Source organism: Nicotiana sylvestris, chromosome 6 (assembly GCF_000393655.2).
Source record: "Nicotiana sylvestris chromosome 6, ASM39365v2, whole genome shotgun sequence".
NCBI classification, from domain to species: domain Eukaryota; kingdom Viridiplantae; phylum Streptophyta; class Magnoliopsida; order Solanales; family Solanaceae; genus Nicotiana; species Nicotiana sylvestris.
The window spans coordinates 124,833,754-124,905,842 of record NC_091062.1 but is presented as its reverse complement, the minus strand read 5'-3'; positions in this window follow the sequence as shown (position 1 = coordinate 124,905,842).

The following is a 72,089-nucleotide window of genomic DNA, read 5'->3' as shown; positions in this document are numbered from 1 at the left end:
GTTTTCATGTCTTTATTTCTGTTTGGCGGTAAATTATTCATATTATAATGGTCGCAAGATCTTTCTGGGTTATAAATAACCTACGATTAAGTTTAGAAAAAAAAAAGGAAGTATATGAATTAAACCAACAGAAGTCAAGCAAATGGAGTTAGAAAAACTTGTCTCAAGAGATAATATATACATCCAATTTGTAAATAGGAAGGAAATAATTATTCATATACTACAACCCTTTGTTATCCGCGTCTGCCACAAATATTTATTTTATTCACAACTTTGCATTTCCTTCTATATTACAATTACAACAATCTAAAGACAATAGAAAGGAAAAAAGAACCAAGCAAATGGGTAAAAAAGCAAAAAGGTAAATGAAAAAATAATTATTTGGTCTTAAAGGAGTGTCAAATTTATGAACTTAATTCTCGTGATAATATAGTATAAGGTTCCGCAGATTGGTACAAGTTTTTCATAATTTGACACTTTTGAAGAGAGATAGATTAAAAAAATAGTAAGAGAAGGTCTAGCTACAAAAACGGAACGATCATTTTCATGTTATCAGCCAAATGCATGTCCGTTTGAGCAGTTGCCCCTATGTCTCAAAGCCAACATACAAGCTAATATAAAAATAAGCATGATGAGAAATAACTACTTCTGTCGGATACAATAAACTCATTCTTCAACCAACAAAATAAAAGTCAATTTTTTTTTTAAAAAAAAACAACAAAATACTACAGAATTATAATTAGCATCCTTAGCTGATAACATGTGATGTACCAAGAGAGAAGAAATTAAGAAAGACATGTGACAGTAAAAAAAGTGAAAAGGTGAAATTCAAAAGGGAAAAAATAATCGTCCTGGCATGTTAGTTAAGAGTTGAGAGAGAGAGTTTTCATGTTGTTCATATTATATGGACTATGATCAAGATTCGTAAGGGTTACATAAAACAATGAAAGTGTGATATTATATATAGAGAAGGTGAAAGCTCCAACAATTTAGTCATAAAGGAGTTAAAAAGCATGATATTTAATAGAGTAAACAAACAGATATGGAGGGATATGGAGGGTTTTTTTGTAACTCTCCGAACATAATGAGATGTAATAAATAGAATAATTAATAAATATTATTAAAAATTGAATGAAAATAACGAAAGGACTCGTTGGTGCCATATATTTGTTTTCACTAAAATGATGATCATATTTTTAAAAGTTATAATAATGATAGGTTATAAAGAGAGGTAGACATTAGGCAATTTCTCAAAAAGAGTAATGTACATTAGCAATTATAATAGAATAAATATTTAGTGTTTAATTAATTGTATTAATAGAAAATTAAACTCCTTTGAAAGGAATATAGAATTTTGGATAAGAAAATTTTAAAAAAATGAGAAAAAAGATAAATGACAATCCTAGTTGAAGAGAGGTGTCAAGTCATCCTTTGTCTGAACTTCCTGCGATCTAATATTAAAAATAAAGAATTAGTTCAAGCATTGACATTAAAAAAGCTCCTGTTAATCTAAAAACATTTCCAAACACACGGAGAATACCAACAGAAAGAAACAAACATATATGGCAAGACATATACATATATAAGATACATACAAAAAACGGTGAAAAACAAATCCAAATATATTGTATTTTGTTGTAATTTTTGTCAACAATAAAAAAAATATATCGCAGACTTACCAATAATTACTTGGCTGGCAAATCAAACTATTTAAGCAACAAATTCTGCATATAATAATACAAATATTAAAGACTGCAAAACTAAAAGTGTTGGACTGAATTCATCAGGAGATACTTGTTCATTAATATCTTCCTTTGATTTTCCTTTCGAGTATTAATTGGCAGCATCAAGGGATTCGAAAACATATCACTTCCTTCACATTTTCGACCCTGACGGTTATGCCCCGCAATATTACGTCGATATTACATGCGGCAATATTATATTACGACAATTTTATGCTCTGCAGTAATATATTACGATGATGTTACCCTTTGCAGTAATATATTACGATGGTGTTACGTCCTGCAGTATTAAGTTACGACAGTGTTGTACCCAGCAGTATTACATTACGGTGATGTTACGTTTCGCAAAAATAAGTTACGATGATGTTGCACCCTGCAGTAATGTACGTTGAATTTGTCGTAAGGTAATTGACATCAGTCCAAGGAAACGATTATTTGGAGATTATAAGGATTATAAGTGATGAGTAAATTCGTGAAGGTAAGAGGGTAAGTAATATCGAAAAAAACAAATTTGTCGAAGTTTGGCATGTAGGGGTAAAATACGGCCCGAGCTAAGATACCCGGTATTTATGGACTAATACCATACAAGGTGCCACATGACCATAATAGCAAGGTGTATAATGTATGTGAAAAGTGAGTAATATTTTAAGTAAGTGGGAATAGTTCTCAATTTTGTGGGTAAATGATTAATTACCAGGTAACGAAACATTACTCGATTAATTAATAAATGGATAAATTTTTGGATAAGGTTAAAATGTAGTAACGTGGGCAAGCCACTACACAAATCATATGATTCTTAGTCATAATTTATGACTCATAGTCCTTTTTAATAGGTGGCAACCCAACAAGCCATTTCCCTTTTAATATTTTCAAGACCTTGGAGTTGGGAACTGAAGAGTACAATTCCAATTCCAATTCCAATTCCAATTATGGAATTTCAATTCCAACACAAGACATTGACGTTGGAGTTTTATTAAATCAACTTCCCAGCTAATTCGACATATAATGAAAATGTTGAAACTTATCCATGATTCTTTTGGCAAAGCTGCAGCTTCAACGAAACTGTTTTGCTTTGCTGATGGCCATGTTCTCGATCCACAATGTGTTGATTTGTTTTACTTAGATTTTTCAAAGAGAGCTTATCAAGTTACCATTCATCCACATAACGGATTCGACTCCTTTTCCTTAACAAAGGACATGAAAGAAATGATAAATCTGGAGATTGTGGTCTGTGAGTTTCAACAAGACACCATATCGCAGTATAGAGTACTTTCCTATCATCCGTGTTAGAAGAATTGTCACGAGAATCAGCTCAGGTATGTTAAGGCTATCCCTTTTTTCTTTTGGCATGATCCATACGATACGAACGAAACGTGCAAATGCACATATTCCTTGAACGACTCTATTCATAGAAGTATTAGAGATATCTATGTTCTTGAATTTTCGGGTGTCATAATATTTTATCATCTGTTCATGAGTCTCAGAAAAATAAGAAAATTGAAAAGAGTTTACTTTATGATATTACTCAAAGGCAAAATGGTCTTATGAAATTCTGAAAGATTTTATTAACGTAATTTTCATGCATTGCATTCATGTGCATTGACCCATGACCAGATGGTGTTATATACGCGTATATATGTAAATATATGTATATGGGATATGGGAAAAGGTTACGGCGTTATATACGTACCACCACCTAATCAGCTGGTATATGATTATGATGTTGCCCACAGTGGCTGAAATATGATTCAAACGGCGTTATATATATGTATGTATATATATATATGGGATATGAGAAAGGTTATGGCGTTATATACACACCACCACCTGATCAGCTGGTATACGATGATGATTTTGCCTACAATGGCCGATATGATATGATGGGATACCCTCAGAGGCTGATGATGTTATGAAAAATGTACCTATGCACGACATGACATTCATACGCATATGCATGACGCTAAAAGTAATTTATGATTTACAAAGTTATTCAGTCTTACAGGTTGAGTCATGTACTCTATATGTCTTCCATGTCCCTTATGTATTTATTTATGTGCCTTACATACTCGGTATATTATTCGTACTGACGTCTCTTTTGCCCGGGGATGCTGCGTTTCATGCCCGCAGGTTCCGATAGACAGGTCGAGAGCCCTCCAAGTACGCTATCAGTTCAGTAGAAGATGTTGGTGTGCTCCATTTGCTTCGGAGTTGCTCGTTTGGTTAGTATGATTTGGACATGTATTATTTGGTATGGCGGGACTCTATCCCAACCTTTATGACATTTACGTATTCTTAGAGGCTTGTAGACATATGTCTTGTACGTGAAAGATTGTACGGCCTTGTCGGCCTATGTTTTGAGTTTATAAAGGATCATGTTGGCCTATTAGGCCCATATGTCATGTGTATATGATGATGTAATAAGAAAGATACATTACGTTGATACTCGGTTGAGTAAGGTACCGGGTACCCGTCGTGGCCCATCGGTTTGAGTCGTGACAAAAGTGGTATCAGAGCAGTTCTGTCCTAGGAAGTCTACAAGCCGTGTCTAGTAGAGTCTTGTTTATGGGTGTGTCGTGCACCACACTTATAGGCAGGAGGCTACAGGGCATTTAGGATTGTCACTCTTTCTTCTTACTCTAGATCATGTGGTAGAGCTCACTTATAAGAATTCAAATTTTGAAAATCTATTTTATTCGTAATAAGACGATGCCTACATCCGGAAAGAAGGTTGGAAAGAGAGATAGTTGTGGAAGAGCTGAGTCAGAGGAATCAGATTTTTGTATGATGCCTACGATAAGTAAATGAGGTTTTTAGCAGATCATTGGTGTAATGAAAGGTGTAAGCTTCCTGATAAGAAGCCTTAAGGCAAGAATGCCTATCCATCTTTATGGTAAAGGACAATGAGAGATTAAGAAGATAAGTACAAGTTTCAGCAAGTAAAAGGAACAAGGTGAAAAAAGGGTACGAGATACCCAGTTGATGAAGGTTAACAACGCTTATAATTGAGGCAGAGGGACATAAGCTTTTTGAGTTATATTCAATAGTAACAGAAGTATATACAATTGGTCACACCTCTTCTAGATATGCCCTATGGGAGTTAACAAAAGTAGTATAAGAAGATATGATGGATGAATTGATTGCGTCAGTTGACATTTTCGAAGGATATTGCAAATGTGCTAATAGATTTCTTTATGAGACACCTAGATAGTGCACTCTAAAATAGTGCAGCCAGATATGTGTACTACAAAGACATGCACTATAAGCCTTGAAGGAATACATATTACCTTAGTGTTGCTCGCGTCCCTAGTAAAGCGAAAACGTCAAGCAACTTGAAGAGCCACTGGATGGAGTAAAGGAAAGCTAAAAGCAAAAGAATGTCTTGTTCGAGTTTTCATAATAAAGTGATAGGCATAAATGTTAGCGAGAAATAAGAAAAGAGTTAATGAAGCATTATGAGTAAGATGCGGTACATGGATGACGCCGGTAGATCAAAAGATAACAATATTACAAAATCTATAGTCAAGTGAAGGAAGAGACGAAGGGTGACAGGCCTTAGGACAACAAAAGAGTATAGGCCATGCAATCATGTCCTCATTTTGAGAAATAAGTTCGCAACTCTAGTGCGATTACCAAGAGGAAAAGTTAGACCCCAGAGTAATAGAAATCAGTATGGGTTGGTGAATAAGACAAACTAAATATGAATTAGGGACTGAGTAATTTGGTAATAGTCAGCATCATGAAAATTTCAGATCGCATTCCGCCAATAATAGGACGGACAACAGAAGAAGGTTCGTGAGAAATTCAGAGAATGGTCATTCAGGAAGACACTTCCCTACATCAAGCAATGTTAGCAAAGTTAAGCTTAAGGGACTGTATATACCAGTTACATTAAGTGTCACCATCGTGAGTAAGGGGATTTGTCAAGGCGAGTAAGGATCACTAATGTTGAGAAACGATGCCAAAGATGAAGAGGTAAAACATGTATAGGTAGATCCTCGTGGATTCAGCTCTTAGTACACCCCTAAAGGGGGAATATGGAGTGATGTGGCATTAAGTCAGAATTAAGTTGTTCTAGTGACTATAGAATGGTAAAGGAAGAATGCGATAAATGAAAGAGGAATGAGATGGCACTTATCCAAATCTTACAAATACACTACGATTCAAGAATATTGTGCAAGCACGACATCAAGGAGAGGAAGTAAAGGTTCCTGCCCGAGCTGTTATTAATAAATAAGGAGCCAATGCGAGACGTAAGTTAAGACAAAGGAAATAACCCAAGAAAGATTACGAGGAATATTGATATGAGAACGAGCCAACAAGTAGTTAGTAATTGGTTAGGAAGATCCCAGTTATGGCTAAACAGGAGGTTACATACGAGTCATCAGATCGTGTAAGATAAACATAGTAGAACCCAACATGGAGAGTTCAGCCTCGAAGAATATTATTATAATACTTGAGATATATTGAAACAAGAGTCGGGGTAGTTAAAGATACCATATGAGTGTTACAGGGATAAAAGAAAGTGCCATTGCGAAGGCAGTCAAAATATCAGTTCAGAAGCAACCATACAAGCACAAGGGCATGGAAGTAAGCAAATACGGATGATTATAGGCAAGTAAGGACATCAAAAAGGTCCGTAATAAGCTCACAACTTTACAAGAGTCAAGGGTTCTCCCTAAGTACTACAATGAAAGACTAAATGAGGAGATAGGAAAGAAGGCTTCAACCTAAGCACAACGACCTAAATAGGAAATGGTCGTGTAATAACAATCTCGCAACAACATTATAAGCATTCCAAAGGAAGGTAACACCTACCGTGGCTAACGAATAGGAAGTAAGAATTAAAAGTAATATTCGAGATCATATGAGTTGTATGAAAACTCTGGCAAGTGTGGGCACTAAGATAAACTAAGATAGAATGAAAGAATTATTTGATCAATGATCCAGAGTTAGTACGTTATGGATACACTCAAGATTTTGGAGCATTATCCAGGCATCATATTTGTTGACAATCATACAGCCATAGAAGACTCCGGTTTAAGTTAAAAGAAAGAATTAAGCTCAGGGCATAAACAAAAGATTGTATCATGGATATTCCATAACGCCCATGGAAAGCTAAGGTAATAACTGATACCATGAGCCACAAATTGGAAGACAGCTTAAGCCTACGTAAAGGCTGATCAGAAGGAAGAGGAAACTAAAGAATTACATCACCCAAGTAAATTAGGAGTCTGATTATTGGACCCAGAAAAATTATAGAAGTTTTGCTTGAGAACATGATAGAATCACTCTTAATATCAGATGTTCAAGAGAAATAACACAACAACCATAATCTATAATGGCTCTACAAGGAAGCCAGTTAGAAGAAGTACCAGCCTCATAAAAAGTTAGTACGAAGCTCCCACCGGATTGTGTATGCTCCAGAGGTGCAAATATTATAATAGAGCTTCAAGTTATGGACGTGAATTACACCTAGGTGGAAAAGAGGTCAGGAAAGAGATAGAAGATATGATGCGAGATTTTAAGGTAAGTAAGGTAAAGGTACACAATGTACGAGATACTCAAAGGCAGAAGATCGTGAATAGTCCTTACTTCGGATAGAAGGCTATAAACATGGGGATCCAATAACCGGGAATGATAACGGCATCGTCGGCGGCATGTCTTCTAGCCTATGGTTTCTAAGTACTGAGAGATCTAGTTAAGAGAATAGAAAAAAGTTGGAGACGATGTGATGTGTCGCTTGACGTTCCAGAATAACATAAGAAAATCTATGGTGCAAACAAGTTGAAGGAAAGTTTATAAATGGATATGTATAGGTCGCAAGCTAAAGTATGGTAGAGCGATAAAGTTTTAAGGAAATATGAGTAAGGATGAGGAAAGGCAAGTGAAAAGGGTGACGAGAATGGACAAGTCTTTAGGATTCAGCCCATGAAAACAAGAAGAGAAGACCATTTCTCTATGTTATACAAAGCTCACTATAGCCTTAATGAACTCAAAGGAGTCTAAGATTAATAGCATTTAGAAGAAATGAAATGCTGACCTGGTAATAAAATGAGGGTATAATTGTGACAGATACAGGATGACGTTTGGGTCTTCGTTTGAATAATGATTTGAAAAGAAAAAAAAAGAGAAGGAGAAAAGATTTCGCTGGCGGTACAAAGTTAGAATAGCCCTATAAGGTAAATCACATCGCGATACAATGAAATACGATTATAGAAAATAATTATGTAAGCCCTAGTGGCAATGCATTACGTAAGAAGTTTGAAGTTATCAACGAAAGATTGTAGATCAACATTGAGGCGAATCAACAATGGTTAGATATAAGTTACAAAGTATGACATGAGGCTAGGCCATGATTCTTAAGACGAACGGTAATGAAGGGGCATTGAATGACTGAGATTTATACTTAAAGGGTAGGCAACAAAAGTAACTGGGAACTTGGTAAGCATACCTCAGTAAAGGTAGATTGAAGCAAAAATTATGGTATGGTATAACCCATGTAAATGCAGTAAAATCATGTGAATGGGTAGCCGGATCTATGAAATAAGATATGGCCGTATTCGTAAGTTCTACAAAGTATCGAGCAAAGGACTTCAGTATAGCTATAGAGGCCCAGAGAGGTATCCTATTAAGACATGTATACAAAATAAGGCCTAGAGATTGACTAAAATATAAAAGGAAAAAAGAAAGATGAATCGCATAAGTGTACCTATAAAGCCAGGGTCATACAGGCTGCATGACAAGAGGTAACAGAAGTTGTAAGATTAGGAAGATTTCAACCACAGGTCATGATATGAGCAAAAATACTAGGGGGGGGGGGAGGATACCCTAGACTTTGGATTTATTCACAGAGCAACTGCTTAAATGGCAAGAAGAGTATTAAGGTATTTACAAGAGCTATAAGTTACGAAAATGATAAAAGCATCAGTAAACATTCGAGGACGAATGTTCCAAAGGGGGGAATAATGTTACGCCCCGCAATATTACGTCGATATTACGTTCGGCAGTATTATATTATGACAATGTTATGCTCTGTAGTAATATATTACGATAATGTTACCCTCTGCAGTAATATATTACGATGGTGTTACGTCCTGCAGTATTAAGTTACGATAGTGTTGTACCCAACAATATTACATTACGGTGATGTTACGCTTCGCAGTAATAAGTTACGACGATGTTGCACCCTGCAATAATGTACGTTGAATTTGTCGTAAGGTAATTGACATCAGTCCAAGGAAAAGATTTATTTGGGGATTATAAGGATTATAAGTGATGAGTAAATTCGTGAAGGTAAGAGGGTAAGTAATATCGAAGAAAACAAATTTGTCGAAGTTGGCATGTAGGGGTAAAATACGGCCCGAGCTAAAATACCCGGTATTTATGGACTAGTACCATATAAGGTACCACATGACCATAATAGTAAGGTGTATAATATATGTGAAGAGTGAGCAATATTTTAAGTAAGTGCGAATAATTTTAAATTTTGTGGGTAATTGATTAATTACCGGGTAACGAAACATTACCCGGTTAACTAATAAGTGAATAAATTATTAGATAAGGTTAAAGTGTAGTAACGTGGCAGCAAGCCACTACACAAATCATATGATTCTTAGTCATAATTTATGACTCATAGTCCTTTTAATAGGTGGGAACCTAACAAGCCATTTCCCTTTTAATATTTTCATGACCTTGGAGTTGGGAATTGAAGAGTACAATTCCAATCCGATTATGGAATTTCAATTCCAACACAAGACATTGACGTTGGAGTTTTATTACATCAACTTCCCAGCTAATTCGACATATAATGAAAATGTTGAAAATTATCCATGATTCTTTTGGCAAAGCTGCAACTTCAACGAAACTGTTCTGCTTTGCTGACGGCCATGTTCTCGATCGACAACGTGTTGATTTGTTTTACTTGGATTTGTCAAAGAGGGTTTATCAAGTTACCATTCATCCACATAATGGATTAGACTCCTTTTCCTTAACAAAGGACATGAAAGAAATGATAAATCTGGAGATTATGGTCCATGAGTTTCAACAAGCCACCATATCGCAGTATAGAGTACTTTTCTATCATCTGTGTTAGAGAGATTGTCACAAGAATCGGCTCAGGTATATTAAGGCTATTCCTTCTTTCTTTTGGCATGATCCATACGATACGAACGAAACGTGCAAATGCACAAATTCCATGAATGACTCTATTCATAGAAGTATTAGAGATATCTATGTTCTTGAATTTCCGGGTGTCATAATATTTTATCATCTGTTCATGGGTCTCAGAAAAATACGAAAGTTCAAAAGAGTTTACTTTATGATATTACTCAAAGGCAAAATGGTCTTATGAAATTCTGAAAGATTTTATTAACGTAATTTTCATGCATTGCATTCATGTGCATTGACCCATGACTAGATGACGTTATATACACGTATATATGTAAATATATGTATATGGGATATGGGAAAAGATTACGGCGTTATATGCGCATCACCACCTGATCAGTTGGTATATGATGATGATGTTGCCCATAGTGGCTGAAATATGATTCAAACGACATTATATACCCGTATATATGTATGTATATATATGTATATGGGATATGAGAAATGTTATGGCGTTATATACGCACCACCACCTGATCAGCTGGTATACAATGATGATTTTGCCCACAATGGCCAATATGATATGATGGAATGCCTTCAGAGGCTGATGATGTTATGAAAAATGTACCTATGCATGACATGACATTCATACGCATATGCATGACGCTAAAAGTAATTTATGATTTACAAAGTTATTCAGACTTACAGGTTGAGTCATGTACTCTATATGTCTTCCATGTCCCTTATGTATTTATTTATGTGCCTTACATACTCGGTACATTATTCGTATTGATGTCCCTTTTGCCTGGGGACGCTGCGTTTCATGCCCGCAGGTCCCGATAGACATGTCGAGATCCCTCCAAGTAGGCTATCAACTCACCAGAAGATGTTGGTGCGCTCCATTTGCTTCGAAGTTGCTTGTTTGGTTAGTATGATTTAGACATGTATTATTTGGTATGACGGGACTCTATCCCGACCTTTATGACATTTATGTATTCTTACAGGCTTGTAGACATATGTCTTGTACGTGAAAGATTATACGGCCTTGTCGGCCTATGTTTTGAGTTTATAAAGGATCATGTTGGCCTAATAGGCCAATATATCATGTGTATATGATGATGTAATAAGAAAGATAAGTTACGTTGGTACTCGGTTGAGTAAGGTACCGGGTGCCCGTCGCGGCCCATCGGTATGGGTCGTGACATTGACCTCTTTCATAAATAGTAGCCATAATTCTACCCCACTACAACACCAAAAAAAAAGTTACATTGGCAAATTAAATTATCTATTTGAAAAACGACATATATTCTTAGCATACATAAACCAAGAGATCAAGTGTACAAAAATTTAGGTAATTAGAATGATGATTTCTTTTAGGGGTCGTTTGGCATGAGGTATAAGAAGGTATATGAGTGGTATAAAAATTTAAAACCACTTTAATATTTTATTTCGTTAGCAACCAGGTATAAGTTATCCCGGTATTAATTTTAACACCGGGATAACTTATACTTTATAGAGGGTGGGGTAATTAGCACCGGTATAACATATACCTTCTTCTTATAAATTATGCAATTGTCATTCTTAATACAACATACCAAAAAGTGAATAAACAACAAATCTAGCATAACTAATCCCAGCATAACGTATCCCAACATAACTTATAACGATATAATTTATACCGGCATAAGCCGTATTCCAACCAAATGGCCCCTTATAGTATTCACTTTTAGGCATTAGATTATAATATCAATTTGCATCACTTACAACAATATAGTTTTTCCTTCTATCACAGTCTATTATTAGTGATTCCTCTTTGATTATATAGACTTCTAAAGAGGAATAAATATTTCAAATACAAATTTCAGACCCGAGTGAAGAGTTTAATTTGGTGGAAATTTATTCACTCATTCAACTAACATGTAATTGAAAAATAACACTGTAGTTTTCTTGCATTTGGTGTATATCGTTTGCAGGGCTAGTTAATTTGAGTTTATTATGGTATAAAACGACTTACGGGGAAGAAATGAAACTTCTCTGCATATTACTCCGGAAAAGAAAAGAACTTGCTGGCTATGCATGGAAGTAGTGTGCTTCATTCAACGATAGAAGCACCAAACTTCCTCCAGTGCCTTTCATGTATGGTTTGAAATTAAAGGAAGCCAACCCAGATCAATTCAAAATCAAATGTAAAAGTAAATCTACACCCTTTACTTGATTTATCCAACAACGAACATTAAAGATAATTAATTCATGATCAGAATACCTGGCCTTCTCTGATCTATCGGGCCTTCTTTCTTCCTCTTGACAGTTAACATGAGCAAGGAAAAGCAGATAAAAAGCAACTTTATATAAGAAATTAAAAATTAGAAGACTCCTTTAGCAATGTTTCTTAGCACCCATAATTTTGCAGTGTAGTTGATAACGTTTCATCTGCAGCATTTCGGGTTAAGTAATAAATGCTAATAATTAGGAATAATATAAATAAAATATTTTTCATTTTAATTTTTACAGGTTTTTTAGACATCAAATATGAGAAAATTTGAAAAAATAGATAAATACATTTCCTTGATAAAGAGGGCTGCCACATCAGATTTTTCATTCCCAACTACCCACGTAAATATATATATATAGATAAGGTAATGACCTGTTATCCGATAATTAACCAATTACCCACGTAATTAAAAATTATCTCAGTTTACTTAAAATACTACTCACTTTCAAGCCGTCCCTTATGGGTTGTTGAAGTCAGCCCCTTTATAGGGAAACTTTCGTATCTATGATTTAGTTTGCTTTCTTGGAGTCTCTTGCTATGTTCCTTATACTGTGGTATCAGAGCCAACCCATCCTTTTGGAGGGAGGAACAGTTTACTAAATATGTCTGAGTCATTTCCATCATCCTCTTCCCTTGCAAAAATAAATATGTCCCCTACTCTATATAAAATCTTGTTCAAAAAATATGATTGCCTATATGAAGTAGATATCCTACCAGATGAACAAAAAGTATCCTCCACTGAACTACCCCTCATAAACCTCTACTCAACTTTCGCCAAAAAATCATTTGCACCATGGACCCAAATTCCTTCCTTAGTCCAACACAGACCAAAAGGAGTCAAAGAATATGTTGCTGCCTCAAAAACTTGACCAGCATCCTATTCTTGCCACTCGAGAGGAACAATTTATCACGCTTCAAATCCCAGATGATTTTCCCAGAAAATGGAGAGATCATGGTTTTACCCATATCCATTTTGGTGCTATCCGAATCGCTTTAACATATCACGGAAGAAAAGGTCAACCTGTTGTAGCTCGACTTTCTCTTCTAGATACAAGGTACTTGGAGTACCAACATGCAAATCTGGGTACTTCAGAAGTTATCCTGAATGCTGGGACTATCTTCATAACTATCTTTCCAAATTTCAACATGTCCCTTTATGATCCATACTTAATCGAAGCTCTAAAATCCAAGTCCAAATCCAAGGAGCCCCTCAAGTGCTAAAGATTCCATCCAAGCCACTCTTCATCTCCAAATGGCGTGGCGAGTCCAAAATCATGCCATGGATCTTTGCCTTTCCGGAGGAGAAAATGCTTTACTCCTAAATATTGATGCGACCAAAGGAAACACCATGTGCACCCAAATACCCAGACAAATTTCCAGAGATGAACTTATCAAAATTCTTCCTGATTCTTGGATCACAAATTATGAAAAGTTAAGAGAACCGGAGGAATCTATGCAATCTGGTGAACCAACTTTTACCAAAAGAAATGACAAAACTGTTTTCATAAGCTTTGACTATTCCCATCTAAAAAAAACCCAATAAAACCATCTTCTCTTGCCAAATGATTCAACCCAAAGATACAACAGATACATACCCTGAACCTGATAGAGAATTCTTTTGGAATATACAAAGCATCATGGAAGAACATAACTGGTGTCAAAATTTTGACAAAGAAGGAAAAAGATCTTGGTGGTTCAAATGCCCCTTTACGGGACACCGCCCTTGGGATCTTGATTGCAACTGTCAAGACTGTTTGGAAGATCCAATTGGAGAATATGATGAACACCACCAGCGTCATTGGGAAAGGTTCAGCCTCAATAAAACCAAACCAAAATCCAAGAAAAAGGGGAAAACCACTGAAAAATAATTTCGAGCCAAATATGAGAATAAGGATCCTTCAATTGGCTCATTAAGCCGTCCAGGTAAATATGAATTTCTTGTCAGTTACAAACCCTAGGAATGGCCAAAATTACCAGAAAAATTCACTCCAAGTTGGGAGGATAGTGAAACCACACCCAAACCCAAATCACCATTAGCTCATACCCAGAATCCAAAAAGCCACCTAAACCTGAAACTTCACTGACTCAAAAAACCGTAAATCCCACACAACCACAGATATTCATGCTAAGTCCTTCAAGCTCCAGTCATACCCAAGATTTTTTTACTTCAACCTTTTGAAAAAGAGGGTATAAGCCATGCTCCAAAAATTCCCAAGAAAAAAATAGTGCTACCTGCTGGAGAAAAACCCCCAACAAGTGACATCGAAGCAACAATGAACTGGCAATCGGAAAACTCCATCTGCCAAAACAAGGTGTTGAACAACATAGGCAACACCATAAAGAACGTGGCCCATACACAAAACAAAATGATGAGCAAAGTGGAAACAAATGAGAAAAAGATGGAGCAGACATCGTCTCACCATGCAGGACTAATCAAAGCCTTGGAACTAAGATTGACAAATTTACAAAATGAGATTTGTCCGCCAGGAACTTCACTTTTCCAGTTCTTCCAACAACAACAAAAGATGACGATTTCCATCAAAGAACAAATTCAACTTCTGAGACATGACCACTTTGAGCCACAAAAAACCTCATTTTCACCTCAAAACCTACCTTCTTCCCTATGTCTCCACAAGCATATTCCCCACATAAATTAGACTACACCTTTTCTACTTTTCCATCTACCTCACAAAATCCAATCTCTTTCACCCAACCTTTAAAAAAAGAACATGATTTTGATATCGCAAAAATGGTTTGGGAAAGGAAAGATGCCCTTGCAGCACAGAAACAAACCAAGAAAAGGCGAGACCAAGGAGAAAGTTCAAAAGGGTCCAACCCCGAAAATTTGATGATTTCTAACCACAAGGCTCCAGAACTCTATGTCTCCCACCCAAGATACATATTAGAAGAAGATACTCCATGGTCGGAATCTCTAAATTCATCAGACGATGAAACAATGGAAGATAGCTGTCAATCAAGCAATGAATCCACAACAAACTCTTCCGAAGATGACAATCCCCCAATATTTGTAAACCAGCCAAGAGACATAGAAGTATCTGAAATAGATGAGGAACAAGAAGGCATGACAGATGAGCCAATCCCAAAAAGAAGATATGAGCCCATGGCATCAAAACCAGTTGGAACTGGTTTCCACACTTTCACCTTAGATGATGTCAAGGTTTCAAGATGGCCTCAAAGGATCCGACATATACTTGGATAGTGACCAAAAATTTGGTGGAACGAGAAAAGTATATCATCCTGTCAGAACTCACTTCACGGTTCTTAGGAATCCTCAGAGATTGGTGGAACTCTCTTGGAATTCAAGACAAAAATACTTTTCTTACTTCCCAAGATTTTGCCTTCAACATCAGAATCCTACATAAAGTTTTCTGCGGAGATACTGGCCAAAGACAGGAGAAAATGCAAAGACAACTCTTCGAGATGAAGTGTGTGTCATTCGACAGAAATGACATTGACAGACATTTTCAAAAAATGGTGAAGATATACCTTGAAATCTGCGGAGACATCAATCTGAAGCAAGCCTTTGTCTCTTCCCTTCCAAAGTTGTTGGCAAGCCGAACCATGACCATCATTGAAGAAAAGTTTCAGTCTATAACAATCCCACAAATTGGTTACATCAGGCAAGCTATTTTTGTCGCATTGGATGACATTTGTACGAAGCGCTCTCCCCTAAAATAAATTATCCAACACAATCCAGCGCTTGACAAAGCATGCCACAAATCTGATCTAATCACCAGATCAGGATGTTCCTGCCACAAATCCAAGCGAAGGAGAGAATTCAGGAGGTTCAGATGGCTAAGAATTCCAGACGAAAAATCAAGGTCCAAGAGACGCACAAAATATTTCAGACGCAGAAGGCCAGAAAATTTTCACAAGAAGAACAGATGCTTTATTTGCCATAAGATTGGACATTTCGCAAAAAATTGTCCCCAATCAAGAAGATTTGTCAAACTCCATGAAGAGATTGAAAATTACGCTGACATACATCTTGGAAAAGAAGAGGACCTTGAATCTATATTCTCTGTGGATGATGAACCCAATGAACTTTATTCTCTCTTGATATCTATGAAGATCAAGGCAATGATCACTACCAAATTTCAGAACTAGTGATCGAAGCCCGAGAGGAGATCAATTCTCTCGCAGTCGTTCCTCAAGTAGAACTCAAAGTCTATTCATCCAAATGGGATAAACCAACTTGAGTTATTGCTTTCATCGACACCGGAGCTGCTTCTTCACTCATAAATCCTGCTATTCTCCCTGAAGATCAATGGGTGCCGCATTTTAAAGATTTCAACACTGCATCAAATGCAGTCTTGACCACAACTGTCATTACAAAGCACCCGGTCACAATTGAGTTCTTTCCAGGGTTGAAGTATAGAACCAAGCTGCTAGGATCTGATGTACCAGGAAAGGATCTTATTATTGGATTCGACATTTACAGACAACTTAGAGATCAACTCCAGATCAAGGCTAATGGGATAGCTTTTAAAAAGCAGTTCAGACCTTATTCTGAGATTCCAAGGCTATTCCAAATCACCGACGACGAACAAATCAAAGAGATTGAGCAAAATCTCATTGAACATTCATGTGCTGAATCCCACAAGGATTTCATGAAGGAAGGGAAACACCCGTTATGGAAAAACTAAGAGTTTTTTATCAAGCTCCCTTTCAAGAAGAATGAAAATATCAATCCAAGAAAAGCCAGCCATTCAGGGATGAATCCAGACCATCTTTAGCTTGCAAAGAAAGAATGTGAAGAACTTTTGAAATTTAATCTGATAGAGCCATCATATTCACAATGGGCATGCGAAGCATTTTATGTCAACAAAAGAGCTGAACAGACAAGAGGAAAACTCAGGTTAGTCATCAGCTACCAGCAACTTAATCATTTCCTTCAAGATGATAGGTTTCCCATCCCAAATAACTCACCCTTTTCTCCCACTTAGCCAAGGCCAAATATTTTTCCAAGTTTGATTTAAAATTCAGATTTTGGCAATTGGGAATCCACCCTGCAGAAAGACCCAAAACGGGATTTTGCATCCCCGATCATCACTTCCAATGGAAAGTCATGCCCTTCGGGTTGAAAACTGCACCTTTCTTGTTCCAAAAAGCCATGATAAAATTATTCCAACCCATCCTCCATACCTCTTTAGTTTATATAGATGACATTCTATTATTTAGTGATACATTGGAGGAACATATCAACTTGCTTCGTTAATTTGATGCATTGGTAACACAGTACAGAATCATGCTTTCAGCAAAAAAGATGGTTCTTGCTCAAAACGAGATTGATTTTCTTGGAATGCATTTTGTCCAAGGTGAATACAGTCCAGGACCACATATATGTCAAGAATTACTCAAATTTCCGGATACCAACCTCACAACAAAGCAGATCCAACAATTATTGGGCATAGTAAATTATGTGAGAGACTTCATCCCAAATATCTCTACATACATTTCTCCACTCACAGAGATGCTTAAGAAAAATGTTCCACCATAGGGAAAGAAACAAGATGAAGTAGTCAAGGAAATAAAGGAGATTTCTAAAAATGTCAAGTCCCTCTATATCCCTTCAGACGGTAAGAAGATATTGCAAACTGATGCCAGCAATGAATATTGGAGTGCTGTTCTATTTGAAGAAAAAGATGGCCAGAGGAAAATATGCGGATACGCCAGTGGAAAGTTCAAAGATGCCGAACAACATTATCACTCCACTTTCAAGGAAATTCTTACAGTAAAGAATGTAATCAAGAAATTTAATTTCTTCCTTATTCATACAGAATTTCTAATTGAGATGGATATGAAGGCCTTCCCAAAGATGATTCAGCTAAATGCAAAAATTATTCCCAATCCTCAGATTCTCAGGTGGGCTCAATGGTTCTCTCCATACAAATTTCAAGTCAGGCACCTAAAAGGAAAGGATAATATTCTCGCAGATTTTCTATCTCGACCGAAAGAATTCTCAAAGAGATTTTCCCCAGCAAAATTGAAGTTAAAGCAAAAGCTGATCAGCCACATCTTCATGCTCTCAAGTATACCAGGAACAAGTTCATCAAAGCCAACAGACCATTCACCGGAGTTGTTCAACCTCATGGATCCCTTTGATCCGTCAATTATTATGGAAAGAAGAACTCATTATGAACTCCATGTTTTCCGGCAACATGGAGGATCCATTCTCATGCCATATGGGGTCAATCCAGAATACCCATTCTGCCATATATTCATAGCTCAAGCCAAGGATTTTCCACAAGAACTATTATGGTTTTTCTGGTACCTATGCCATCAGTATTATATTTTCATGGAATTCAAATGCAACGTCTTTAAGGATTTTGATAATATTGCACCAGCTCTTAAAGTATTTTTACTATGCTTCGAGCCTAGAAGATATTGGATGAAATATTTTAGTGATTCCTACGCAACAAAGATATTCATGTTCCATAGGACAGTGAAGATCATTAATGGAAAAGTCCAGGCGCAAGCAGAGGCATCATTCTGGTGAAAATTTTCCGTGTCCATTTTAGCAATGGAGGAAGAATATAGCGAGGCACAAAGAATCCTTTTCCAGCAAACTAGGTGCATCCCGAAAGAGATTTGGCCAAAAGATTGGGCAAGCTGGAATTATACCAACACTCATCCTCACTGGGAAAGAGTCCGGGAAGTAGCAAAAGAATATCAAACCGCATACGAAGTCATCCGAGAAAATATCACTCACGACATTTCCAGATTAAAGTTGCGGATCACATCTCTCAATCCAAAGGAGAAAGAACACAACGGAGAAGGACTATCAAATTCTAGGCATTACTACACAAGGTCTTTGAAAAGATGCCTAGAAGAAAACCCTAGAATCAATGAAGGATAATTATCTAAATCCCTGCTAATCCCACCATAATCCTACATTTCCTACCCAAAAAACCCTCAAAAATATCCTACCCATGCCATGACAAATTCCCACATCTTTCCATACTATCCGGGCCCCACTTCCACTTGTTTTCACATACTTCCACATGCCTTTACATGCTTCGTCACATGCAACACAATACTTTCACATGGCGTCACATGCTCCCTCATACTTTCACATGCTACACCATGTATATTTCACTCCTTTCACATGTTTTCAGGTATTCTTTAGTTGTTTTGCCTAAAGTCCTTTACATGCCAAGAGGGACCCGCTTGTAGATAAGTTTGCCATGTAAGATAGGTTTATTTTATCATGAAAGTTTGTCCTGTAATAACCTCCTAGTCCTATATAAAGGAGGCCTTGTAGTAGTTGTAGGATCATCTTGTAACCTTTGTAAATCTTTTGTGATATATTACATATGAATGCTTTCTAAGTTTACCTCTTGCTCTTTCTTTCGAATGGATGGAAAGGCCGGTCCATGTATAAAAATAGAGTAAGAATACTCTTTGAAATTTAGCTTATTGTAGTGCAAAAGTTTTCTGAATTATAAACAACTAACGTTGGTTATAGTACAAAAGTTTTCTAAGTTGTGTAGCTTGGCAAACCGTCCCTTATGGGTTGTTAAAGCTAGCCCCTTTGTTGGAAAACTTTTGCGACTATAAACAAATTAACTGTTTGTGTAGCTTGGCAAGGCGTCCCTTATGGGTTGTTGAAGCCATCCCCTTTGTAGAAAAACTTTCGTATCTATGATTTAGTTTGTTTTCTTGGAGTCTCTTGATCTTTTCCTTATACTATTAAAGTGTACAACTTTTCGTACGCTTAATTCTTAAAATGGTAAAAAGATAACTTTCTTTTCTTGTGAAAAAATAACTTCTATCTTTACAATAAAGAAAATCTAATAAACTTTCTTATATTATGTGTATAATTTAAAACATATACGAAAGTAGTAATATTAATAACTATATAAAATCATATTTTTTTCAAACTATTTTACAAAAATATTCCACTCAAAATACCATATCAAATGTATATAACAGTGTCAATGTTGTTAAACTCACGGGATGTAACGTCCTTCTGTGATGACCCAAAAGATCATCACTTGTTTTAGAAATGAATTCTGCATTCTGAGGCCTTAAAAACTTCTTTCAGCATCACCTCGATTTGCATGCCCAGTCCGGGCGCATAGAAGGAAAGCCAATATGTGAAAATTTGTGAAAAATGATGAATTTTGACTTTAAAATAAATTAATTTGACTTTGGGCACCATTTTGGGTAAACGGACCTGGACCCATGATTTGACGGTCCCGGAGGATCCGTAGGAAAATATGGGACTTGGGCGTATGCCCGAAATCGAATTTCGAGGTCCCAAACACGAGAAATGAATTTATAAAGAAAATTATTTTCTGAAATTATTTATGAGTTTTGGAAATGAAATGTAATTAAAACTTGATGGTATCGGGCCCGTATTTTGGTTCCGACACCCGGTACAGGTCTTATATGTGATTTAAGATAAGTCTGTGAAATTTGGTAAGAAACGGACTTGAAACGACGTGAATCGGATTGTATTTGAAAAATTTGAAAATTTGAAGTTCTTGAGAAATTTCATGATTTTGATGTTAAATTCATAGTTGTTGATGTTATTTTAGTGATTTGAATGCACGATCGAGTTCGTATGATGTTTTTAGGTTGGTGTGCATGTTTGGGTTGGAGCCTTGAGGGCTCGGGTGAGTTTTGGATAGGCCACGAGGTGGATTTTGGACTTGAGGAATTGCAGACTTTCAGCTGTTGCATTGAAGGCCTGCAGGCTTTGCATTTGTGAAGCCTGGCTCGCAAATGCGAGTTCGCAAATGCGAACAATGGCCCAGGCCAGCTACCTCGCAATTGCGAGGAAATCTATCGCAAATGCGATGCCTATCCTCTTAGCCAGTCGTCGCAAATGCGACACATCCTTCGCAATTCCCAACTCGCAAATGCGAGAAGTTGTTCGCAAATCCCAACTTAGCAGAAGTCTGGATTCTCAATTGCGAACCCTGGTTGCAATTCCCATAGCTGCAACCTGCAATTTTACAACTTAGCCGAAAATCCCCCATTTTTCACACTCTTTCAAAACCAAAACACTCTTGAGCGATTTTTCAAAGACAACTTCTTTTCCTAATCGATTGTAAGTCAATTCTAACTCGTTTTCTTACATTGTTAACATCTTTCACATGATTTCAACTCAAAATCAATGATTTTCATGGGGAAATTGGGTGTTTTGGGTAGAACCTAGGTTTTTCAAAAATTAGGGATTTGGACCTCGATTTGAGGTCCGATTTCAAAATAAATTATATATTTGGGTTCGTAGGGGAATGAGTAATCGGGTTTTGGTTCGAACCTTGGGTTTTGACCATGTGGGCCCAGGGGCGATTTTTGACTTTTTGGGTAAAACTTTGGAAAATTTATTTTCTTGTATTAGAATTGACCCATTTAGCATTTATTGACATAATTAAGTAACTTGTGGCTAGATACAAGCGAGTTGGTGGTAGAATCAAGAGGTAAAGCGATAGTAGAGACTTGAATTGTGTTGTGGCATCGAGGTAAGTGCTTGGTCTAACCTTACCTTGAGGAATTAGGAGTCGTGTCTTATTTGCTACGTGTTAATTGTGGAGTACGATATATAGGCTGGTGACGAGTATCTATATGTTGGTGTCAAGCATGCCCGTGAGTCTTGTATTGTAATTGTTATGACTCCTCTGTGGTTTACTGCTTTTCACATGTTATTATCATTATTGTTCCCTTGCCTGGATGTTATTATCATTATTGTTCCCTTGCCGGGATGTTATTATCATTATTGTTCCCTTGCCGGGATGTTGTTGAAATATAATTGTTCCCTTGCTGGAATTCTTTTGTGATTGTTGTTGATTTGTAAATGGGATCGGGTGGCCTGCCGCCACAGAAATATATAAAATGGGAGCGGGTTGCACGCTTACAACGAGATATATGAACTGGGAGCAGGTTGCACGCCTGCAACGAGATATATGAAATGGGAGCGGGTTGCATGCCTGCAACGAGATATGTAAAATGAAAGCGGGTTGCATGCCTGCAACGAGATATGTGAAATGGGATCGGGATGCACGCCTGCAACGAGATACATGAAATGGGATCGGGTTGCACGCCTGCAACAAGAGGTGAAATGAAAGTGAATTCTGCCTTTGTTTTCCTTATCCTTGTTAGTAATTAGATTTTGGTTTCTTTATATTCTCTTGATATTCTGTTATTCCCCGAATCATGTTTCCCCTGCCTAAGTTTAATTGTAATTATCTGCTTCTATTTCCGCTGTTTATGATATAACTGCACAGGTTTATTTAGTAGTCTGGTCCTAGCCTCGTCACTACTTCGCCGAGGTTAGGCTAGACACTTACTAGCACATATGGTCGGTTGTTCTGATACTACACTCTGCACTGTGTACAGATACTGATATCGGAGCGCTGGACCATAGTGAGGTTGATGCCTTCAGTCCAACAGACGACCCGAAGTAGTCCTGCAGGCATCCACAGACCTTGGCGTCACCTCCTATATTTCCTTTATCCTGTTTCCTTTACTCATTTCAGAAACAGTGTGTATTTTATCTTTCAGACTTTGTATGTAGTATTCTTAGACTGTCTGTGAAGATGTGACACCAAATTCTGGGTAGAGTTGTATTTAGACTTCCGCAGTTTATATTAATATTAATTATCAGATTTTGTCTTCCGCTTAATTATTTTCACTATTTGCATGATATCCACTCATCACTGATAATGGTTTAAAATTGGAAAAGGTTAAGCAATTAGAATAATTTGGCTTGCGTAGCTTTTACCAGTAGGCGCCATCACGACTCTCGAGGGTAGGAAATCCGGGTCGTGACAAGTTGGTATTAGAGCTCTAGGTTACATGGGTCTCACAGTTCATAGACAAGCTTAGTATAGTCTGAGGGATCGGTATGGAGACGTATGTATTTATCCCAAAGGCTACAGAGTTAGGAAAAACTTCACATTTATTCCTTCTTGTCGTGCGATTTGGTTTCTCAGTGCTAATTGAATTTATGCTCCATTCTTTTATAGATGGCGAGAACACGCGCTTCCTCATCCACCGACCCGCAGCCCGAGCCCATAGCAGCAACTCCCACGAGGGGCAGAGGGTGAGGTCGAGACCGTGTTAGAGGCCGAGGTAGGGGCAAAGCTTAGCCCAGAGTTGCGGCACCAACGGCACCACCGGCAGAGCCTCATGTTGACTTTGATGATGAGGTTCCGACCCAGACAGTTCCGGTGGGCCTAACTCAGGTCCCAGAGGGGTTTATTGCTACCTCAGTACTCCAGGATGCTCTGGTCCGCCTAGTGGGCCTTATGGAGAATGTCACTTGGGCAGGCTTACTTCCTGTAGCACCAACCATCTCTCAGGCTGGAGGAGGAGCCCAGACTCCTGCTACTCGCACTCCGGAGTAGATGACTCACCAGTTTCAAACTCCAGCAGCTTAGCCAGTTAGAGCAGTTCAGTCGGGTGTGGTAGCTCAGAATGGTGATGAAGCAGCTATGTATATTGATGCTTTGTGGAGATTGGACAGGTTCACCAAGCTCTTCACTGCTACTTTTAGCGGTGCATCTTTTAAGGATCCCCAAGATTATCTAGACAGCTGTCATGGGGTTCTCAGGAATATGGGGATAGTGGAGACCAATGGGGTTGATTTTGCTACTTTTCGCTTGTCTGGATCAACCAAGACTGGGTGGAGAGATTATTGCTTGGCTAGACCAGCCGGATCGCCAGCTTTGACTTGGGAGCAGTTTACTCAGCTATTTCTGGAGAAGTTTCTTCCTATCACTTAGACAGAGGCCTATCGGAGGCAGTTTGAGCATCTCCAGTAGGGTTTTATTGCCGTTACTTAGTATGAGACTAGATTCATCGACTTGGCTCGTCATGCTCTTATCATACTTCCCACCAAGAGAGAGAGAGAGAGAGGGTAAGGAGGTTCATTGAGGGACTTATTCAACTGATTCAACTTTAGATGGCCAAGGAGGGGAGGGAGATTTCTTTCTAGGAGGCCGCCAATGTGGCCAGGAGAGTTGAGATGGTTCTATCGTAGGGAGGTGGTCAGGGGTCTGAGAAGAGGCCTCGTCATTCAGGCCGATTCAGTGGTACCTCGTCTGGAGGCAGGGATTCGTATGGTAGAGGTGCTAGAGGTGGAGGTATAGGTATTAGAGGTGGAGCTTATGCCGCTAGAGGTGGGGGCCAGTCAGCAGCAGGTCATCCCAGAGCTGTAGTTCAGGGTGGTGGGGCCCAACCTCGATGTTGTGCTCTTCCATCCAGGCCCGAGACTGAGGCTTCTGATGCAGTTTTCATAGGTACTATTCTGGTTTGTAGCAGAGATGCTTCAGTTTTATTTGATCTAGGATCTACGTACTCCTATGTGTCATCTTATTTTACACCGTATCTGGTCATGCCTAGTGATTCTTTGAGTGCTCCTGTTTATGTGTCTATACCGGTGGGTGACTCTATTGTGGTAGATCGAGTCCATCGTTCATGTGTAGTTGCGATTGGGGGTCTTGAGACTCGTGTAGATTTGCTTCTTCTGGACATGGTTGATTTCGATGTCATATTAGGGATGGACTGGTTATCACCTTATCATGCTATCTTGCACTGCCATGCCAAGACTGTGGCCTTAGCCTTGCCGAGTTTACCTTGTTTAGAGTGGAGAGGGACTCCTGGTCATTCTACCCACAGTGTTATCTCATATATGAAGGCTCGGCGCATGGTCGAGAAGAGGTGTTTGGCCTATTTGGACTATGTCCATGATTCTAGTGCTAAGGTTCCTTCTATTGATTCTATGCCCGTTGTTCATGAGTTTCCTAAGGTATTCCCTTCAGACCTATCGGGTATGCCACCCACAGGGATATTGACTTTTGCATTGATTTGGCTCCGCGCACTCAGCCCATTTCTATCCCGCCATATCGTATGGCCCCGCCTGAGTTGAAAGAGTTGAAGGAGCAGTTGCAAGACTTGCTTGAGAAAGGTTTCATTAGACCAAGTATTTTGCCTTGGGGTGCACTGGTGTTGTTTGTTTAGAAGAAGGACGGATCGATGAGAATGTATATTGATTATCAGCAGTTGAACAAGGTTACAATCAAGAATAAGTATCCATTACCGAAGATTGATGATTTGTTTGATTAGCTTTAGGGTGCCAAGGTAGTCTCGAAGATTGACTTGAGATCTGGCTACTATCAGTTAATGATTAGGGCACCTGATGTCCCTAAGACAGCTTTTCGCACTCGGTACGGGCATTATGAGTTCTTGGTGATGTCATTGGGGTTGATAAATGCCCCAGCAACTTTTATGGATTGATGAACCGAGTGTTCAGGCCTTACTTGGATTCATTCGTGATAGTCTTCAATGATGATATTTTGATCTATTCCCATAGCCGGGAGGAGCACGAGCAACATCTTAGAGTGGTTCTTCAGACTTTGAGGGATTGTGACTATCCGGCTGATCATCTTAAGAATTAACATCCCGATCCCCTATTAACTGCTTTTCCCAAGTTTAATTCTGCAATTTTGATTTGCCGGGATGTTCGGTGTCGAGTTTCAGAGAGTTTTGGGACACTTAGTCCCTAAATGAGAGCTTAAGTGTTGGAAAGTTTACCGTAGTCGGAACAGTGTCAAGACAGCCTCAGAATGGAAATCCGATGGTTCTGTTAGCTCCGTTAGGTGATTTCGGGCTTAGGGGCATGTTCGGATTGTGTTTTGGAGGTCCGTAGCTAAATTAGGCATGAAATGCCGAAAGTAGAATTTTTGAAGTTTTGGTCCGATAGTGAGATTTTGATCAGAGGGTCAGAATGGAATTTCGGAAGTTGGAGTAGTTCCATAGTGTTGAATGTAATGTGTGTGCAAAATTTCAGGTCATTCAGACGAGGTTTGATAGACTTTTTAATCAAAAGCGTATTTTGAGAATTTTGGAATTCTTAGGCTTAAATCCATGGTTAATTCGAGGTTTCAATGTTGTTTTAGGTGTTTTAAGGATTGGTAAAAGTTTGGATAGTGGTTTGTGACTTATTGGTACCTTTGGTTGAGGTCCCGGAGGCCTCGGGATGATTTTAGATGGTTGACGGAAAGATTTTTGGTTCTGTCATAACCTCACATGCGGTTTGGGTTCTGCAGGTGCAGTGCCGTAGAAGTGGCTAACAGGACGTAGAAGCAAAATTGAGGGAGGTCAGCAGGTTCCGCAGATGCGGGGGATTTTCCGCAAAAGCGGAACCGCATCTGCAAGTTGGAGACCGCAGGTGCGGAAATTGGCCATTTAATGAAAAGTCGTAGATGCGACCTTAGTTTTGCAGAAGCGGTCCCAGGGCCGCAAATGCGGAAATCGCTGGGCAGAACATATTAATTTTTGCCTTCGCGAAATTTAGCCATTTTTCATCTTTTCAAAACGGGAAGAAGCTTGGGGAGCACTTTTCAAGAGAGATTTTCAGAAGAGTTCATTGGGGTAAGGTCTTTGGTCCCTAAACTCATTATTGGAATGATTTTTATCAATTTACACATGAAAAATTAAGGTAAATTAGTGGTAATTGGTGGTTTAGGGCTTGTCTAATTGGAGGCCTTTGAGTGATGATTTGAGGGGCCATTTGAGGTCTGATTTTGATGCTTTTAGTATGACTGAACTCGTGAGAGTGTGAAGATTCTGAAAATATAAATTTTACCCGATTCCGAGACGTAGGCCTGAGGGGCATTTTGGTCATTTTACATAATTCCCGTATTAGCTTAGAATTTAATTGTAGTATCAGTTACTTGAAGTGTTATTTACATTATCCAGTTGAATTGAATAGATCTGGGCCATTTGGAGTCGAGTACTCATGGCAAGAGTGTGGTTTCGGGTTAATTTTTAGCCGGTTCGAGGTAAGTGGCTTGTCTAACCTTTTGTGGGGGACCTTCCCCTTAGGATATGATGTATTTGATAATTGAAATACCTTATACATGAGATGACGAATGCGTACTTGAGCTAATTGTTGAAAATCCAGTTTTTCTTTAAGTATTTCAATTGAGTTCCTTTTTCTTATTTTATTCTGCTTGCGAATTTAGCCTGTTGTTAGTTAGAAAAGCATGTTTAGTTGACTTAATTTCCTATTTGCTTAAACTGCCTCAATTATATTTCGTGAAGCATGTTAGACTAGAATTAACTGTTTACTTAGTACGAAATTTAACAATTATTGAGTATTCTTGCATTGCTGCTGTGTGTTTTTAATTTGGGACTACGGGACGGCATCCCGGGAGATCTCCTGTACATATTTATGATCTGGACTAAGGTGCAGGATACCAAGAGATCCCTGACACGTATATTGAGGATACCAAGAGATCCTCGAGATACCAAGAGATCCCTTGTATACCTAGAGGATACTAAGAGATCCTTGGGATGCCAAGAGATCCCTGTTTATCATCTTTTTTATGAGTGGTACTTCCTTGTGGTTTGCCTTCATTTCTGTTTCCGTTATTGTACTCTTATTATCCTGTATAGATTCTTACTGTAGATTCTCAATTGTACTGCTTATCTTATCTTGTCATCTTTATATTTATTTAATCTCAGTAGGGCCTTGACCTTCCTCATCACTACCCAACCGAGGTTAGGCTTGGCACTTACTGAGTACCGTTGTGGTGTAGTCATGCCCCTTCTACGCATGTTTTTCATGTGCAGATCTAGGTACCGCTACTCAGGTCTATCATCCTTGAGGAGGCGACTGCTCTAGAGACTTCGAGGTACATCTGCCTCGTCCACTGACCGAGAAGTCCCTTTCTATTCCTGCTTTTAGTATTTAGCCCTTCTGTATTTTTCTGTTCTTATTAGATATTCCGGAGTTAGAGCTATGTAGTATTGATCTTAACTTGTGATCGTGGGTTTCTGGGTCTTGGATTTATGCATTGGTAATGAGAGTTAAACATGGTATAAGCCGAGCGGCATATTTAAACACTGTTACTACTTTATTTCTATTTTAAATTGTTTTACTTCCGCAAATTTTGGTTTTCTTCCCCAAATTAGGCTTACCTAGTCGTACAGACTAGGTGCCGTCACGATGGTTCACGGAGGGCGAACCGGGTTCGTGACAGAGATAGTTAGTTGTATGCTAAGTTTTCGAAGTGTGAGTTCTGGTTGAGTTCAGTTTCATTCCTGGGTCATGTTGTATCAGCAGAGAGTATTCAGGTTGATCCGAAGAAGAATGAGGCAGTCAATAACTGGCCTAGACCAGTATCACTATAGAGATCTAGAGTTTCTTGGGATTGGTAGGCTACTATCGTCAGTTTGTGGAGGGGTTTTCATCTATCGCAGCCCCAATGACTAGGTTGACCCATAAGGGTGCCAGTTCAGATGGTCATATGAGTGTGAGGCGAGCTTTTATAAGCTCAAGACAGCTCTGACTATGGCACCGGTGTTGGTTTTGCCCACAGGTTCAGGTCCTTACACAGTTTATTATGATGCATCTCATATTGGACCTGGTGCAGTGTTGATATATGATGGCAAGTTCATTGCCTATGCTTCACGGTAGTTGAAGATTCATGAGAAGAACTATCTAGTTCATGATTTGGAGTTGGCAGCCATCGTTCACGTATTGAAGATTTGGAGGCATTATCTGTATGGTGTGGCATGTGAGGTGTTCACGGATCACAAGAGTCTGCAGTATTTGTTCAAGCAGAATGAGCTAAATTTGAGGCAGAGAAGGTGGTTGGAGCTATTAAAAGACTATGATATCACCATTTTATATCATCTGGGAAAGGCCAATGTGGTGGCCGACACTTTGAGTAGGAAGTCAGCTAATATGGGCAGTCTTGCTTTTATTCTGATAGGTGAGAGGCCGCTTGCTTTGGATGTTCAGGCTTTGGCCAATCAGTTTGTGAAGTTGGATGTTTCTGAGACCAGCCGTGTGTTAGCTTGCACAGTCGCTCGTTCTTCGTTATTGGAGCATATCCGAGATCGGCAGTATGATGATCCTCATTTATGTGTCCTTAAAGACACGGTGCAGCACGGAGGTGCCAAGCAGGTTACTTCAGGTGATGACGGCGTTTTGAGATTGCAGGGTCGAATTTGTGTGCCTAATGTGGATGGGCTTCGAGAGTTGATTTTAAAGGAGGCCCATAGTTCCCGGTACTCTATTCATCCAGGTGCCGCAAAGATTTATTAGGATTTGCGGCATCATTATTGGTGGAGAAGATTGAAGAAGGATATCGTTGTGTATGTGGCTCGGTGTTTGAACTGTCAGCAGGTTAAGTACGAGCATCAGAGGCCTGGTGGGTTGTTTCAGAAGATTGAGCTTCCTGAGTGGAAGTGGAAGCGGATCACTATGGACTTCGTTGTTGGACTCCACAGACTTAGAGGAAGTTCGACGCAGTGTGGGTTATTGTTGATAGGCTGACCAAGTTAGAACATTTCATTCCTGTGGCAGTCTCCTACTCTTCCGAGAGGTTAGTTGAGATCTATATCCAGGAGATTGTTCGTCTTCATGGTGTGCCCGAGTCTATCATTTTGGATTGAGGTACGCAGTTTACCTCCCATTTCTGGAGAGCAATTCAGCGAGAGTTGGGCACACAGGTTGAGTTGAGCACACTGTTTCATCCTTAGACGGACGGACAGTCTAAGCGGACCATTCAGATTTTGGAGGATATGCTCCGAGCTTGTGTCTTTGACTTTGGGGGCTCGTGGGATCAGTTTTTGCCTGTAGTAGAGTTTGCCTACATCAACAACTACCAGTCGAGTATCCAAATGGCTCTGTATGAGGCTTTGTATGGTAGGCGGCGTCGGTCACTGGTTGGATGGTTTGAGCTAGGGGAGGCTCGGTTGTTGGGTACGGATGTGGTTCAGGATGCATTCAGAATAGGCTTCATATAGCTCAGTCCAGGCAAAAGAGTTATACCGACCGTAAGGTTCGAGATCTGGCATTCATGGTTGATGAGCGGGTATTGCTTTGAGTGTCGCCTATGAAGAGCGTGAAAAGATTTGGGAAGAAGGGCAGTCCTAGGTTCATTGGCCTGTTTGAGATTCTTGATCGAGTGGGAGTGGTGGCTTACAGACTTGCATTGCCGCCAAGCTTATTAGTCGTGCATCCAGTGTTTCATGTGTCCATGTTTCAGAAATATCATGACGATCCATCCCACGTGATAGATTTCAGCACTGTCCAGTTGGACAAGGACTTGTCTTATGAGGAGGAGCCGGTAGCTATTCTAGACCAGCAGGTTCGTCAGTTGAGTTCTAAGAGTTTTCCTTCTGTTCGTATTCAGTGGAGAGGTCAGCCCGCCGAGGCATCGACCTGGGAGTCCGAGTACGATATACGGAGCCGTTATCCCCATCTTTTCCCCGACTCAGGTACTTCCTTCTTATGTCCATTCCAGGACGAACAATTGTTTTAGAGGTGGAGAAATGTGATGACCTTTTGGGTCATCAGTTGTTTTAGAAATGAATTCTGCATTCTGAGACCTTAAAACCATCTTTCAGCATCACCTCAATTTGCGTGCACAGTCCGGGCGCGTAGCCGGAAAGCCAATATGTGAAAATCTGTGAAAAATGATGAATTTTGACTTTAAAATGAATTAATTTGACTTTGGTCAACATTTTGGGTAAACGGACCCGGACCCCTGATTTTGACGGTCCGGGAGGGTTCGTAGGAAAATATGGGACTTGGGCGTATGCCCAAAATTGAATTCCGAGGTCCCAAGCCCGAGAAATGAATTTTTAAAGAAAATTATTTTCTGAAATTATTTATGAGTTTTGGAAATGAAATGTGATTAAAACATGATAGTATCGGGCTTATATTTTAGTTACGGCGCCCGGTACAGGTCTTATATGTGATTTAAGATAAGTCTGTGAAATTTGGTAAGAAACGGACTTGAAACGACGTGAATCGGATCGTATTTGAGAAAATTGAAAAATTTGAAGTTCTTGAGAAATTTCATGATTTTGATGTTAAATTCATAGTTGTTGATGTTATTTTAGTGATTTGAATGCATTAGCGAGTCCGTATGATATTTTTAGGTTGTTGTGCATATTTGGGTTGGAGCCCCGAGGGCTCGGGTGAGTTTTTTGGACTTGAGGAATTGCAGACTTTCAGCTGTTGCATTGCAGGCCTGCAGGCTTCGCATTCGCAAATGCGAGTTCGCAAATGCGAAGGCCTTGTATCAAATGCGAACAATGGCCCAGACCAGCTACCTCGCAATTGCGAGGAAATCTATCGCAAATGCTATGCCTCCCCTCTTAGCCAGTCGTCGCAAATGTGACGCATCCTTCGCAATTCCCAACTCTCAAATGTGAGAAGTTGTTCGCAATTCCCAACTTAGCAGAAGTTTAGGTTCGCAATTGCAAACCTTGGTCGCAATTCCCATATCTGCAACCTGCAATTTTATAACGTAGCTGAAAATCTCCCATTTTTCACACTCTTTCAAAACCAAAACACTTTTGGGCGGTTTTTCAAAGACAACTTCTCTTCCTAATCGATTTTAAGTCAATTCTAACTCGTTTTCTTCAATCCTTAACATCTTTTCACATGATTTCAACTCAAAATCAATAATTTTCATGGGGGAAATTGGGTGTTTTGGGTAGAACCTAGGTTTTTCAAAAATTTGGGATTTGGACCTCAATTTGAGGTCCAATTTCAAAATAAATTATATATTTGGGTTCGTGGGGGAATGGGTAATCGGGTTTTGGTTCGAACTTCGGGTTTTGACCATGTTGGCCCGGGGGCGATTTTTGACTTTTTGGGTAAAACTTTGGAAAACTTATTTTCATGCATTAGAATTGATCCATTTAGAATTTATTGACATAATTAAGTAACTTGTGGCTAGATACGAGTGAATTGGTGGTGGAATCAAGAGGTAAAACGATAGTAGAGTCTTGAATTGTGTTGTGGCATCGAGGTAAGTGTTTGGTCTAACCTTAGTGTAACAACCCGACCGGTCGTTTCGAACTCTAGCACATCGTTTAGCAGTTTGAGGCCATGATCAACTTCACTTCAGGTATTATGACTTGGGTGCACGGTCGGAATTGAATTTCGGGAAGTTCGGAGTTGATTTGGAAAGAGAATTCTCATTTCGGACGCTTTAAGTTGAAAGAGTTAGCTAAGATTAGATTTTTGAGTAAATGACCTCAGAATCGGGATTCGAAGGTTCCAACAGGTTCGTATAATGATTTCAGACTTGGGCGTATGTCCGGATCAGGTTTTGGAAGACCCAGGGAACGTTTTGGCGCCCATTGTGGAAGAAATTTCATAAGTTTGGGTTGAAGTGCATTTCAGTGTTATCGGTGTCCGTTTGGGATTTAGAGTCTAGGAGTAGCTCCATATTATGATTCTGGAGTTGGGAGCGCGATTGGAAGTGAATTCGGAGGTCCGTAGGTCATTTTGGAATCATTTGGCTAAAGATAGAAATTTTAAGGTTTTTGAGAAGTTTGACCGAGAGTTGACTTTTTGATATCGGGGTCGGATTCCGATTCCAAAAGTTGGAGTAGGTCCGTAATGTCGAATATGACTTGCGGGCAAAATTTGAGGTCAATCAGACGTGATTTGATAGGTTTAAACATCGAATGTAAAAGTTTGAAATTCTAAAGTTCATAAGGCTTGGATTGGAGGTCGATTCGTGGTTTTAGCGATGTTTGATGCGATTTGAGACCTCGAGCAAGTCCGTAATGTGTTATGGGACTGGTTGGTATGATTGGACGGGGTCCCGGGGGCCTCGGGTGGATTTTGGGAGGTTAACAGAGCGAAAGTGGAATTTTGGAAAGGGCTGAAGTTGCTGGTGTAACCGCACCTGCGAGACTAGGGCTGCAGGTGCGGAGCCGCAGAAGCGGCCTTCGTGCCGCAGAAGAGGAAATGGACGGCTAGGCAGGGACCGCAGATGCAGTCGTTTTGCCACAGATGCGGGAACGCATCTGCGGAGGAGAGGGCGCAGAAGCGAAATGGGTTGGGAGCCCTGGACCGTAGAAGCGGCGTTTGGTTGGCACCTGCGAGACCGCAGAAGCATTCAAGAGACCGCAGGTGCGGAAATGCTGGAGGCAGTGAGGTTCTTTTAAATTGGGGGTTGGGTTCATTTCAACCCCATTTCTTCCATTGGAGCCGATTTTGGAGCAACTTTGAAGTGCCATTTTCACCACCAAGCATGAGGTAAGTAATTTATGCTAGTTTTTAGTTAGATACATGATTATATACGGATTTGGACATGGAAATTGGTAGAAACTTGGGGTTTTAGGGAAGACCTAAAAAATTTGTATATATGGATTTTGACCACGATTTTGGATATGGAATTAAGAGAAAATCATATATTTGAGTTCGTGAGTTCATGGGTAAACTTTATCTTCGAGAAATTTCGGAATCTGGGCACGTTGGCCTGAGGGCGGTTTTGTCAACTTTTCGATCGGGGTTAGGAATTTTTATAAATTGGATTATAATGAGTACCTTAGCATATATTAATGGGTTTACATAATTATTTGCTTGTTTTGGAGCATTGGAGCTTCGGTTTGAGTCGTCGGAAGGGCTTGGAAGCCGATTTTGGAGCTTCGAAGCGAGGTGAGTCTCCTTTCTAACCTTGTAAGAGGGAATTGTCCCCATAGGTGATATAATTGGTTATGTGCTTCTATTTGTAGGGGCTACGTATGCACGAGGTGGCGAGGGTCCGTGCGTAGCTACTATTATATTTAAGTCCGGGTAGTCTTAGGACCCAAAAACATGCTATACTTGGACTATTTGTAATCTTATTGATAGCTTGAATTGCTTAAATCACATCGAATTAGTAAATGAATTTCTTAAAAGATTTAAACTTCATTTTCTTAAATTGTTAAAAGAGAATTAGATTTTCTTTGGATAATTGTTCCATGTTGAGTTCTTGATTGACTGTCTATGTGTGTTTATTTTTGGAATGGGCCGAACGCGTGCCGTTCGACCCTAGGCAGTGCATAGTTTAAATATTGTTGGATCCGGCCGTACGACCTCGGCATGATATGCGCATGCTTGTATTGCTTGCCTGAAAATGTTATGTGATAATATTTGCCTTCCCTGGCCAGACATAGTTGACAAGCATAATGAAAAGTAAACCTTGGAAATCCGTATTTAATTGAGATGTTTTTACCTGCTATCTAGTTTAACGAGTTTATAAATGCTTTGTATAAATCCATGATTTCCTCACATTTTCACTATATTATTATTGGACCACTATAAAATGTCAAAGTCGACCTCTCGTCTCTACTTCTTCGAGATTAGACGGGATACTCATTGGGTACACGTTATTTTCGTACTCATACTACACCTGTGCATTTTTGTTGCACAGGCACATGCATCTCTAGTGGCCTAGTGGGCGTAGAGGCACGGTAGATATGGAGACATATGTGAGCTGCACTTCCCGAGACGACCCGCAGCCAGCAGTGTCTCTTTCAAATTACTGTATTTACTTTATGTCCAATATTATATTCCGGACGGTTGTTGTACTACATTATTTCCTAGAAATTGCTCATGTACTTGTGACACCGGGTTCTGGGATGATCACAGGATTTTTCAGTAGTTAAATTTTGTAAAGACATCTTCATTTGTCCAGCGGAGTTTATTATTTATTTGTTTAAAGGAAATAATTTCAAAATAATTAAAATGAGAAATTGCTAGTAAATTGTGGTTGGCTTGCCTGACAGTGGTATCCGGCGCCATCACGACCCTTAGTGGATTTTGGGTCGTGACACTTAGCTTGAGGGATTAGGAGTCGTGTCTTATTTGCTACGTGTTAATTGTGGAGTACGACGTGTAGGCATGGTGACGAGTATCTATACGTCAGTGTCAAGCATGCCCATGAGTCTTGTATTGTAATTGTTATGACTCCATTGTGGTTTATTGCGCTTCACATGTTATTATCATTATTGTTCCCTTGCCGGGATGTTATTATCATTATTGTTCCCTTTCCGGGATGTTATTATTATTATTGTTCCCTTGCCGAAATATTGTCTTGATATTATTGTTCCCTTGCCGGGATTCTTTTGTGATTGTTGTTGATTTGTAAATGGGATCGGGTGGCACGCCGCCACGGAAATATATGAAATGGGAGCGGGTTGCACGCCTGCAACGAGATATATGAAATGGGAGCGGGCTGCACTCCTGCAACGAGATATATGAAATGGGAGAGGGTTGCACGCCTACAACGAGATATATGAAATGGGAGCGGGTTGCACGCCTGCAACGAGATATGTGAAATGGGAGCGGGTTGCACGCCTGCAACGAGATATGTGAAATGGGATCGGGTTGCACGCCTGCACCATGATACATGAAATGGGATTGGGTTGCATGCCTGCAACGAGAGGTGAAATGAAAGTGAATTTTGCCTTTGTTTTCCTTATCCTTGTTAGTAATTGGATTTTGGTTTCTTTATATTCTCTTGATATTCTGTTGTTATCTGTTATTCCCCGAAGCATGTTTCCCCTGCCTAATTTTAATTGTAATTATTTTCTTCTATTTCTGTTGTTTATGATATAATTGCACAGGTTTATTTGGTACTCTGGTCCTAGCCACGTCACTACTTCGCTGAAGTTAGACTAGGCACTTACCAGCACATGGGGTCGGTTGTGCTGATACTACACTCTGCACTGTGTGCAGATACTGATATTGGAGCGCTTGGACCATAGTGAGGTTGCTGCCTTCAGTCCAAAGGCGATCCGAGGTAGTCCTGCAGGCGTTCGCGGACCTTGGCGTCACCTCCTATCTTTCCTTTATCCTGTTTCCTTTACTCATTTCAGAAATAGTGTGTATTTTATCTTTCAAACTTTATATGTAGTATTCTTAGATCGTCTGTGAAGCTGTGACACCAAATTCTGGGTAGAGTTGTATTTAGACTTCCGCAGTTTGTATTAAGATTAATTATCAGATTTTCTCTTTTGCTTAATTATTTTCGCTATTTGCATGATATCTAATCATCACTGATAATGGTTTAAAACTGGAAAAGGTTAAGTAATAGAATAATTTGGCTTTCCTAGCTTTCACTAATAGGCGCCATCACGACTCTCGAGGGTAGAAAATCCAGGTCGTGATGCCTTCCCCCCTTTAGAACATTCGTCCTCGAATGTTAACTCTTAGAGATTTACAATTTTTTTACTAGGGTCTCTTCGGTAAATTATACTAAACCCCAAACTATATCTGAAGTCTCGACTATTCACAGCCTCTCGTACTTAAGAATCTCGTATCTTCTTCACCTTTACCTGACTTACCTTTTAATCTGCATCATATCTTTTTCCGATTTCATAACCTCTCTTCTATATAGGCAGAAATTATATTTACGCCTTAAAGTTCTATTGTGATAGCACCTCTGGTGCATGTAAAATTTGGTGGAAATTTTATGCTGACTTCTTACGACTTAGCACTATGGCACGATCTGGAAACAAAAGAAGGGTAACATTTCCTAAATTCCCAATAGTCTCTCATATATAAATATAGCACGCAATACATCCATAAATGAGACTTTACTAGCCACGGCTTTGTAGACTCCCTAGGATACGACCCGCTCTGATACCACTTTGTCAAGCCCTAAACCTAGGGAAGCATGGCTAGCATCTGGTGCCGTACTAGCCCGAGCGAACCATTCTATAACTCATTCTTTCTGTGACCATCATGGGTCAACATTCTAAACAACTCATAGTGCATAACTGTAAGTGGGCAACACTGTATTAATAAACTATCGTTCTTAAGACCTGAAAACATATGGGCCGTCAAGGCCTCTGACATACTGTACAAACAGAACCTCTATCTACAAAGCCTTTAAGATTATTTGACATCAAATGGGACAGGGTACCAGTCTACCCATAAGTTTATAGTAAGAATCTGACACGATGACTTATACACTCGGCTGCACTCAGAATGATATGGAGTCTTACCGATCCTTCGTTGAATGCTAACCTCGTTTACTATGAGGGCTATAACCTCGTTTACTATGTATCAGTGTCACGCCCCAAACCTAGGGAGGCGTGGCTGGAACCCGGTGTCGTACTGGCCCGAGTGAACCATTCTGTAACTCATTCTTTCTGTTACCATCGTGGGCCAACATGGCAACAACTCGTAGTGTATAACTGTAAGTGGGCAACACTGTATCAATAAACTATCGTTCTTAAGACATGAATACATATGGGCCGTCAAGACCTCTAACATACTGCATAAACTGAACCTGTGTCTACAAAGCCTCTAAGATTATTTGACATTAAATGGGACAGGATACTGTCCTACCCATAAGTCTGTAGCAAAAATCTGACAGGATGACTTATACACTCGGTTGCACTCCGAATGAGGTGGAGTCTTACCGATCCTTCGTTAAATGCTAACCTCGTATACTATGAGGGCTCACCAATCTGATTATCTATACCTGCAGGCATGAATGCAGCGTCCCCAACAAAAGGACGTCAGTAGAATAATGTACTGAGTATGTAAGGTAGAACTGAAACATAACAATAAGTCAACATTAATTAAATACATACAAGAATCAACCTGAATCTCTGAAGTGCCACCATATATACATACTTATCATACTTATATAAGTATATATATATATATGTATGTATATATATATAAGTATTCTCTTTGAGACTGTTTCTATTATTCATATTGTATGATGCATGACTGCTCAACTGATCAGTGGTAACTGCCCGACCGGCCGTAGCGCGGTGATAAATGCATGATTGCCCAACTGACCGTAGCTCGGTGATAAATATGTAACTGCCCAACCAGCCGTAGCTCGGTGGTAAATGAATATGCATGACAACCCAACTGGTGGTAAGTAATGATACATAACTGCCTAACCGGTGGTAATTGCCCGATCGGCCATAGCACGGTGATAAATGCATGCATCTTTGTATCACTATATTAAAAATATTAATATCTCTATCATATACCTCAATAGGGACTAGATACATACTTAGACATGCTTTGTGGAAATCAGAAAGCTTTGATTTTATCAATTAGGTAGTTAAAAAATAGAAGGTAATCTCAAACGTCCACACAGACACATATAATATGTCTCTTTACAGGAGATGATACATATTTAGTTCAATTGCTTAAGTATATATATATATATATATATTTAGTTCTTACTTATAAATGTTGAAGTATTTAAACTACTATTCTTCTATAATTTTATCAACTACAACTATTTTAGATTTGGATCTCATGAAGCCTTTGGATCTAGCACGTATCATGGTAGAGTTTTACTTCTTCAAAGATAACTGCTAGACATCCTTAACTACTAAGAGTAGAATTACTTATGGAATATCATTACGTTTACGTATTGTTTCTTGGATCATGCCAAAAGAAAGAAGGGATAGCCGTAACATACCTGGAGTATGGAAAAATCAATATAATGTTCTTGAAAAAGATTGCACCGTATTCCTTTAGAACCGCAAAATTTTACGTTGCTACGGTTCTAATAATTCACGTTGGAATTGTTTGGTTGCAAGAATTTCGTTGAAAACTTTGTAGGAAAATTCTAACGCCTGGTAGTGTCCTTGTACTCAAAATATGAAAATGAATTATTTTTGTATTTTAAACCTGTGAAACCAATCATACTAGTTATATGAAATACTAAAAGGATGAATCCTCTATTCTCTCTTCGAATTTACTTTGCCCAGAAATCAAAACAGAAAACAGTAGAGGGCATTTCCGTACAGTGTGTGTGAGAGAGTAGATCTTGAAATGATAAAGCAAATAGCAATTTTAAAGTTGGTAAAACTATTTTCATTGTCATAGTAAGTTGGGAACCTGGATGCATTTGTGTAATGCACTTTTATCTTTTTTTTTTTAATAAGGAATCTAATGCATCATTTATAAATGTTTATCGTTGCCCTTACTTGCCACCTAGCAAAAATGACTAAGAGTCATTTGGTTAAGAATTGGCTTACTGCCACATGGGGTGGGTGGGGTTAATCTTATCCCCTAACTTATTAATTAATTAGATAATGATCCATTATCCGATAATTAACCAATTACTCACGTAATTAAAAATTATCTCAATTTACTTAAAATACTACTCACTTTTAATACACTTTATATATCATACTATAATGGTCATGTGGTACCATATAAAATTAATACATACGCTATTATTTCATTAAAACATCCATGTAAAAATACATATATTTTCTCAACTACTAGTTTTTTCTAATATCATATAAAAAGTACAATTTTTCGTACGCTTAATTCTTAAAATAGTAAAGAGGTAACTTTCTTTTCTTGTGAAAAAATAACTTCTATCTTTACAATAAAGAAAATCTCATAAACTTTGTTATATTATGTGTATAATTTAAAACATATACGAAAGTAGTAATATTAATAACTATATAAAATCATATTTTTTCAAACTATTTTACAAAATATTTCACTCAAAATACCATATCAAATATATATATAACGGTGCCAATATTGTTAAACTCACGGGATGTAACAATCAGTTCCTCCTCTATCTCTATTATGGTAAATGGGGGCAAAACTGACACTTTCAAACCAACTAAGGGAATTAGGCAAGGGGATATCATCTCTTTCATATATGTTCATCATGTGTATTGAGAGACTCTCTAGGCTAATTGATAGAGTTGTTTATGAAAAGCAACGACTTCCAATCAACATTAGTAGTGTAACGATTCGACTGGTCATTTTGAGCATTTGCACTTCGCTCGATAGTTTTGGGGCACAAGTAGCTCCGTATGATGTATTAGGACTTGTGTGAAAAATTTGAGTTCATTTCGAGTTGATTTGCTATATTTTGGTGCGAGTTTTGGAAGTCGAAAGTTCGAAAGTTCATTAGTTAGATTTGAGGTGTGTTTCGCCGTTTTGATATTGTTATGTGTGTTTTGAGGCCTTGAGTAGGTCCGTATTATGATATGGAACTTTTTGGTATGATTAGACGGGGTTCCAAGGGGCTCAGGTGAGTTTCGGATAGGTTTGGGTTGTGTTGCGCTCATTTTTCTTATGTTTCAACTTCGTTTCTTCAAACATAAATGGTACCACATTGAACAAATGAGCTCCAATTTTTGTTTTTATTGAAGCATTAGATCCGTATCGTAATTACGGAGCCATAGCAAAAAGAATCATCAAATTTGGGCATCGTATGAGTATTTTATGGTCATTTTACTAAGAATTGGGTTGCCAGATTTTTTTAGATTAATTACGAAATTGTCACTGCTGAGTATTTAAAAATCTGCACAATTTTCAAATATTGAAACCCACATATCTCCTTCAATAAGGTCAAATGGAGTGATTTAAGAGCCTATCTTGTCTACAATTTTACAAGGAATCCATTGGAGGTATCAAAAGTGAGTTTTGAGATATTTTGGCACAAGAAACGAGGTAGAACAATTTGTAAAATGAGGGTTTTATGCATTTAACATATTTTGAGTTGGGGAGCTCGAAATTGGGCAATTTTTCGAGGCGCTTCTCAGTATATGAACTGGGGTAAGTGTTATCTACTCGGTTTCAGTTATATTTCATGAATCTATCTTCGATTTTAGCTTTTGGTTGATTAATTTTAAAGAAGAATGGGGTTTTGGCCTAAAATTTCATAGGATGAATTTTTTTTTGTTTTGAACACCGATTCGGAGTTGGATTTGAGTGAAACTAGTATGGTTGAACTCGAAATTGAATGGGTTAACGGATTTTGTAAGTTTGTCAGGTTCCAAGGTGCGGGTCCAGGTTGGGATTTTTGGCCGATTTTGGGCTTTTGATTAAAAATTCGATCTTTTCCGATTGGGATTGGTTCCTTTAGCATTGTTTGATGTATTTGTGCTATTTTTGATTAGTTTTAAGATAAGTAACTCTTCTAATCTTAGTGCTAATGGTATGAAACCCCGAACTATGTATTATGTGATTGGTATTGAGGTGAAGCACATGCTAGGTGACGGGCGTATGGGCGTGCACCCTGTGAAATAGGACTCTGTTGTTCCCATGGCCTTGTATAGTGGCCCTATTTTGTTGATATTTGTGTTTTCATCATGTGATAAAGTAATTGAGCTGTCAAACATGCTAAATATCATGTTTAGGCTTTATGCTGATATTGTTTGTACCCATAGTGATTATTTCTTGCTGTCATCTCACTGATTTTCATTGATATTTTGTACTCAGTCATATTCATGCATTCATATCGTATCTCAGTCTCAGCTATTGTTGTTGATGCATCATATCTTTGTTGTCGGGCTAGTTTCATGATATTTTGAGTCCGTGAGCGAGACTGGAGAGAGTGATGACTGAGTGGGGCCGAGGGCCTTGTTGTGAGGATATAAATATATATATGGATCGGGCTGTGCGCCGCAACAATATATAAATATATATATGAATCGGGGTGCACGCCGCAACGATATATGGATCGAGTTGCACGCTACAACGATATATGGATCGAGCTGCACACTGCAGCAATATATGGATCGGGCTGCACACCGCAACGATATTGGGTCGGTCTGCGCGCCACAACAGTTATTATATGAGTGATTTAGTGTTCTGAGTATTGAGCTTAGTAAGAGAGGATGCAAGGTAATGAGATTGAGTACTCTGAGAGTGTGAGTACTTGTTTCATCTTTGAGATACATGGCATTCACATGCATACATGACATACAGGCATAAAGGCATAGAGATGCATTCTTCCTCATGCTATATAGTATCACGTCATTCATGACTTATTATATACATTGATATGTGGGTATGGAGAGGCATTTTATACTTGTTATTTGGAAAGAAAATGAAACATTTTATTTATTGTGGAAAGGATATTTGGAAAATTATAGTTTTCAAACTTGCTCGTACTTTTGGCATATTCAGTGAGAGATCTGGGATTTTCTTTCACTGAGATATTTTAAAAGCATGACCATTTTCTGGAACTTTGAACGAGTTGAGTATTTTACTTTTGAGATATCTCTTTTATACTTGCATTTATGTTGTTATAAATTGTTGTGGAAATATTGGCTTTGGACCCGATCCTGTGTTAGCTCATCACTGCTTTCAACCTGAGGTTAGGTTTGTTACTTTTTTGAGTACATGGGGTCGGTTGTACTCATACTATACTTCCTAAATAGTGCGTACATATCCCGGATACTGATGTTGCTACGTTCAATAGTTGCTGGATTTGAAGGCGTAGCCGCATTCCTACTATAGCTGCCTCTTGTTCATGGTAGCCTTGGACTATAAAATTCTATTTATGTACTTTTCAAATAGACTGTGTAATTGTTCCATTGTTGCTTTGTAAACTCCATTCGTAGAAGCTCATGATTTGTACTACCAGTCCTTGGGAAATGTATAAGATTTAGATATAATTCTCTTGTTTAATTATTTTATTAAGTTAAATGAAATTAGATAATTATTAATTGGCTTACCTAGTGGGTTGGGTTTGGTGCCATCACGACTGGTAGATTTTTGGTCGTGACAAGTTAGTATCAGAACTCAAGGTTCATAGGTTCTACAAGTCATGACCAAGTATCTAGTAGAGTCTTGCGAATCGGTATAACGACGTCCCTATCTATCTTCGAGAGGATATAGGACATTTAGGATATACTTTCCTTCTTTCTTTCCTTATCGTGCGACATTGATTCAGCTTGAAGTGTGACTCTTTGAATTCCTTCCATGCATTCGTATGCATATGTGAGCGCTAGGTATCAGTTATACATCGACGGCTTGTGATTCCATGGAAGAGGTGCGAGATGTAATTTCAGTATGCTGATGATGGGTTAGTCTAGAGGACTTGAGACCAGGTTTTGACTGTGGTTTAAGCACAGAGGTGTTGATTGTGTGAGCACATGCTTTTGGATTTATATGTCCGGCAGTGTCCCTATTCGTAGAATTTATTGCTAGATGGCTATGTGATGAGTATGATGTGACTGCGAGATGTGTTCGTATGGTTGAATGTGACGAGAAGGATCTGCTTGGAGTGTAGAAAAAACTATTTGGTGCTTTATATCCATCTTGATTTAATTTATAGTCCCGAGTTATGGGTGTGTTGAAGCGTCTTTTCATGTTGTTTAGTTGAGGAGTGAAGTAGATTTCATGTCGTGATATGAGTTCAGACTCAGGAAGATTAGATGATTGCGTAATGGTTATGACTATGGAAGGGTATAAGGAGATGTTAGATTGAGTCGAAGCAAGTGGGTTATCTCTTGCTGGGTGTCCTAAGGTTTGTGTGACCCCGATGTTGTTTGTTGGGAGTTCTCTTTTACCAGTGAAATATCTGTGTCGCAATTTGAGTTAGGATCGCTTATGATAGTGGGCTTGACTATTACAAGGGTGAATGCGAGATTTGCAGATGATCTGAAATACTAGATGGTTTGTGTTGCATGATCTTATGAAGGAATTGGTTGCATGTCACTATGGTATTATGGTAGTAATAGATTATGGGCATTGTGAGTTTTTGTGTGCTTTGAGCTATGGCTTTGAGCCAAGTGGGGGAGTCCACTATTAATAAGGTAATTTCACTGTTATATGTTGTATTGATTTTGGTTTGAGGTATACTTGTGAATGGCTTATGTTCTAGAGAGGTGAGATCGAGGATGACTTGAGTAAAGGGAAATTATGGGTAAACTTTATGAGTATATGAGAATCACAGAACGATTTGAGTTTTTATTGGTAAAAGATGTAATGTGTATGGAGCAGGAATTTATTAAGTTGCATTAAGGTGGAGTTACTTCCTTAGGTGCTGGAGTGCTAATGGGGCACCGACCGTTTTGTCTATTTAGTCAGTCTAATTGAGATTTGAGCAAAGTAGAAAACTCTCGAGAATGGTTCAAATGAATTCAAGATTTGTGCGTGGAAATTGGGAATCTTCAGGATGTGTATTAGGCTAAAAACTGAGATTTATATTGGAGGATGTCAGGACTTGTAGCATTTCTATATCATTATGGATTCTATATATCAGTATCAAGAAGGCGAAGGTAATGGCTTTAGATTCGCAGAAGGTCTCTTTAGAGTGGGTATCTCAGTTGTGGTACTTTCGGGGTGATTAAGAGAGCATTCATCAGCTTATGAGCCTTAGGGCGGTATGGTTTATGCTAGGGTCTCGTGTGGTGAGTTTTGGTTGAGGTTTGTGGTATTATTGCGAGGAGAAGTATCAATTTGAAGATAATTCAGAAGGAACTAGGATAAATAGGACTTCTTGGTAGTAGGTTGGATTGGCATGGTAATGGATAAAATTGGCTCTTTTGGTCCTTATGAGGTAGTGAGTTTCTACAGGTGTTTTGTAGCGGTACACTTGGGTTTTGGTGGAGTGCTTGGCTTTGTTGAGTTAGAGAGATTCCGTTCTAATGGTTTGGTTATGTGGAAATGGATTTTGGAGAGTTCTCGATGGTTTCTACCATGGTTTGAGATGTATATTTTCTACTGGCATGAGGAGCATGTGATGTATAGTGATTTTCTTCGAATGAAATCAAATGGAAAGTTCTTGGATAATTGAGTGAGTAGTTGCTTGTGACTCGGAGTGGATTATGAAGTTCTCATATTTTTCATATGATGGCATAGTATACACGGGGTGTTGTGTAGGATTGAGATTTGCATGTGTAAGATCACGATTCAGTTTTGAAGGGGAGATCATGAGTCCTTAGGCAACATGGACAGTTTCAGATGACTAGGTAAATAATATTACTATTTGGTATGGTTTGATGAGAGTTTACATTTTAGAAGGGGGATGTGTTTTGATTATGGATACTTCATTGGTATTGCAGCACTCTCCTAGTTGATCAACTGCTGGTGTTCAAATTTTGATTTGTGGCACAAAATAATTATAGAAGTATTCCTCACGGTATGATCGTGTATGAGAGATGTGTTAGACATTCAGGTAGTGGAGTTGAGATCAGATATGGTGATTCATGTGTTCTACGGATTTGGAGACTGGGAGCTCTCAGGAGTAGATTGTTGCATGGTTATGGACTGTGAAGTGTGGTCAAAGCTAACAGGTGATAGTATGTGTTATGATTCAGTCATTATGGACTTTTGGAGGATTATTTATCTATTTGTGGATGACCAGAGTTGATTTGGGGGTCTATTGGAAGGCCCAATTAGGATGTGTATTCTACACCGAGTCGGATTGGTTGGCCCCATACTGCTATTGCTGAGGGATGTGCCATTTGGTTGTTGTTGAGCTTATTCGTGTTCTGAAATAATCTATGAGTTACTCTTCTATGCCACGAGGAGTGGTGATTCGTTGGTTATATGCACATATGGTGCGCTTCTATTTGAGCTTTATAACGGAATTTGAGCGAGATGAGTATTTGGGTAATACATGATTGATTGCGCGTTGCTATGTTCTTTCCTGATGGTATTGTGTTATTTTCTCTCTGTGGTTATGGTAATGCACTTTGGGTGCTTGATGTCGAATTTTGTGTGGTTATTGATTTTGAGCGGGGTGGCTAGAGGTACATAATATGGACCAGCCTTTGGATGGGTCACATATTGTAGCGAAGTTATGTTGAGACATGATCATATGTGTTAGATTTGTGTGTTACGGTGTGTGATAGGTTCTTAGCATTGCTTTTTGGCGGTACCTGTTGAGCTTGCAAGATAATTCCCTCGTCTGAGTCATTTTCCATGATTTAGTACATTTAGAATGTTTCTTATTGGTGCACGAATTGAACGAGTTGCGGTTTTAGACTATATTAATGTGTCATGTCACTAGAGTGATTATGTTAGATGGGATGAGCTCATCATACCTAGAATGGATGCTATCGGATTAGATTTCGGTATATTTGGAAGGATATTGATGCTGATCGGCTTAGAAATTTGCTATAGTTGTTATCAAAGAAGAGGGAGTACCACAACTTGTTGGTTTGATGAATGGTTATGAGTTTATGTGTGTTTCTTTCATCATTGGCAGTATATGAAGGTGTTAGAACGAGGCTCTGTGTGATAAGAGGTTTCTTACTAGTATTAGGTTGTTTTGAGCAGCTACTGTGATTAGAAGTTATTGCTATGAGTGTTTGAGTTATATGGTATATCATGTGATTTAATCTTGGGTTATGGATATGGCTTGATACAACTTGTTCAGACTTATATAGTGTGTAGATGCGAGATTCTGATTTATGGAAAATTCCGGATGTCAAAAATTTGGTTCTAAGGCTTATGGGCTAGGTTGGATTAAGAAATTTCAGTCATGTTGTGTTATCATACCTATATGGGATAGGGTGACATGGGATCACCCCCAGGTATGTGCATAGTAAGGTTACACGGCGATTTGAAGTCTTTTGGAACAACTTTGGGCACGTTCGAGGACGAATGCATGTTTTAGTGGGGGAGAAAGTAACGACCTGACTGGTCATTTTGAGCATTTGCACTTCGCTTGGTAGTTTGGGGGCACGAGTAGCTCCGTATGATGTATTAAGACTTGTGTGTAAAATTTGAGTTCATTTCGAGTTGATTTGATATATTTTGGCGCGAGTTTTGGAAGTCGAAAGTTCATTAGTTTGATTTGAGGTGCGTTTCATCGTTTCGATATTGTTATGTGTGTTTTGAGGCCTCGAGTAGGTCCGTATTATGATATGGAACTTTTTGGTATGTTTAGACGGGGTCTCGAGGGGATCAGGTGAGTTTCGTATAGGTTTGGGTTGTGTTGCGCTCGTTTTTCTTATGTTTCAACGTCGTTTATTCAAGCATGAATGGTACCACATTGAACAAATGAGCTTCGATTTATGTTTTTATTGAAACATTAGATCCATATCGTAATTACGGAGCCATAGTAAAAATAATCATAAATTTGGACATCGTATGAGGATTTTATGGTCATTTTACTAAGAATTGGGTTGCCATATTTTTCAAATTAATTACGAAATTGCCACTGCTGCGTAATTAAAAATCTGCACTATTTTCAAATATTGAAACCAACATATCTCCTTCAATATAAGGTTAAATGGAGTGATTCAAGAGCCTATGTTGACTATAATTTTACAAGAAATTCATTGGAGGTATCAAAAGTGAGTTTCGAGATATTTTGGCACAAGAAACAAGGCAAAACAGTGTTAAAATGAGGGTTTTATGCATTTAAAATATTTTGAGTTGGGGAGCTCTGAATTGGGCAATATTTCGAGGCGCTTCTCAGCATATGAATTGGGGTAAGTGTTCTCTACTCGGTTTTTTGGTTATATTTCATGAATCTATCTTCGATTTTAGCTTTTGGTTGATGAATTTTAAAGACGAAATTGGGGGGTTCTGGCCTAAAGTTTCATAATATGAATTTTTGAGTTTTGAACACCAGTTCGGAGTCGGATTTGAGTTAAACTAGTACGGTTGAACTCGAAATTAAATGGGTTAACGAATTTTGTGAGTTTTGTCGGGTTCCAAGGTGCTGGTCCAGGTTGGGCTTTTTGGCTGATTTTGGGATTTTGATTGAAGATTCGACCTTTTCCGTTTGGGATTGGTTCCTTTAGCATTGTTTGATGTATTTGAGTTGTTTTTGATTGGTTTCGAGCAATTCGGAGGTTGGAACGTGCGTGATGGGATTCTTGGAGCATCGCTTGGCTTGCTCGGTGTCGGAATTGGCTTGTTTAAGATAAGTAACTCTTCTAAGCTTAGTGCTGAGGGTATGAAACCCCGAACTACGTGTTATGTGATTGGTATTGAGGTGACGCACATGCTAGGTGACGGGCGTGTGGGCGTGCACCTTGTGAAATGGGACTCTGTTGTTCTCATGGCCCTATATAGTGGCCCTATTTTGTTGATATTTGTGTTTTCATCATGTGATAAAGTAAATGAGCTGTCAAACATGTTAAATATCATGTTTAGGCTTTACGCTAATATTGTTTGTACCCATAGTGGTTATTTCTTGCTGTCATCTCACTGATTTCCATTGATATTTTGTACTCAATCATAATCATGCATTCATATCGTATCTCAATCTCAACTATTGTTGTTGATGCATCATATCATTGTTGTTGGGCTAGTTTCATGACATTTTGAGCTCGTGAGCGAGATTGGAGAGAGTGATGACTGAGTGGGGCTGAGGGCCTAGTTGTGAGGATATAAATATATATATGGATCGGGCTATACGCCACAACAATATATAAATATATATGGATCGGGCTGCATGCCACAACAATATATAAATATATATATATGGATCGGACTGCACGTCGTAGCAATATATAGATATATGGATCGGGCTGCACGCCGTAACGATATATGGATCGGGCTGCACGCTGCAACGATATATGTATCGGGCTGCACGCTGTAGTGATATATGGATCGGGCTGCACTCCGCAGCGATATTGAGTCGGGCTGCATGCCGCATCAATATAGCGCTTGGGCTGTAGGAGCCCCTCCGGAGTCCGTACACCCCCAGTGAGCGCAGTATATATATATGGATCGGGCTACACGCCGCAATAGTTATTATATGAGTGATTTAGTGTGCTGAGTATTGAGCTTAGTAAGAGAGGATGCAAGGTAATGAGATTGAGTACTCTGAGAGTGTGAGTACATGTTTCATCTCTGAGATACATGGCATTCACATGCATACATGACATTCAGGCATAGAGATGCATTTTTCCTCATGCTATATAGTATCACGTCATTCATGACTTATTATATATATTGGTATGGGGGTATGGAGAGACATTTTATACTTGTTATTTGGAAAGAAAATAAAACATTTTATTTATTGTGGAAAGGATATTTGGAAAATTACAGTTTTCAAACTTACTCTTACTTTTGGCATTTTCGGTGAGAGATCTGGGATTTTCTTTCACTGAGATATTTGAAAAGCATGACCATTTTCTGGAACTCTGAACTAGCTGAGTATTTTACTTTTGAGATATCTCTTTTGTAGTTGCATTTATGTGGTTATGAGTTATTGTGGAAATATTGGCTTTGGACATGATCTTGTGTTAGCTCATCACTGCTTTCAACCTGAGGTTAGGTTTGTTACTTTTTTAGTATATGGGGTTGGTTGAACTCATACTGCACTTCCTACACAGTACATGCAGATCCCGGATGCCGATGTTTCTATGTTCGATGGTTGCTGGATTTGAAGGTGTACCTGCATTCCTGCTATAGCCGCCTCTTGTTCACTGTACCTTAGACTATAAAATTCTGTTTATGTACTTTTCAAACAGACTATGTAATTGTTCCATTGTTGCTTTGTAAACTCCATTCGTAGAAGCTCATGATTTGTACTACCAGTCCTTGGAAAATATATAATATTTAGATAATTCTCTTAATTAATTGTTTTATTAAGTTAAATGAAACTGGATAATTGTTAATTGGCTTACCTAGCGGGTTGGGTTAGGTGCCATCACGATTGGTGGATTTTGGGTCGTGACACGTAGGTTTGTCCCCAAGATATCTCGTTTCTTCTTTATTGATGACCTTACCCTGTTTGCAAAGGCAAACACTAGAAACTGCAATATAGTCACCATAATTCCGCAACTCTTTAATGAAGCATCTGAGCAGAAAATCAACTTCACCAAGTTTAGGGTGCTCTTCTCCTCTAAATGCAAACCTGACACCATGGAGAACCTTACAAAGTGCTCTTTCCATTCAAGATACAACCTCTCTTATTAAATACCTGGGCTTCCCAATGTTCCACAAGAGACCTTCCAATAGTGATTTTTAGTTCATAATAGACAATATGCAATCTAAGGTGTCTGGCTGGAAAATAAATTGTCTAAACATGACTAGAAGGGTAACTCTGGCCAAAGCTTCCCTTAGTAGTATACCAAGCCATGTCATGCAATTCATCAAGCTACCTACTAAAACAACCAAGCAAATATATAGAATCCAAAAGAATTTTATCTGGGGTACTACTTCAATAAGATGAAAATACACCTGGTCAATTGGGATACAGTCACTAATCAGAAATCCCATTGGGGTTGGGCTTACAAAAAGTGAAATGCAAGAACAAGGCCTCCCATGCTGGCCTTGTTTGGAGAATTTTCCATAACACCTCTAGCCTGTGGGCAAGAGTTCCAATCTCCAAGCACTGTAACTACAATCATACTCCAAAAAAGCCTAAATCTCAAATCTGGCAATGTATTCAAAGGTTGGGATACATGTAATGTAATGACTCGGCCGGTCGTTTCATGAGTTACCGCTCTGTTTCCCTCATTTCTGCTTCTTATTGCCTTGTTCAGTGGTATTATGTGTTATCGGGTTGGTTGGCTCGAGTTCGGAAAAGGTTTGGTGAGGTTTGAGACACTTAGTCTCTCTTGAGTGAGCTTAAGTTGGAAAAGTCAACCGAATGTCGACTTATGTGAAATAGGGCTCGGATGTGAATTCCGATGGTTTGGATAGCTTTGGAAGGTGATTTGGGACTTAGGAGCGTGATTGGAATGGGTTTTGGAGGTCCGGAGTAGATTTAGGCTTAAATTGGCGAAGTTGGAATTTTGGCATTTTTCTGTTGATAGGTGAGATTTTGATATAGGGGATAGAATGGAATTCTGGGAATTGCAGTAGGTCCATTTTATCATTTGGGATGTGTGTGCAAAATTTCAGGTCATTCGGACGTGGTTTGATAGACTTTTTGATCAAAAGCGGGATTCATAAGATTTTGGAACCTTAGGCTTGAATCTGATGTGTTTTGGTTAATTTGGTGTTGTTTGAGGTGTTTTGAAGATTGGTACAATTTGAATAGTTCTATGTGACTTGTTGGCGTGTTTGGTTCAGGTCCCGAGGGTCTCGGGATGGATTTGGATGGTTGACGGAAGAGTTGGAGCTTGGATGTTGCTGCAGAATTTTCTGCTTCTGATAATTCCGCACCTGCGGATTGGGGACCGCAGGTGCAACGCCGAAGATGCATAGATGTGGTGCATCAGGCATATCTGCGGGACCACATGTGCGGTTCTTGGACACAAATGCGACCCTGATGGACTAAAGTGAAAACTTCAAAAGAGGTTGGTTGACCGCAGAAGAGGTACCACACGAGCTTGATTTAGGCCGCAGGTGCGGTTTTTCTGGTCTAGAAGGTATATAAACCCTCCTTTACGATTTTTGAGTTATTCTTCACCATATTCATTCGGGTTTGAGCTTGGGGGAGCTATTTTGAAGAGGGATTCAAGGGATAATTCTTGGAGGTAAGATTTTTGAACCTAATAATCGATCATATGGCATTATTTCACTGATTTGGCTTGAAATTAATGGAAATTAAGGGTTAAAATTAGGAATTAGGGCTTGGTGATGGAGACCATTGAGTAAGGGTTTGAGGGGTCATTTGTGGTTGGATTTTGGGACTTTTGATATGAATGAACTCGTGGAGTAATAAGGATTCCGTTGATGTAAATTTTGTTGGATTCCGAGACGTGGGCTCGGGGGTCGGGTTTTGGTTAATTTCAGGATTCGTGTTGTAATTTGATTTCTTTCGAGTGGTCTTTGTTCCCTTAGCATATTTTGATGGTTATGTACTGATTTTGGTTAGATTTAGAGCATCCGTAGGAAGATTCGAGAGGCAAAGGAATTGCGGGCTAGAGTTTGGACCGGATAGAGGTGAGTAATGATTGTAAATATTGTCCTGAGGGTATGAAACCCCAGATTTCACATCGTTGTGCTATTTCGAGGTGACACACACGCTAGATGACGAGCTTGGGGTCATGCACTATTGGGGATTATGACCTAGTCCGTCTCGAATGATTGTTTTACTTTGTATTGATTGAAAACTGTCTGCTATCATCATGTTTTGGGCTGAACGCCATATTTGGGCTTTGTGCCAACTGTTTTGGACCCTTACAGGATTTTTACTACTATTCCTCACTGTTTTGATTTTATACTTATACTCAGTCATGTTATATTCTATTGTTTTTATAACTCAACCATGCTTACTCTGTTTTGACATCTTAAATAATATTTTTAGCTGAGCATCATATTTTACTGTGCACGAGTGGCTTCTAGAGATTTCTGACTGAGTAGGACCGAGGGCTTGTGTTGTGAGGTTATTATGGGATCGGGTTGCGCACCACAGCAGTATTGAGCTGATTCATGATTATGAGGCTGATGGCCTGAGTTGTACGCCACAAGGTGGCTTGATATTAGGTTGAGAGCCTATTGATTATGCTACGAGATGGCTTGATATTGCGCTTGGGCCGTAAGGGGCCCCTCTCAGAGTCTGTATACCTCCAGTAAGCGCGGGTACCCAGTTTGTGATGTGATATAGCCCGAGAGGCTGATATTGTTCCATATTATTGCCTGAGGGGCTGATACGAGTGATTGTGAGATAGCCCAAGAGGCCGATTCTGTTAGTCTTTTGCCCGAGGGGCTAATTTTATGTGTTTATCTTTTCTCACTGCTTTTCATTCAATCGTTTTAACTGTTAAAAGATGTTTTAAAGAAGCTTATATTGAACCAAGGTGTTTTGTACAAGTTTTCACTATTTTATTGCATTGCATTGGTTTTATACTGCCTCTTTGTAGCATTTTGCTGTATTTTACGTGTTGTCTTACCACTCAACTGTTTTTACTTTATTACTCACTGCGTTAGCCTACTCACATTACTCCATGCACCCTATGTGCAGATTCGGGAGCCTCGAGCCCTGCTAGCAAGGGTTGATTGCTTCCAGTAGCCTGTCCGGAGTTCACTAGGTAGCTGCTCGGCGTTCACAGCCCAGTGCTTCTCCTTCCTATCTTTATTTTCATTTGTACTGAATTTGTAGTAGACTATGTAGACTCTTCCTACTTTTAGACGGTTGTATAAATGCTCATGACTGGTGACACCCCGATGTTGGGCTGTGTTTATTTCCGCAACTGTTCTGTTATACTCTATTTTGGGATTTATCACTTATTAATGACTTAAATTGAACTATTATAACTGTTTAAATGGATTGGGGGACTTGTGTCAGTCGGCCTTGTTTCATGGTAGGCGCCATCACGACCAGGTCCGAGTTTTGGGTAGTGACAAGTTGGTATTAGAGCCTAGGTTACATAAGTCTCACGAGTCATGAGCAGTTTTAGTAGAGTCTCACAGATCGGTACAGAGACACTTGTATTTATCCTCGGGAGGCTGCAGAACCTTTAGGAAAATTTCATATTCTTGAAATTCTGGTCATGCGAATCTGTTGGTCCGAGTACTAAACTTCTGTTATTCTGTTCTCTCACAGATGGTGAGGACACGAGCGACCGATCAGGATGGACGACCACCAGTACCACCAGCTGTGTCCATAAGAGGCCAAGGACGCGGTCGAGGCCATGGTAGGGGCAAGAGTGTAGCCCGCACAGTAGCTAGGGTAGAACCTGCAGATCTACCAGCCGCCCTAGTTCATGATTAGGTCCCAGTTGTGGATGCTACGGATGCACCAGCTCTGCCCATTGTGATTCCGGGTCTTCAGGAGGCCCTGGCCCAAATTCTATCAGTATGCACTAGCCAAGCTCAGGCAGTCTCAGTTACTACTGTGAGCACGTGATTTTTGATTCATGGAAACTACTCCAAAAGAAATCGAAAATAAAGCAAGTTACCTTCGGGTACAATTTTGAGAATTTGGGTGACATTTTGATAATTGTTCTGTCCGTAGCTGATCACCTTACTATAGTTGAAAACACAAAAATACATGGGGGCATGCATTTAGGAATTAATGGCACATTTAGGAAATAATTAACCATAATTTGGTTAAAAGAAAATCACAAAAATATGCATGTGTGTTTCTTGTCATTGTGTGATTTTATTTAATGTTAAATTGTGTGTTAATTATTATGGGTGTTAAATAATATGTATGTAATTTTATTGTTGATTATACAATTTATTTAGGATTTTTGTTTAATTTTGGTAATTAAAAAAAAAGAAGGAAAATGGGTAAAATATCAAGGAAACCCGGTTTGGGCCAGGTGGAACCAAAACTTTCAGGCCCAAACCAACCATATTGATCCAGTCCAAACCCAGGCTGCCCAGGCACGGCCCCAAACGACGCCGTATCAGCGTCCCCGTCTTGAGCCGTTGATTTGATTCAAATGAACGGTCCCGATCAGGCCACTCATTAACCTCAACGACGCCGTTTCAGGCATGTTGATCTAAGCCGTCCAACTCCATTGATCCAACGGATCCAGGGCCTCCCCTAGACCCGTTAACCTGACCCGATCCATTCCCACACCCGGTCTCACCCACCACTACGGCCAAACGACGTCGTCCCCCTCCTGTGAATAGATCCTGGCCATCGATCTCACCCGATCCAACGGCCAGGATCTAAATCCCTAAGTCATATATAAGCCTAACCCTTTTACCCCGCCCCCTATCCAAGCACCCTACCCTGTTTCTTCGTCTCCCTCAGAAAAAGATCCCAAACACCCCCCGAAACCCTAGCAGCCGCCTTGGCTCCCTTTCAACGTAAACCCGGCGGCAAGGACGCCTGTGATCACCATAGCTACACCACTGGACCTACAAGCCACCCTGAACACAAATCCCTGGTCACTTAACTTCGAATCACCTCCAGGGTGCTCGAATCTTCGATCAAAGATTCGAGCCAAAACCCTAAGTCACCTGATGAGTCCCAAATTCACCCCAGTCACTCCCCTGACATCCCTCATACCCTAATCAACTTTGGTTTCATTCGAATCTAGGTAGAACTCTTCGAACCACAAATCTAAGCTCAAGAACCCTAAAAATCGAATCCATGGGGGTCCGTCCAAATCAATAGCAGGTTGGGGTCTAATAGACCTTAATCGAGGTGTTCTCAGTCGAGAACACTTCGATTAAAGTCCGTTCGACCTCAAAAAGGGTCGAGTCCAGTTCGAGCATGGGTCATTTTGTTTTTAAGTTTCAGAGGTAAATTTCCCTTTCTTTCCTTCTATTTGTGTGCTATTTGTGTTTGTTTACATGCTAGTTTAATTTGTTTGATTTTTCTGTCATTTTTCCTTTAATTCTGTTCCGTCCTCATAAGACCTTTTATTTGGTCGATTGTTATTTTGTTTGTGTTTGAATACGTTTTGTGATATACATGCTCGAGTTAATTAATGTCGTCAGTCATATAGATTCCCTATGTCGTGCAAAATGGTTGAAGGTAGTTAATGCCCCGTTCATGTCATTTGTTTGATCGACTGATTATTCTACGTCATGATTAGTATAGTCGATTAGATAAACATCGTCGATTAGCTTTATAGGATTGAATGTTCAAATATTCTGAGTCGTATAGCTTCATAGGATGGATCGAATCATTGTCGTTCATTGGATGTTTGACATTGTTTGAAAATGGTTTGTAACTGCAATGCAAATAATTAGAACTCAGTCTAGGGCAGCTTTGAAATTGAACTTTCAGAAGTTCAAAATGTCCTACTGTTGCAGTAGGATAATACAGTAATAATCAGGGTTTAACAGGGGTAATTTGGGAGTTTGAAAAGAGCAGAAATGACTAGTTTAAGTGAGCTGACGATAGGGTACTGAAACATGATTTAAACTAATGTAATAGTGGGGAACCAAACTTGGTAGCATGGGGGTGATTAAATATTATAGGCCGCCCATACCTTTGGGCAGAAAACACATGCTAAGGGGCTGTCAGGGGAATGGACATTGGGCATTTTTTTAAAGGGGTATGGGTAGAGTCAAGTGCTAGGAAACGAGGCAGCCTGGGGCTTGCCTATATTTTTCTTATAAATAGGCTCATTAGAAACAAGAAAGGGGCGGGAAGAATTATTAGGTGTTCAGAGAAAAAAAGCTGTTAGTCCTAAAGGAAAAGTTTGGGGCTGGGCTTCCAACTTGGAGAGGGCAGTTTAGTTTGAGAGCATAGGTTGGTTTTTCTGATCCTAAAATACCAGAGAGAGAGAGATTAAAAGAAGAAGAATCTGCTTTACTATTATTGTTGAAATCAGTATTCACCTCTGTTACTGTTGCATTGAGAGTTGTGGAAATTTTCTGAAAGTCTATTGGTCCATCTGTTGTTGCAAACTCAAGTTTGGTCATATTGTGGTTGTTTATATTGTCGTTGGGCATTTTGGGTTGCATTCTGGGATTTTTCTGGTGCATTTCTAAAGCTACTGTTGGTTTCTAATCTACTGTGGGGCTATTTGTGGCTGTTGCTGTGTTACTGCTGTCTGTTCGTTTGTTGCTGTTGTGATTACTGCCTGGCTTCTTGCTGCTGATATTCTTTTTCTTCTTCTGGTTCTTGTTGTCTGAATCCAGGTACACATACTAAGCTGATGTAATTCCATGTTGAAGTTGACATTTGAAGCATGAATATACACATGAAGAAGTTGAAGTTATAAACTGGATTTAGTTTTCTTTACTGATTGTACTAAAGCCATTTTATGTATCACTGATATCTAGACTCCTGCCAAGGAGCTGTATAAACTGGACAGTTTTCACATACGCAATCATTTAGTTTATGAGCTCCCTATGTAGGCCCTTAGTTAAAAGAAGGATAGGAGGCTAAAGAGCACCCTGCTTATTTCAGTTTGTTTGTAAAGATGCATGTCAAACTAGGATTAGGCCAATATACTTCTAATTGTCATGACAGTCTAATTGCAGTACGCAAATGGTTTGAATTAGGATTAAAATTAGATCTTTAAGTTTTTTCATGCCAACGGATCGCTTACTTTAAAATTTACTACAAACTGTTAAATGAAATAGTATCAGTTTATCTTTCAGCTTTGCAAACTCACGAATAGGTGTAGAAACAATTAATTAGGCCCACATCAGAATGAAGATGGCCCAGGTCCAGTGTAATACCATATGCATTGGACCCGGGCCGATGATTTGGCAAACGGATGACCTATACGCGTCCTCGCATTCGGATTTTATAAATTTTGTTCGGAGATAGACTATAACAATTTCAAGTATGTAATGGGATTAGGATCATTTTTCCTCTTTCATTTTAGAGACAAACTTAATAGAAAAATGTAGTCACTGTAGGTTTATCCTTTTAAATAAAAATGAGACGAGCCTCGCCAAATAAAACGCACAGATTGCGGGGCCCTCACAAAATGTACGTGTTAATTACTTAGAACTCGGGATAGGCCGCTTAGCGAACTCCACGACCTTACCCAAAATAATAATACGCTAATCGCTTTAGGCGCGCATTTTAATAAATCTTACCTTCTTAAACTCGGGTGCACATTTATGTGACCCAAATCCAAATCTCAACAGAGTCGAAATGTGGCTCTAATCACGGGTACATTGATCATGACGTGGTCCGAGATGCATGTCCACGACGTTGCAAATTCCTTTAAAAAATAAGAATGATATGAGCCTCGCCGAATAAAAATATAAAATTGCGGGGCCCTCAGTAAATATTTGCTTTAAAATTGCTTAGACTTCGGGATGGACCGTTTAGCAAAATTCCACGGCCCTACCCAAAGTAGATGATACGCTAGTCGCTTTAGGCGCGCCTTTAATAATTTAATTTTCTTAAACTCGGGTGCACATTGATGTGACCCAAATCCAAATTTCAACGAAGTCAAAGTGTGTCGACGACCACGGGTACATTGATTGTGACGCGGTTTGAGATACATTTTCACAACGTTGCAATTCCCTGTAAAAATAATAATAATAATTAAGAAAGCGGTAAAAAGTTAAAATTTGCACATAAGTTCATACTTGTATAAAAATCAGATAATCAAGCCGAATATGACAGTTGAGCGACCGTGCTAGAACCACGGAGCTCGGGAATGGCTAACACCTTCTCCCGGGTTAACAGAATTCCTTATCCGGATTTCTGGTGCGCAGACTGTAATATGGAGTCATTCTTTTCCTCGATTCAGGATTAAAATTGGTGACTTGGGACACCCTAAATCTCCCAAGTGGAGACTCTGAAATAAACAAACAAATCCCGTTTCGATTGTCCTTTTAATTGGAAAAAACTCCTTCACCCCTCGCAGGGGCGGAAAAAGGAGGTGTGATAGCTCTGGCGACTCTGCTGGGGAATACAATACAACGCAGAATCACTGGTTCAGGGTTAGAAATTCGAGCTTAGATGAATTGTTATATTTGTCTTTATTTATTATCTGATCCTATTACATGTTTTGGCCTAAATGTGCAAAATGATGCTTTTTACTGCTTTGATATTATTTGAACTGTACATATAAACTGTGCCGAAACCTTCTCTTCTTACCTCCGGGGATGTGCTTACTGGTTAAGACTCCCTATTCTGTTAGTGTCATACCCTGAATAAAAGAGGCTCAGAAAGTTTCTAAGCCGGCTGGCCTTTTGGTTCCCGGAAAGGAGCTCCTTCCTCAGCTCGAGTTGTCCGCTCGGGTACACTGTCTAGAACAAAGACCCAGGTTTTGAACATAGAATAACGTGACTTCATGCCGGATCCCTAGTAGTAACGCTTATTTGCATCATGTTGCATTTGACTTAGGGGACTCAACACAGGGGTTGGGTTCGTCCAGGACTAGCAATCTGAAATGGAAAAAGACCATCTTGATGCATCCTGTGTGTTGTACGCATTTATTTGCTTCATATCTGCATGCTGACCGGTTTCTGAAATCAAGAATTTCTGAAAAATAAAGAGGAGAAAAATAGCAGTGTAGGGAGATAACTACTTTTAGAAAAATAAAACCAATGTCCAAGTAGTATCAAAACTCTGCCGAAAGTTTGAAAAAAATGAAAATGTTTTTTCTTTAGTTTGAAAAAAAAACCTTGTTTACAAGTTTGGTTTGTGTTGGGCGAACTACGCCGGTTTGATTCTCATAGGGTGTGAGATACGTAGGCAACCCTCGTCGGGTCCAACCTCCCATTCTGTAAAAAATTAATAAGTAATAAAAATGTCAAAAGTTGTATTTTTCTGTCATAGAGTCGGGTGATGCCGTTTATATCAAAAATAGCCAAATGTTCCCAAAAGGAACTCCGGAAGGCTGCCTTTGTACATACGGCCACTTCTTATTATTTATTTTTGGTTAAATCGCACAACCTTAAAATCTTCGTCCCTGAAGTGCTGAGAGGTCGTGTTCAGAAATCCTTTTTAAGAAAAATGATCATATGTTTGTTTTGTTTTGTCAAATAAATTTCGTTTGTTAAATCTTATTAATAAATGTGCAGAATGAGCACGACTCAAAATGAACCCTTTTCAATCATGAATAAAATTCCCCTCCAATTGCGGCTCTGGTGGAATGATTTACGTAAAGAAGGGCATGACGAAATCAAGAAACATCTGAAAGGTCTCACGAGTTTGTTGGATATTAGGCCGCGGGGAGATATTATAAGGGCACTGGTCCCTCACTAGGACCCTGCGCACAATGTCTTCCACTTCTCGGACTTTGAACTTACCCCAACTTTAGAGGAAATAGCAGGGTACATCGGCAGCGCTGAGGCTCCATTGAGGCATAAATACCTGGTTGCTCCAAGAGCCGTGGTGGTACACCAGTTTTTGGACTCATTAAAGATAGTCAGAACAATTCATAACCCTGACTTGGCAAAAGGTTTATGCACTATGAGTTTCATATACCAAAGATATGGTCACATAGGAGGATTCGACAAGCCAGAAAACAAGTTGTGCAGCAAAAGTAACCGTCTAAAGTGGGATGAACATAGACGGGTTGCTTTCATGATAACTTTCTTAGGGCTCTTAGTATTCCCAAGAAAAGAGGGGAATATCGACATAAAGATAGCGGGGGTCGTCAGTACTTTGCTCACGCAGAAAGATAGCACGCTGGCGCCCATGATTGTATCTGATATGTTCCGAGCTCTCACGGCCTGCAAAGCCGGAGGAAACTTTTTCGAAGGTTGCAACTTGTTGTTGCAAATGTGGATGACGGAACACCTATGTCGCCGAGCCCAGTTTCTGAGCCATGGATCTTCTGAAAAGACCTGCATAGAGGAGTTCTATACCAGAATTAATGAGGCCTACCTACCTGAAGGAGTCTCGGCATGGAACTCATATTTCCGGACCCTCAACGCCAGTCAAATACAGTGGACGTTGGGGTGGTTACCGATCGATGAAGTCATATACATGCCAGCAGCCAGGCCCCATTTTCTCTTGATAGGACTTAAGAGCATTCAACCTTATGTGCCGCATCGGGTTTTAAGGCAACTTGGGAGGTGTCAGATAGTGCCAAAAGACGAGGATCTAAGCACCCAGGTGATTGAGATCAGTTCCGATGGCCAGTTTCCTGAAGCAAGGGTCCGCCAGATTTGGAGCCAATGTCAATACATAGAGGCAAATACTTGTGTATTGAACCGGGTAAAAGGGGAAGTTTCGCCCGGATATCAGGCTTGGTACAAAGGGGAAATGTCGTCTGGAAGGCCGGCTAAAAGACCTCACCTTCAAGAATTTGCCAGGTCCTCACAAGAGCATTGGGACTGGTTGGCCAAAGAGCGGGAATATCTTGCCGAAGTAGGCAAACTGAAACAACAGATTCAGGATATGAAGTTTGAAAGCAAAGTGCAGTTTGCTGCCAATAAGGGAGAAAAGAACAGATTAGCCAGAGAAAGCGAGATCCTCAAAGCTCAGATCCGGAAGATGAAAAGGGATGCCGACAACCAACTAAGAAGCCAGGCTGATAAAAGGTTGATAGCAGGGTTAAAGAATCAGGTTGCTGAAGGCCAGAAAGATTTGGAAAGATCCAAGGCTAGCATGGAAAGGTTACGGACCAAATGGGCAGAAGGTACAATGGCCCGGAGGCAGAGTCTGCAACAAGTCATAAGGGATTATGAACTGAGCATCGGGATATTAAGGGAAACGAACTCCACTCTTCAGGAGCGGATCTTCAAGCAAACACGAGACGCCCAAGCCGACAGGAGACGCTGTTACGATTCAATGACCAGAATGGAAAGATAAATGGAGATGTTCCAGGATCGACTTGCCGACAATGCTCAAGCACTGGGATTAAAAAACCGGCGAATAGAGCAATTGTTCGTTGAAAGGGACAACATTCGAGGAAGGATTGATGAGATTGGGCACTACATCTACATGAGATGCCTAGCATGTGAGCAAATACCTCGGAAAACCCTCCTTGTTTCCATCATGGGCTGCGTCCACCGGATCATGAATGAGTTGAAGAGCTTGCAGAGAGACCTTACACCAAGGGCCGCGGAAAGGCCGAATGATGCCTCGCGGGCCCCTAAGTTGGAATTTTAATCATTTGTTCGAGTCTTGTTTAATTGGCTTTGTTTTCTTCCCATATGTTGTTTTCTTTTCTTTTAATCAAGTCGGGTTAAGAACTTTGGAATCTGTACTATTGCTGTTCTTTGTTTGAAGTAATTTGTAATAGCAAATTTTGGTGATGAATTAATTGATTCCAAAAGAATTGGTGTGTGTCTTTACTTTGTGGCAGAACTACGCACGGTCTGATTCACGCGGGGACATGATACGTAGGCAATCCACATAAGATTCGACCGCCATTAATAAAAAAGGGAGAGAAAAGAAAGAAGAAGAAAATATAAAAATAAAATAAAATACAGGGGTTCCCAAAGTACTTTAAAGGGACAAATAAGCAAGCCGGGATGACGCATGTTGTTTGAAGCAAAGCATATCAGAAACGGTTAACTGCCTAGGAGCATTGCATCCTCAATGTGCTATTATCAAATCTGTTAAACTCTAACGCTAACAAGTTTGTTGTTTTGCACAAATATCAGACAGTTAGTTGTTAAAGTATTCTGGCAACACAACCGTACCGAACCAGATCCAAAGGACCGGTAACAACGAGCATGACTACTTCAGAAAATAGTACCGAGGAAGAAAGGCCGTTGAGTCAGTTGTTAAAAGAAGCGATGGAGAAGATAGAAAGGATAGGGCTAGAGATGAATGCAATGCAGTTAGCTTTGGCCAAAGCACAAAAGGGTCCTGAACCACTGGGGCATATGCCGGAATACCCTCACTCTGGCCCCTCAACCAGTCTCCCGAATCACCGTTATCTTCAGGAGAGAAGCCCCCATGATTCCCAAGCTCCACCACCCCATCAACCTCTCCCAACACCAAATGTTCCCACTTTTATGGGACCCACATCAGCCACCCTGCAAAGATCAACCAGCGAGCCGTTGTTCCAGGCTCACAATGCGCAATACTATCCCCCTGAGCCCACATTCCATGCACCCGAACCCCATACCTACAATCCGCACTTGGAGGTACCGGTAGAGATTGAAAAGCCGGTTAAGGTCCCAGAACAAGATGAGGTAATGAGGAAGTTCAAAAGCCTGGAGCAGTCCTTCAGGAACCTGCACGGATTGGGCAACCAGGTCAGCGTGGCCTACAAGGATCTATGCCCTTTCCCGAACGTCCAACTCCCGGCTGGGTTCAAGATGCCTAAGTTTGATTTATATGAAGGGCGCAGTGATCCCATGGCACATTTGCGGGGCTTTTGTAGCAAAATGAGAGGGGCAGGTGGCAAAGATGAGCTACTGATAGCTTATTTCGGCCAAAGTTTAGGTGGATCGGTACTGCAATGGTATATCAGGAAGGATTCCAGCAGATGGTACACTTGGGATGATCTGGCGCAGGCTTTCGCGGGTCATTTCAATACAATCTCGAGATAGTCCCTGACCGTCTCACATTGCTGAGGACCGGAAAGAAGCCTGGGGTAAGTTTTCGTGAGTTCGGTTTCCGCTGGAGAGAACAAGCGGCCAGAGTTGATCCTCCCATGAGAGAGGGAGAAATGGTGGTCTACTTCTTGAAAACACTGGATCCAACTTACTTTGGTCACTTGGTGACGACGGTTGGGAAATCCTTCAATGAAGTAGTAAAGATAGGGGTCATGATAGAGGAGGGTCTGAGGTCTGACAAAATCCTGAATTACTCAGCGCTCAAGGCAACGACCCAGGCTATTCAGAGCGGCACGGGAGGTGCGCTGGGAAGGAGGAAGAAATAAGAAATTGCCACGATTGAGGCAAGCAGTTGGCCCAGGTCCGGCAAACCACACTACAACCAACCCAGACCCCACAGGCCAAACTACCCATACAGCCCACCACAACACTACTATCCACCTCATGAACCACACTTCTCCATACACCAAGCCCAGACATACACTTAGCCTCCGGTTCGCCCGCAATGGCACGCGCCGGCTCCCCAGAACACATATGCACCACCATAAAACACCTATCCTCCACCAAGGGCATACAGAAAATCTCTAGGGGCGGGCTTTCGGGGAAATCAAGCAACCAGAAATGACAGGCTACGGAGACATAGAGCTTTTATGGAGTTGGGAGAAACCTACACCGCCTTGTTCCACAAATTGAGGCAATTAGGTTTGGTTAGTCCTGTCGAGACTCGAGGACCAAATCCTCCACCCCAAAATTTGGACCGATCAATAAGCTATGAGTACTGCTCAGGGATGCTGGGGCATGATACCGAAAAGTGTTGGAAGTTAAGGCATGCAATACAAGATCTTATTGATGCCAATAAGATCGAAGTCCAGACGCCGGAGGAGCCCAACATCAACCAAAACCCATTGCCAGTACACCACGAAGCTCACATGATCGAGCTGGTATACGAGGGAGGGGAGCCAAAGAAGCCATCACAGATAGTGATGACAATTCAAGCCGCTCCGAAAGAAAGGTCGACCAGTGGAGTCCAGGGGTACAGTTGCAGGGGGAAGGTATCAAACCAGTGGTGATATTAGGAAAGAGTCCGTCCACCGCAACAAAGAAACTGGAGCCAGCCAAATTGGTAATATCAGGGACACCACCCACACCTGTGGTTGTCATAAAAGGGGTCTGCAGAGGGCTGGTCACCATAAAGCTGGTAGTCCAATTGCCGATGACTGATAGCAAGGTCGTGCCCTGGAAGTATGAAAAGGCAGTGGTAATGCACAAGGGAAAGCAAATGGAGGAGGATAGCTGTGAAGCGCAAGGTTTGACTCGATCAGGACGGTGTTTCGCTCCGGTGGAGTTGAGAAGACCCAACCCAGTTGCAACAAAGAAACCTGTGTCCGAAGAAGAAGCTGAGGAGTTCTTAAGGAAGATGAAAGTGCAGGATTATTCCGTGGTCGAACAGTTGAGGAAAATACCGGCCCAGATCTCGCTGCTATCACTACTAATCCATTCTGATGAACATCGTCGGGCCTTGATGAATATACTAAATGAAGCACATGTGCCCAACGAGATTTTAGTAAATCACCTGGAAACGATTGCCAACAAAATTTTTGAGGTGAACAGGGTAACATTCTCAGATGATGATCTGCCAGTGGAGGGCACGGAGCATAATAAAGCTCTCTACTTAACTGTCAAATGTGAAGATTCGGCAGTTACTCGGGCATTGGTGGATAATGGCTCAAGTGCCAATATTTGTCCATTATCCACCCTGAACCAGTTAAAAATCAACCACGGAAGAATCCACAAGAATAGCATTTGCGTCCGAGGATTCGACGGAAATGGAACAGCTACCGTGGGGGATATTGTACTCGAATTGACCATCGGTCCACTCTAGTTTACCATGGAGTTCCAGGTATTAGATGTCGTGGTATCTTATAACCTTCTGTTGGGACGACCGTGGATCCACACAGCTAAAGCAGTGCCTTCCACCTTGCATCAAATGGTCAAGTTCGAGTGGGATAGACAAGAGGTCGTGCTGTATGGCGAGGACACTGCATGCACCATGGGTGGCGCCATTGTGCCCTTCATAGAGACCAATGATGACAAGGGTCCCTGGGTTTACCAGATTTTTGATGCGATGTCGGCAAACAAGATTTCTGAGGGTGAGATCATTCAGCACCCTAGGGTAGCTTCCGCAACGGTCATGATGGTTTCAGAAATGCTGGGTAATGGGTTTGTGCCGGGAAAAGGCCTGGGGGCTGAGCTTCAGGGGATTGTCCAACCTGTTTCCCTGCCCAAGAATTTGGAGACTTTTGGGTTGGGGTTCAAACCAACTGCGGCAGATGTAAAGTGAGTGCGGAAAATGAAGAAGAAAATCTAGTTTCTTCCCAAACCTGTGCCACGTCTCTCAAGATCTTTTGTTAGAGCAAGTGCCAAGGGGTCACCAGTCCCAAAAATTCTCGGACCATTGATTGGGATGGACGGGGATTTGAATCAGAGTTTCGAGAGGCTATTCGCTGATGTCAATATGGTAGAAGTTGGAGAAAGTTCCAGCAGAGCGGACATACAGTTTGTGGGGCCTGAGGCCAAAACCAACAATTGGACGGTTACTCCTCTTCCTATCCGGGGGAGTCCTGGTAGTAGGCTTTGATTTTTGCTTTTGTTTCGGATTATTCCAGGTGTAATCCAATTCTTATTTTGTTTTGTAAAAGTGTGAACCCTGTTATCCCGCAATTTCAATAAAATTCTTTTCTTTTGTCTCGTTTTAATTTTGTTTTGTTCTTTTTCTTTCTAAACGGTTCTCTTTTTACTGGTTCTAATGACATGGCATGCACATCGGATCTTCGACCTAGTCTAATAAATCAATCCGACTCCGACTTAATGATACAAGAGGTCGAGTGTGACGATGAGTCTGAATATGACGGGGATGAAGCCTTCGAAGAAATAAACCGAGAACTGTGCCAATTTGAAGAGAAACCCAAGCCTAATCTGAATAACACGGAGGCTGTGAATCTAGGAGACACATATAATGTCAGAGAAACCAAAATCAGCATCCATATTGAGCCAAACGTCAAGGAAGAATTGATCAAAACCCTCTTGGAATTCAAAGATGTTTTTGCATGGTCATATGATGATATGCCGGGATTAAGCACCAATCTAGTTGTTCAAAAATTGCCCACTGAACCGGCATACCCTCCGGTCAAGCAAAAGTTAAGGAAATTTAAAACAGAGATGAGTGTAAAGATCAAAGAAGAGGTGATTAAGCAGCTGCAGGCGAAGGTCATTCGGGTGACTCGGTATCCCGAGTGGTTGGCCAATGTGGTACCAGTGCCGAAGAAGGACGGGAAAATCAGGGTGTGCGTCGACTACTGCAATCTCAACAAAGCAAGTCCTAAGGATAACTTTCCATTGCCCAATATCCATATCCTGATCGATAATTGCGCTGGGCGCGAGATCGGATCCTTTGTGGACTGCTATGCAGGATATCATCAGATCTTAATGGACGAAGAAGATGCGGAAAAGACAGCTTTCATTACACCATGGGGAACTTACTGCTACCGGGTCATGCCATTCGAACTGAAGAATGCTGGGGCAACATATATGCAAGCAATGACTACTGTGTTTCACGACATGATACACAAAGAAATTGAGGTGTACCAAGATAATGTGATCATAAAGTCTTGGCGTCAGGGAGACCATGTAGCAGACCTAAGGAGATTTTTTCAAAGACTCCGAAGGTATGATATCAAGCTCAACCCGGCCAGTCAGGAAAGCTGTTAGGATTCATCGTCAGTCGACGGGGTATTGAATTAGATCCATCCAAAATCAAATCCATCCAAGATTTACCACCGCCAAAGAACAAAACAGAGGTAATGAGTCTGTTGGGGAGACTCAATTACATTAGCAGGTTCATCGCTCAACTCACGGTGACTTGTGAACCCATATTTCGGCTGCTGAAGAAAGACGCTGCGGTAGACTAGACGGCGGAGTGTCAAGAGGATTTCGACCAGATTAAAAGGTATCTGTCCAATCCACCTGTGTTGGTTCCATTTGAGCCAGGGAGGCCATTAATTCTTTATCTGACGGTCCTGGAGAATTCGTTTGGTTGCGTACTGGGGCAACACGATGTCACAGGAAAGAAGGAGCAGGCCATTTATTATCTTAGCAAGAAGTTCACAGTGTATGAGGTCAAGTACACTCAACTTGAGAGGACATGTTGCGCCCTAACTTGGGTGGCTCAGAAGTTGAAGCACTACTTGTCCTCGTATACTACTTATCTCATCTCCCGTTTGGACCCATTAAAGTACATTTTCCAGAAACCCATGCCTACAGGGAGGTTAGCAAAATGGCAAATCTTGCTCACAGAGTTTGATATCATCTACATAACAAGGACGTCCATGAAAGCCCAAGCGCTGGCCGATCACTTGGCTGAGAATCCCGTTGATGAATAATACGAGCCGTTGAGGACATATTTCCCAGACGAGGAAGTAATGTACACATGTGTGCTGGAATTACCCGAGGAACCAAGCTGGAAGCTTTTCTTTGATGGAGCCGCAAACGCGAAAGGGGTTGGAATAGGAGCAGTACTTATTTCGGAAATAGGACATCACTATCTTGTTACAGCTCAGCTATGTTTCTATTGTACCAACAATATGGCTGAATATGAGGCATGCATTTTGGGCCTACGATTAGCTGCAGACATGGATGTTCAGGACGTTTTGGTCTTGGGAGACTCGGACCTCCTGGTGCATCAGATTCAGGGTGAATGGGAAACACGGGATTTGAAAATCATACAATATCGACAGTGTTTGCACGATCTGAGCAAGTGATTTCGATCAGTGGAATTCAAACATATCCCGAGAGTTCATAACAAGGTTGCCGATGCCTTGGCCACCTTGGCATCCATGTTACACCACCCTGACAAAATGTATGTTGACCCTTTGCACATCCAGGTTCGTGACCAGCATGCTTATTGCAGCATGGTGGAAGAGGAAATGGATGGCGAGCCGTGGTTTTATGACATAAAGGAGTACCTCAAGATGGGGACATATCCAGAGCAGGCCACTGGGGACCAAAAAAGAGCCCTTCGGCGGTTGTCGAATGGTTTCTTTCTCAGTGGAGGAATGTTGTACAGAAGAACCCCAGACTTGGGATTGCTAAGATGTATAGACGCTGGTCAAGCCACAACAGTTATGGCAGAAGTGCATGCTGGAGTCTGTGGGCCGCATATGAGCGGATATGTATTGGCAAAGAAGATTCTTCGAGCAGGGTACTGTTGGCTCACTATGGAGCATGACTGTATCACTTTCGTGAGGAAATGCCATCAGTGTCAGATACATGGAGATCTGATTCATTCTCCGCCAACAGAGTTGCATACGATGTCAGCACCCTGGCCATTTGTCGCATGGGGCATAGATGTCATTGGACCTATCGAGCCGGTAGCAGCCAACGGCCATAGGTTCATTCTGGTGACCATCGACTACTTCACCAAGTGGGTTGAAGCCAAAACCTTCAAGTTGGTAACCAAGAAGGCAGTGGTGGATTTTGTTCACTCCTATATCATCTGCAGATTTGGGGTCCCAAAAGTGATCATCACGGATAATGGTGCAAATATTAACAACAATTTAATGAGAGAGGTATGCCAACAGTTTAAGATTACACACCGCAATTCCACCCCATATCGTCCCAAGGCGAATGGAGCGGTCGAAGCAGCCAATAAGAATATCAAGAAGATACTGCGGAAGATGGTGGAAGGATCTAGACAATGGCACGAGAAATTACCCTTTGCTTTGTTGGGTTATCGCACTACGGTCCGGACTTCCATAGGTGCAACTCCTTATTTGTTGGTATACGGAACTGAAGTAGTAATACCAGCAGAGATTGAAATCCCATCCCTCCGAATTGTCGCTGAAGCCGAGATTGATGATGATGAATGGGTCAAAACTCGACTGGAGCAGTTGAGCTTGATAGACTAAAAAAGATTGGCAGCAGTGTGTCATGGTCAGTTGTATCAGAAGAGAATGGCAAGGGCATACAATAAGAAGGTGCGCCCCAGAAAATTTGAAGTAGGGCAGCAGGTATTGAAACGGATCCTCCCGCATCAGATCGAAGCAAAAGGCAAGTTCGCCCCAAATTGGCAAGGGCCTTACATCGTGACCAGAGTGTTGACCAACGGTGCTTTGTGTCTAACAGATATCGAGGGAAAGTGTGTCGACATGGCTATCAATTCTGATGCAGTCAAAAGATATTATGCGTGATTTCTTTGATTATGGTAGCTATTGGTTCGGTCGTTTGTATTTGGTACTTATTGGATAATGAAATGACGGAGGCAATTCTTTCTTCTATCCAAACACTTTTAACCTTTGCTTTCCCCTTTTGAGCCTTAAGTTATTCTTTCATACCCCTCTTTTGGAAACACTAATGAAAAAAAAGATATGAAAAAAAGAAGAAGAAAAAAAGAAATTAAAAGAAAAATGAAAAAAAGAGAGATAAAAATCACAAGAAAAACAAAAGCGGTAGGAACTACGTTTGACCTGATTCCTCAAAGAGGATACGTAGGCGCCTCACGGCTCGGTCATAGTGTGCATAATGCGCATAGCTCAACATAGTGTAAATAATAAAATTCCCTAAGCAAGAGAACTGGGGCAGGAGTTCTGTTTTTGAATCTCCGAAAAGGGTTTGATTCCAAGAGTTGTAATATTTCACCCATTAAAGTTACGTTTTTTGACACACAAAACCAACATCGATATCCCAAAAGACCTCCCGATCAATATCCGAGAAGTGCCGAGTTAGGTCAATGGGAGCCGAGAATAATACGCTGATCCCCAGCAAAGAAGAGGATCATAAATGAGAAATGAATTGATTGCCAGAAAGAATCTCCGAAAGAAAGAGTCATGTCGGCAGCACCCCAATTCCCCGTTGAAGGGCAAAATGAGAGAGTCTTATCGGTGAAAACCTTCGCAGGCACTATAAGGCGACGAAAGATGAGAGAGATAAAACGAGGGAGTCTTATCGATGAAAACCTTCACAGGCACCGTAAGGCGCCGGGAGCTGAGAGAAAAAGAGAGAGTCTTATTAGTGAAAACCCCTCGAAGGGCACTGTAAGGCGACAAGACAGATTGGCAAAAGGATCCGCATTTGCGAAGAGGTGGATACCTATTTATCCCCAGCAAGTAAGGCCATCAGGCAGGTTGATTGATACAAATAGACTGGTTCGGGAATCCAGGGTGCACGACATGATCACAAGGACCAGTCATACCATCCAGATAAGTTCTTTCCTTTTCTTCTTTCCCCCAGCGTTTGTTCAGAAAGATTTTTTTTCTATCTTTTTCATTTCTTTCCAGAAATTTGTTTTGAAAAGGATTTTTCAGAGTTTACTACCAGGGGCCAAAGTGGTACAAAGCAAAATGCGAATGGGACAGGCCAAAGCTGAGGCAATAAGACAAAAGGCGTTTGTTGCAAAACCAAAGGACAAATTGTTTAGGAAGTTAAGGATGACGTGAAGAAAAACGGAAAATGACGGTTGAGGGACTTATGGACCAAGTTCCAAGAAGATCCCCCCGCAGAACGTGGATAAATCACGGACCAAGGTCCGATGGGGTCTGACACCATAGGCAGGGAGAATTAATCCGCTGCAAGATAACCATAACAGTCCTATCCCCGATAAGGTTATCCCCGGGTGATAACATTCTATGCCTTGCAGTTCTGGGAGGAAATAAACTTTTAGGAGAGTGGTTTTGGGATTGAAGAGGACTCCCACAGCTTGTTCTGAAATGAGAAAGCAGGGAATGGATAAATGGAAAACCATCCCCAGCAGGCATGTCACCCCCAGCGAGCAACTTTATCCCCCAACCAGTTTTTGGGAGCACAGAGCAAGGAAAAGGGAAAGGAACAATCATACCCCAGTAAGAGAGACACGATCACTCACCATGTTAAAACTAAAAAGATTCTCTTTGATTTTCTACAGGAAAATAAAGGCCGGTGATGGCGGGAAAACACGCCATAAGAAAGGTCACCAAAACCGGGGCGGAAAATTTCTGCCGTTGTTCAAAAATTTTCTCGGAGGAACGAGGAAACAAATTCATATAAAATACATTTCTGTCCTAGGTCGCCCACCAGTATAATGCGGGAATACATTTCTGTCTTTTCATTTCTGTTCTAGGTCGCCCACCAGTATAATGCGGGAATACATTTCTGTCCTAGGTCGCCCACCAGTATAATGCGGGAATACATTTCTGTCTTTTCATTTCTGTTCTAGGTCTCCCACCAGTATAATGCGGGAATACATTCATGTTCTAGGTCGCCCACCAGTATAATGCAGGAATACATTTCTGTCTTTTCATTTCTGTTCTAGGTCGCCCACCAGTATAATGCGGGAATACATTCATGTTTTAGGTCGCCCACCAGTATAATGCGGGAATACATTTCTATCATTTCATTTATGTTCTAGGTTGCCCACCAGTATAATGTGGGAATACACTCATGTTCTAGGTCTCCCACCAGTATAATGCGGGAATACATTCATGTTCTACGTCGCCCACCAGTATAATGCGGGAATACATTCATGTTCTTGGTCGCCCACCAGTATAATGCGGGAATACATTTCTGTCTTTTCATTTCTGTTCTAGGTCGCCTACCAGTATAATGTGGGATTTCATTTCATGTTCTAGGTCGCCCACCAGTATAATGCGGGAATACATTCATGTTCTAGGTCGCCCACCAGTATAATGCGAGAATACATTCATGTTCTAGGTCGCCCATCAGTATAATGCGGGAATACATTTCTGTCTTTTCATTTCATGTTCTAGGTCGCCCACCAGTATAATGCGGGAATACATTCATGTTCTAGGTCGCCCACCAGTATAATGCGGGAATACATTTCTGTCTTTTCATTTCTGTTCTAGGTCGCCCACCAGTATAATGCGGGAATACATTCATGTTCTAGGTCGCCCACCAGTATAATGCGGGAATACATTCATGTTCTAGGTCGCCCACCAGTATAATGCGGGAATATATTCATGTTTTAGGTCGCCCACCAGTATAATGCGGGAATACATTTCTATCATTTCATTTATGTTCTAGGTTGCCCACCAGTATAATGTGGGAATACACTCATGTTCTAGGTCTCCCACCAGTATAATGCGGGAATACATTCATGTTCTACGTCGCCCACCAGTATAATGCGGGAATACATTCATGTTCTTGGTCGCCCACCAGTATAATGCGGGAATACATTTATGTCTTTTCATTTCTGTTCTAGGTCGCCCACCAGTATAATGCGGGAATACATTCATGTTCTAGGTCGCCCACCAGTATAATGCGGGAATGCATTTCTGTCTTTTCATTTCTGTTCTAGGTCGCCCACCAGTATAATGCGGGAATACATTCATGTTCTAGGTCACCCACCAGTATAATGCGGGAATACATTTCTGTCTTTCCATTTATGTTCTAGGTCGCCCACCAGTATAATGCGGGCATACATTTCATATTTTTGCATTCAGGCGCCCACCTGTATAACGAGAGGAATAATTTTCAGTCTTATACTGCAGATCTCGAAATCAGTAACTCACCGGAAGGTAGAAGATTACAACAAGAATCCCAGCAGGAAACAATAAAAATCCCCAACACCGGAAAGCGGAAGGTTACAACAAGAGGTCCCAGCACAAAGTCAAGTGCATGAGTCAAAAGGAAAAAAAGACGTGGCTTGTGAACATCAAATTATGCCCGGCATAACAAATCTAATGAAGAAAGC